Below are 69,476 nucleotides of genomic sequence, written 5' to 3' on the forward strand. Positions count from 1 at the left end.
AACTATTGTTTCCCCGTCTCGAGCGGTACTACCGCTCTCTTTGGAGCGGTAATACCGCTTGGGCGGTACTACCGCGAGCATGTCACGGTACTACCGCTACCTGCCAAGCTCCATCATATTCCTGCCTTTTCTTTGATCCTTTTGTTGTGTTTGTTGGCTTATGCTCGTTCTTTCTGGTTGTTTTGCGTGTTCTTGTGTTTGGCTCCAGGTGATGAACATCCTGAGCATCAAGCTCGCTGTATCAACCCAGGGCGTGCAACATCAAAACGCTACCGCACCTCTGAGCTAGCCGGTGGTTCCTCTAGCACCCAACCGGCTCCAGCAAGTGCATCCGCAAGTGTTCCTCCACCTCCTCAGCACTCGAAGAGATCCGCCACCAAGCCAAAGGGGAAGACTGTGACTGAGATGGCCAACAAGGAGTTTTGGGAAAGGCGTCGCCGCAATCCCTATGAGGTGGACCAAGAACCCACTTTGGTCAACCGCCCGTTCTGGAACCGATTTCAGTTTGCCATCTATTTTGATGTGATCAAGGCCAAGAAGAATCTCTTTGTTGATGTTCGCTCCATTGACACTGATGCTATGGAGAAGGACCCGGAGTACTTTGGCGAAGCCCTTCAGATGTGCACTCAGCTGAACATTCTCAGGATCATGCAATTCAACAAGGATTTCGATGCAAATTTGGTGGCTCAATTCTTTGCCACCGTTCATCTTGGGACGGATGTCGACAGAACTATGACATGGATGACCAATGGCAAGATGCTTTCCATCAAGTGGAAGGCTTTCATGGAGTTACTTGATGTGGTGGATCACAGGCTTGAGACTCTAGTCGGTTTCCGCCCTCACTGCAATGCTACGTCCACCCACAAGCAAGCCCTTTGGCCCTACTGCACTGTGAAAGTTCACCCAGTGACTGAGAAGAAAACCTATGAGCTGTCTCCGTATTTGGACATTCTTCATCGCATCTTCCGTGAGACTCTCTTCCCTCGAATCGGGAATCTGGATATGGTCCACTCTTATCTCATGGACATGCTTCTTTTCTGTCAGCATGAGAAGGAAGCAAACACTGGAGAGAGCCTAGATATTTCTCATGTCATGTGGTCTGAACTTCTCTCTGCCGTGTCTGAGCGCAAGTTCCCGATATATGGTCCATTCATCATGAGGCTCATTGAGAGGGCCTGGGCACACATCTATCCCAGAGTGTTGCTGGAAACTGGAGACTTGGTTTCCCATGAGATCAAGCGTCTGAGGAAGAAGGACAATTGGGTCACCCCAGCACCTCAATCCGCGGGTCCGTCTGCTGTTGCTGCTGCTGCTGCCATGGAGACCGAGGGTGGGGCAGCCACTGATGATCATAAGGAGGATCTTGAGCCCTCTAGTGCTGAACCCTCTGAAGGAAATATGCCCTAGAGGCAATAATAAAGTTATTATTTATTTCCTTATTTCATGATAAATGTTTATTATTCATGCTAGAATTGTATTAACCGGAAACATAATACATGTGTGAATACATAGACAAACAGAGTGTCACTAGTATGCCTCTACTTGACTAGCTCGTTAATCAAGGATGGTTATGTTTCCTAACCATAGACAAAGAGTTGTTATTTGATTAACAGGATCACATCATTAGGAGAATGATGTGATTGACTTGACCCATTCCGTTAGCTTAGCACTCGATCGTTTAGTATGTTGCTATTGTTTTCTTCATGACTTATACATGTTCCTATGACTATGAGATTATGCAAATCCCGTTTAACGGAGGAACACTTTGTGTGCTACCAAATGTAACAACGTAACTGGGTGATTATAAAGGAGCTCTATAGGTGTCTCCAAAGGTACATGTTGGGTTGGCGTATTTCGAGATTAGGATTTGTCACTCCAATTGTCGGAGAGGTATCTCTGGGCCCTCTCGGTAATGCACATCACACAAGCCTTGCAAGCATTGCAAGTAATGAGTTAGTTGCGAGATGATGTATTACGGAACGAGTAAAGAGACTTGCCGGTAACGAGATTGAACTAGGTATTGAGATACCGACGATCGAATCTCGGGCAAGTAACATACCGATGACAAAGGGAACAACGTATGTTGTTATGCGTTCTGACCGATAAAGATCTTTGTAGAATATGTGGGAGCCAATATGAGCATCCAGGTTCCGCTATTGGTTATTGACCGGAGACATGTCTCGGTCATGTCTACATTGTTCTCGAACCTGTAGGGTCCGCACGCTTAAGGTTTCGATGACAGTTATATTATGAGTTTATGAGTTTTGATGTACCGAAGTTAGTTCGGAGTCGCGGATGTGATCACGGACATGACGAGGAGTCTCGAAATGGTCGAGACATAAAGATTGATATATTGGACGGCTATATTCGGACACCGGAAGTGTTCCGGGTGATTTCAGAGAAAACCGGAGTGCCGGAGGGTTACCGGAACCCCCCCCCCCCCCCGGGAGAAGTAATGGGCCTTGGTGGAGAGAGAGAGAAGCAGCCAGGGTGGGCCGCGCGCCTCCTCCCCCCAGTCCGAATTGGACTAGGAGAGGGGGGGCGGCGCCCCCCTTTCCTTCTTCCTCCCCCTTCCTTTCCCCCTCCTAGTAGGAGTAGGAAAGAGGGGAGTCCTACTCCTACTAGGAGGAGGACTCCTCCTCCTTGGCGCGCCATAGGGCCGGCCGGCCTCCTCCCCTTGCTCCTTTATATACGAGGGCAGGGGGCACCCCTAGACACAAGTTGATCCTCGTGATCGTTTTCTTAGCCGTGTGCGGTGCCCCCTTCCACCATACTCCTCGATAATATTGTAGCGGTGCTTAGGCGAAGCCCTGCGACGGTAGAACATCAAGATCGTCACCACGCCGTCGTGCTGACGGAACTCTTCCCCGACACTTTGCTAGATCGGAGTCCGGGGATCGTCATCGAGCTGAACATGTGCTAAAACTCGGAGGTGCCGTAGTTTCGGTGCTTGACCGGTCGGGTCGTGAAGACGTACGACTACATCAACCACGTTGTCATAACGCTTCCGCTCTCGGTCTACAAGGGTACGTAGATCACACTCTCCCCTCTCGTTGCTATGCATCACCATGATCTTGCGTGTGCGTAAGAATTTTTTTTGAAATTACTACGTTCCCCAACACCCTCGTGGGCAAAGAAGCTTAAACACAAGTTGAAAAAGCTTTTCTGCATGGAGTCTCATGGTCAGTACATGACTCATGTGGCAGAGAAGCATGCCAGGGTGCGCCACAAGGAGCTCATGCGTCAGATGGGAGCGACAGTTGCTAGTGGATCTGAGGGTCAGATCACTGAAGAGGGGGAGTGGATTCATCAGCATTGCCCTTGGACCGACTCTGACGCCGAGCAGTTTTCGACCAACGATGGAGATGCAGATGATCACGTTGAGATATGATGTTCGAGATCCTCAGCTTGCCATCACCTGGAGTCGTAGCGTCGCTCTTTTCCCTTTTTGGTGTCTCGCTGCCAAAGGGGGAGAGAGTGTAGGGATTTGTGTTGCCGAGCTTTGAGTTTGTCGTCTTGTCGTCTTGTGTTTTCTTGTGTATTCTCTCGGTGTCTTTGTTTGGTTTGGTTTGGTGCCCGTGAGACCTAAGTTCTAGACATATGGTGTGAGCCATATGCTCCCTATCGCTACCTTATTTCTTATGTCTATTCAGTATTGTAGTATACTATGAGTTGCATGCTTGTCCTATTATATACTCTTATCTCATATATCTTGTGCTTAGAATTGTTGGACTATAAAATATAGGGGGAGTGTTGATCCGAATGTGTGTGTCATGCTTTCCTTTTGCTCCTCTTTCTAGGTGCACACATTCTGGGGGAGGCCGTCTATATTTTGTAGTTCTTAGTTTTCTTACGTTTATATCTTTTCCTTATGCAAATTCCTAGTTGTCATCAATCCACCAAAAAGGGGGAGATTGTTGAGGCATATCTCTCTCAAGGTAGTTTTGGTGATTGATGACAACATGTTTGCGGACTAATCATGTGCTTTGAGTAGTTCACAGATTCATCCTTGGCACGAGACGTTTTCTTCCCTTCGGAGTGTCATTCAAGACGATGTAGCTTTTTCGTTTCTCTCTCAGTGGACTAGTTGCGTAGAGGGCACCGTACTATCAAGAGGGGGTCCGCTGGGGTATTGCATGGGTGGAATCAACACGTACACATCAGCTTCTCACCCTCCGAGCTCTTCCACTTCTTGGAAGAGATCTCTCCTCTTTTCTATGTCCTGTCTGGGTTCCAGCGGCAGTATCGCGCAACCCAGCGGTAGTACCGCTGAGGAGCCACAAGCGGCAGTACCGCTCCGCAGCGGTAGTACCGCCCGTGACTCCACAGCAGTAGTACCGCTGGGGTGCCTGGCACCACCGCCTCGTCCTCAGCCTCTATGGAGAGATCCTCTCTCTCTTCTGTGTCCCAGCCGTAGTACCGCACTACCAGCGGTAGTACCGCACTACCAGCGGTAGTACCGCCGAAGGGTCACAAGCGGCAGTACCGCTCCGCAGCGGTAGTACCACCCGTGACCCCGCTACCGTAGTACCGCTGGGCTGTCTGGCTCCTACCGCCTCGACTCGAGGGCTCTTTTTCTCGTGTCGGGTTTTGCGGCACTAGTTGCGGTTGTAGAGGCGGTAGTACCGTTTCAGGAGCGGTAGTACCGCCCTTACCACCACGGTAGTACCGCGCTGGGTCCAATTCCCTACTAGTCTTCTCTGTGTGGCAGTACCGCTGGCTGGAGCAGCAGTACCGCTGGGCTAGCGGTAGTACCGCTCCCTCTCAGCGGTAGTACCGCCCTGTGCGGGGCTGGTTGGTGGGGCAACGGTTGGTTTGTTGCCCCCACTATAAAAGGGGGTCCCCTTCTTCTCCTTTGACCTATCTCTTCCCCCTCAAGCTCCATTCATGCTCAAGCTCCATTAAATGCTCCAAGCTCCATTTTCACCCGATCTATCTCTCTAGCCAATCAAACTTGTTGATTTGCTCGGGAGTGGTTGAGAAGGCCCCGATCTACACTTCCACCAAGGGATTTTCGATTCCCCCACTCATCCCTAGCGGATCTTGTTACTCTTGGGTGTTTGAGCACCCTAGACGGTTGAGGTCGCCACGGAGCCATAGTCCATTGTGGTGAAGCTTCATGGTTTTGTTAGGAGCCTTCGATTAAGTTGTGGAGATTGCCCCAACCTTGTTTGTAAAGGTTCGGTCGCCGCCTTCAAGGGCACCAATAGTGGAATCACGGCATCTCGCATTGTGTGAGGGCGTGAGGAGAATACGGTGGCCCTAGTGGCTTCTTGGGGAGCATTGCGCCTCCACACCGCTCTAAGGGAGACATACTTCCCCTCAAAAGGAAGGAACTTCGATAACACATCCTCGTCTTCACCGGATCTACTCTTGGTTATCTCTTACCTTTACTTGTGCAAGCTCTTTAGTGTTACTTCTCTTGCTTGCTTGTATGCTTGTTGTTATTTCATCATATAGGTTGCTCACCTAGTTGCACATCTAGACAACCTTCTTTGATGCAAAGTTTAATTTGATAAAGAAAAGTTAAAAAATTGGTAGTTGCCTATTCACCCTCCCCCCCTCTAGTCAACCATATCGATCCTTTCACACTAGACATGGACATTATGAACTAGCAGTACAACATGGACAGATCGAACTAGCAGTACATCTGGGACAGATTGAACTAGCATTACATCTTGGACAACTCAAACTAGCAGTAACACATGCACAAGCATACCACAACATAACATAGCACTAATCATGGAGAACATAGCACTAATCATGGACCACTAACTACCAACACTTGCCCACATGGAAACAACCCCTAGCATGCTCGAAATCCATCACAACTAGCTACTGCACCTTCATAGTCAAACAGATCGGACGACCTAACCTTAGCACATGGACAGATCTAGCTAGAACTAGAAGAGAGTAGGTGGTGATTGAACTTACAGAGGCCATCGGAACGACCGCGGAGGAGGTGCCTGGCACGTCGGAGAGGAGGAGGAGTCGACCCGCCGGCTCAGTCAACCGGTCGCCAGAGTAGATGCGCCACTTACCTCGTCGTCGAAGTGGATCCGCGCCGGAGGGAAAGCTCGAGAGGGGAGAAATGGTGGCGGGAGTTTTGCACGGCGGTGACCCTCGATATATAGGGCGACCAAATCAGCGGGCGGTGAGTCGAATTCGTCCCGCCACTTTTTCATAGATGCACCATCGCTCCCGCCATCTCCCTCCCCTGTGCGATGTTCCCCTCCCCTGCATCGCTCGAGCCTGGCTCGCTGGAAATGGCCGATTCGGCCGTTCCTAGCGGGCCAGGCCAAGGGGTGCTTTGAGGTTTGTGCTATGCGGGCCAAACAGTAAACACGGGCATCCAAACAGCCCAAAAACATCCCGCGTGGACCTGGTTGGGCCTAATGCAGCCTACCAAACGCATCCTAAATGTATAACGCTGCGTGCCAGTCTAGGACTTAAATCTAGGTAGCGGGTCTAAAGAACACAAGTATTTAAACTATGCTTATTCACATTTATATATGCAGTTTGGTTGGTGTTTGTTCACACATACTCAGATGTAATTCAATTCTTTAAGTACACTATGTTTTCTAATTTTCAATATGCATCGTCATACTGCTTAGAGCTTCAACAGTCGCAGACATCAAATTTGGCCTCTCCACGCGTCTGCGGGCATTGACCGGCCAAACCTCATCTTGGTGCTATGCATTCGAATATCTCATATTTCATCCCCTAAATCCATACAAACCATGCAAAAAAAATCCTACGTACTATACAAATCGGGCTAGCCTAAACTACAGTTCTTCGTCGGAGATGTCCACGATGTCCGTGCCGGGCACCGGGTAGATGGGTGCGTAGGAGGGCTTCGGCTCCTCTTCATCCACATATGTGAGCATCTCGCCGATGGCCGCAGTGTGCTCCGCCTCCGCCTCCTACAGATGAAGGTGGTTGGCCTCCGCCTCCACCTCTGACCGGAGGGGATTGAGGGTTGCCTGATGCTCCGCTTGCAGATCGGCGTCCCCAGCGTCCTCCTCGTTCTCGTCCTACTCCTCTCCAGCTCCGCGCCCTCCTCCATATCCATCTCCTCCTCCTGCTCCGTCGCCTCCTCCTCCGGATCCACCGCGTCGGAGGTAGCCCCGCGGCGATCCGAGCTTCGCGCCATGCCCGGATTTGCTCAAGGAGCTGCAACCGGTGCTCCACCTAGATATGGGTAGCTCCTTACTTGACGGCGTGGTGGCATGGCTACAAGTGGTGGCGGACGGCTCGCGACTGGCGAGTGGAAAGTGGAAAGTGGCGGTGGCGGTGGATGGGAGGAGAGGAAATGTGGACGGGTAGGATTTTAGTGCCGGTGGTCAGCTTAAAGAGCCAGGCTAGGGCACTATGCAGCCCACCGGAGTGGCGCCACATGGCGCCATCGGTTCGAAAGATGAGAGGAGCTTCGGGCCTTTGGGTTTCGGAGTGTTTTCATGTGGGACTAGGGCGGTAGGCCGACGTGGCGGACGCATCTCCTCATGTCCGCCCCAGATTTGGGGTGCCGGTTAGTCCCAATGTTTGAGGCCTATTTGAGGAGCCGGGGCGTTTAAGGGTTGTTTGAGGCGCGCGGCCTTAGATGCTCTTAGTGTCAGAGTTTGTTAAAAAAAGACACCACATTGTAAGTCCTGCAAGATCGATTTTGAAAGATCCAACGATTTATCTGGTTCCATATATTCCAAACAAATGCCTTCTTTGGTTTGGAAGAATTTCATAGGAATTCTAGAGGATAGCATTCTTATAGGATTTTTTCCTTAAGAGCCCTTTGGTTCATAGGAATGGATTCCTATTCCTACATAGGATTGGTTCCTATCCTCCACATTTCATAGGAAAATAAAAATAAGCCTAGACTCAATGAAAAAATTCTTTGGTGTCAACTAAATGACATCTCGTTTCCTATTTCTACTTGTAGGATTTGAGATACATGTCATCTTAGGCCTCCTTTGATTCATAGGATTGGAAAATCATAGGAATAGGAAAGTCATAGGAAATGAGATGGCATGCATCTTAAATCCTATGCATAGGAATAGAAAAGGAGATGCCCTTTGATTCACCACATAGGATTTTTTCCATTGAGTCTAGGCTAATGTTTATTTTCCTATGAAATGTGGAGGATAGGAAAAATTCCTTCATAGGAATAGGATTTCATTCCTACAAACCAAAGAGCTCTGAAGGAATTTTTCCTATAGAAATCATATCCTATGAAAATCCTACAAAATTCCTCCAAATCAAAGGAGGCCTCATTTTTTACAAAATTCCTATTCCTACGATAATCCTATTCTATGAACCAAAACAGGCCGAAGAAGGCAGCTTTGGCTGCAAGTTGTCTCGGGCCCGAGTCGATCGGGTTAAAAATTGTGACCAATATGTACAAACACTCCAACAGAATTCCAAGTCTTGTCCATGGCAGTTCCCCATGCTGCAAAGTCGTCGCTCCGGCGTACGGCCGAGTCTCCGCGTGAGCTCCACCCGCCGGCCGGCCATCTTTCCCTAGTGACAGTGCGGAATTGACCGTCATCGATCACCTAGCCAGCACCGTACGTCCACGGACCACGGCCCATCCATCTATCTTCACTTCATCTTCCCCTAAACCTCCACGTACACGTCAAAGACCATTTTCACATTCGGAGGGCCGACAGATCCCAGAAAGGATCCAGCTTCCCTGCAAGTGTCAAGCCATCGTTAACCATTGTCAAGTCGCCAGCCGCGCGCCCCACACGTAAACGTACGTGCAAGACATCGCGCGCGCATCCGTGGACGGATGGAAACTTGCTCCGTCGTGCACCGGCACCGGCCGTGTGCCGTTCCTTTCGCCGGCCCGATCGGAAAGCGCGCGGCATCGCATTCCATTCCTTCCACGGCGTGGCTGGGTTGGGTGCATGATTAAGCCCGCCCGCTTGAGTGCACGCAGCTGGCGGGCCAAAGCAGCTGCCGCTGCCAGCTTCGAGTTGTTGCGAGCCGCGTTATCGCGCATGATTTGGCCGTTTTATTTTTCTTTGAGACAGAGAGAGGAGGCGTGGACGCCAGTGGGCGTCTAGAAGGGGGTGCCGGGCCGGGTCAGCCCTTCTAGAAAGCGGTGCTGGAGCTGGTAGCCTGGCAGAAGACAACGCACGCAGACGCAGACGCCAAAAGGAAATGAATTTGCTTCGTCTCTGGTACGTGATGCCGCCGCTGCCGCTGCTCGTTGGCTTATCCGATCCGTCTAGAACGAATGTGTAAACCCACCGAGAGGGAGGGAGACGGACCGACGCAGACGTATGCGCCCGGTCCAGCGCAAAAAAGTAGTAGCACAGCAGTATTCGCACGGCTACTCACAGTAGTAGTAGTACATGCGTGCATGTCGTTTGTCGTTTCCCACATGGCGGACCCGAACCCCGTCCCAGAACAGTGGTGGTCTCCGTAAGAAAATTTTACTAGTACCACGTAACAGGGTTGAAGTGGGATTTGGTCTCCTTTCTTTAACTTTCACAGCGTCAAGCAGTGGTCAAAGTCGGCGGGATTCCCTTCTAGAATAGCAGCAGCTTCCTGGTAATTTTCGTGTCAACATCAAGAGAATTCGGGTTTCTAGTACTAGTTGGCAGCGTTTTCTTCTTAAAGTACTTTTGTGACTGCTGCTTAAGGAAAAAAATCTTTCTAACAAATACTGTTAACATTATTTGCATGAAATCGAAATATATGGTACACACCAAAAGATCAACATCACTGGCTAAACATCCGAGACGTGCGTTTATGTGGAAAGAAGAAAAAACATCTTCAGGCATATGGGCGAAGGTGATTCTGTTTTCTTTTGCAGGTGAAAATGAGTTTATAATTCTGTAATGATAGAGTTACAATCTAGAGGCAAGAGATCTTCAATAAAGAGGGACCCTCTGTGTGACCAAACATAAGTGGTAGACCCACTACGATTGTATCTCACCAATTGATCTGCTATTCTATTTTGATCATGACGAAGCTTCCGCGGAATAAACTTCCGGTCTAACGAGAAAGCTGTAATCTTCAGAACAATGTTCATGAACTAAGCAGTGAACTTTGAGACCTGTGATATATTACAGATAGTGCTTGAGAAGAATTGAACATACAAAGGATGAAGGGGGTGCTAGGCAGGTTCACGCCGTCCACGTGTCGCTATGAATAGTGCACAACAAACGCATCGAGCGAGGAAAAGATTAGGATTGGGACCTCTCTCTCCCGTGAAAATATCTTCTCTCTCCCTCATTCCGCTACTCTTTTTGGTGCCGCCGCCACCCCCTCCCTCTCGGCCGCAGCCTCCTCTCCTCCGCCTCCACCACCTCCTCCTCCCCTGCCTCTCCTCCGCCCATGTCTCCTCACCCCCTCCCTCTGCCTCCGTGCTCAAAAGGAGGAGCCGGGGTCGCTGCCGCTGCGCCTCTACATCGTCCTCACACGCCGTCGTCCTTGCCATTCTGCCGGTGGAGAGCTCCTCCATGATGGCATCCACCGGATCTTGCCGGCCCAGATCCACACGCCTCCTCCTTCCTCGGCAGCTCGTGGAGCCCTATGATGCGTCAACGACGCGTGACTGCACTAGGTCGTGCTTCCCGCCGCTCCTAGTCACCGGGCGCCGTCCCGCCGACGCGGCCCACCGCACGCTGCCACCAGCGTCTTCTTCATGGCGGTAGAGGCGCAGCTTGGGCCCGGGGATCCTGCCGGCGCCGGCTTCATCTCCATGGTATTCTCTCTTCTCCAATCCCCTCTTTCAGTTCTCTCTCCTTCTCTTTCTTATGTACTCTCTCCCTGATAAACAGAGAGGGCCGAATCAGGATGGATCCAAGCTGCCGACGTCTTTGCTGCCATGGACGAACCCTCATCCAGCGACCAAGGAAGGCAGGAGAAATCCCTCCTCCTTGCATTGTTGCATCACTGCATCCCCACGGTAGTCCAGGAGGAGCTCGACTGCCTGCTTTGAGAAGAAGAGATGGCAGGAGGATGAGGCATGGGCTTGACAAGAAGTGGGTTGGAGCAAGAAGTAGAGCAGACAATGCCCCTCTCTTCATTGGCATCTGCACAGCCAAATCAAGGACCTAAGCTCCTGGTAAGATCCTCTTTCATTTGTTTTCTTTTTCTTCCATGCCTGCATATCTCTAACTTTTATTAGTTTACCCTTCTAATTTGTGTGATTAATTTGTTGGTTATATTGTTGTTACTAGCTCCTAATTTGGGTGATGAACAAATGATTTAGATTTTGTGTGTAAATCTGAGACGCTACATTGGTTTGGAAGTGAATTTGTAACCTTTTGTTTAATTTAATGGCATGCTAAAGCTGATGCAGATGTCCTGTATTTGCTAATGTTGTCCATAGGAACCGCCCTCCTATGCCCTGCTCCTCTCGCATTGGCGCAAATTCGGCTCCTCCCCGCCTCCGTCTCCACGTGTGCAGCGACAACCCCGGGAGGAGCTCAAGCCGCAGAGGTGGTCCATGGTGTCGTCGCCGTCATCCTCGGCAGGAGAAGCGTGGGCTGCAGAGATGGCCGGATCCGTCCGATCCTTGCGCTGCCGTCCGTCCACCATCGAGGTTCGTCCCTGCATCCTCGCCTCCATCCTCTCTCACCGTCATGTACGCCCTCGTGGCCGAACGAGGCGACGTGGAAGCTGTGGTGGCGCAATGACATCTTTCCTTGTTTCTGTACTTGTTGAAACAATCAATGGCCTCTTTTTACCTGCAGGATAATGTGTTTGTTCAGCTGATCTGTATAGTTTCAATACCGGGTTGTTAAGGAGAATGCAGATGATGCATATTCCACGAGTTGCAGACCCCCCAACAGCAAATTCAGTCCTACGTTTTTTATGGTACATATTAATATTTTGCCGTGTCCTTATACTGCTTTGGTCAATCCAAATTGGGTTGGAAGGTCTGTTTTAATTTGGTGTTACCTGTAAATCATTTTATATGCTATCTACTCTTCATGATTGAAGTGTAAGTTTTGCTCCATAATTGACTAGAATGAAAGAGGCTTGATTCACATAATACCTAATAGAAGATCACTTTACTTTAGTTATGCAAATTCCTGGAGGGTGTTCCATGGTCGTCATGAGTAGCAGCTGCTGATATTGCTGCTTTCACCTCCGCGTCGGCCCCGGGCAAAGCTGCAACCTTCTCTTCCCCCTCCCCCTAATTCTCCTTATTTCTTCATACATTTGGTTATATTCTATTTACATCCCAAAGGTTTACAATTAACTGTACTACTGTGTTATTTTATTAGTAGTCAAGAGAAGTATGCAGTGTGATACTTAGTGTCGTATTCATTGAATTTTTTTGATCATTCAAAGGTTACACAGAGATGGCTGGCTCCGTCCTGCTCCGGTGATGGCTTCCATCCACCCGATGAACAGGACTACATGGGAGATGTATGACGACCTAGCAAACCCCCGTCTGGTCAGCAGGTACAATGCCCACCTTTGCTCGATTTGTGACTTTGGGAGGAATTGGAGATAGGAGATGCGGAGAGAGGTTGCTGGATGGCGATGCAGGCGTATTAGCGCCAACTCAAATGCCTGCAACTTGTGAGGAGTGATTTCGTTTATTTACCTGTGATGTATTAATATCTCTAGAATCTTGGGAAGAAGCTATTCACCATGAGGGTTTTAATTCTATGTCATATTTCATTTAATTTTGCTCAAGTTCGCAGCCTCTCTGTTAGGCACTTTCAGTTTGTAACTCGAAGCATCTCATTTTCTGGTATTTGCATGTTCAGGTCAAGATGTACATTCTGGCTGGGCCAAATGGTCAGTCCACTGTATATAGTTGCTTCATACTGTCTAAAACTGTTTAGCTGATAAGAACATTTAAGCAAGTTGTGTTTTGTACCATACTGCATCGAAATTTTCATCGAGAAATATTTTAAGACTTCACAGTTATTTCAATCTGCCTTCACAAAGTAGAGTAAATGAGAAATTTATTCTATTGGTTACAAATCAGTGACTTCTGGTACTTCAAAGTTTAAAGCAGTATACAGTATGCAATGGTCTGTAGAGTGCAATTGCTGAAATTTCTCAGTACTCCCTTCTGTATTTTGCTTTTTCTTGACTAAGGCCGTACCAAATTATGGTTCAAACTTATGTGTATTCACACATTGGATGTTGGCCTAACAGAGGTCATAATGTAAAATAGTCAGGGGGTCTGCTCTCTGCCTCGTGTGGATGCAACATGCTTGTCGAAATTTAATTCTGTAAAAGAGAAATACTGATATAACGCAATGATCAATGTGGAGTAGGATAGTTATAGAGTTCTTCCTCGGTTTTCATTGAGCAAAGATTGGACATGTTTGACTCTTCTGTTGCCGTAATTACCTCTCTAGGTTTGGAGAAATTTATGATCACCATGCACATCCCCATTACTTCCACTTATGATTTTGTATCTATATGTAAAGTCATTTGTCCTGAAATTCTATGCAGAAGTATTCTGATACTTTTCCTTATGAGCCGGTGGCAGCCAATGAGGGTTCCCCATCCGATGCTTGGTGCGGAGAAGGGGCCGTTCTCCTCTCATGCAAGCAGCCCAAGTGCTGCCTGATCCTTCCGTCCAAGATGGAGGTGGTGAACATCAATGTGGCGACGCCTGATGCGTACACGAGGCCGCTATGTGTTGTGTCTGATGTAATTTGGAACTCTGGAATTTTCATGGCTGAATGTTTGTCTTTGTGCTTGAATTCATTTGTGTTTGATGTACTATGAATTAATGATTAGCTTTCCGATTGACTTGGTTGTGTCTTTTGTCCGAATCAATTGAGAAAAATCTGAATATATAGCTGAATGTGGTGGTTTCACACATTCTGAACGAAGCTCGCAATGAGTATACCATGCTTCTGAAATCATGAGCTTATTTATTCTATGAAAAAGAGATAAAGTTGTAGTATAGTTTGCTCAATAGTGTGTGCAGCAGTATAGATTGAGCAAGGCACAATCTGAGAAGTAGAGCACAAAACTAGAAACAATGTGTGCATCACGTGTATGTTTGCTCAACAATGTGAGAGTATAAGAATATGCAGTACAGTTTGCTCAAAAATATGTGCATCCGTGCAGATCGAGCAAGGCACAATATGAGAAGTAGAACTCAATATCATATACAGTACTTCTGAATAGCAGTACATCAATAATCAGGAGGAGCTACAAAATTCACACTGAATCAATGAGTGCCGAAGCTACAACTTCAGACAAATATTTACACGAAAAGTTGTAGCCAAAAACACTATGGGCTTGTTTGGTTTGCAGCATAAGCTTGCCACACCTAACCTTAGTCGTGCCATAATAATTTAGGCATGTGTTTGGTTTATTGCCACACTTGTGGCTTGCCACATTTTTCTAGCCACTTGGTCCACATGTCATAGGCTCAACTTTTTCCCAATTCTTGCCACACTTGTGGTGGCCATTTTGTAAGCCACACTTTGCCTAAGCTTAGTTGTGGCAAAGTTAGCCGTGAACCAAACAGGCCCTATGTTCGACACAGTTCCCTCCAAAACATGGCCACTAGCGCCACCCAACTTCAACTCTGCGGCCGATGTTATAAGTGCGTGCTCTGGCCGCCTCACCTCACGAGCCTACATGCCGAGGGGGGCGCAGTGCGTGGCTGCGCCAGTCATTGGGAGCTCTGGATGTAGCTACCTCACCTTGGGGCCCCTCTCCGCCGAGGAGAGCTTCATCTCCGCAGTCGGTGTTGTCGGAAGGAGGGGGTTATATGCTAAGGATTTTTGGTTTTAGGGATGTTCTGGACAAGTTCATCAAGAATTGTGGGCAACTGAAGGATGATCTGCTCCGGGCAATGGCGAAGCTGCTGGAGCTTGTGGAGAAGGCTCTTACTAACGCTGGGTAACTGGTGTAGTGGACTTGGTAGAGATTGCACGACAGTAAAAGAATTTTATCATATAATAAATGCCAGCTTCACAGCAGGATCAATGCCTGAAGACAACAATCTGAACCATACTCTGTCACAGGTAAGATATGTTGCAGAATACCTTGACGATGCAACTTTACAATCCGAGGATGTTCTACACGAAATGAACAAGCATTATTGGGGATTGGACGATGATATGAAAGGCATGTGCTTTGGCCAATGACAACGCACCAAACACACCCACCGGGAAGAGCTGCTTAGACGATGAGGCCATCTTCAATACCGATGGCACATGCAACGATGACTCTACCTGATGTCCATGACCGCATATCTTAGTCATCATAACCTAAATGACCAGAGCTATATATATGATGAATCTCTGCCATGTAGCTTGCTTTTTAAAAGCAATGTAAATACACTATCATGATCTGATCTCATGCCTTTGTTTTGGCCTATAAACCTTCCATGCAATATAATATATAATGATATGCATGAATATCATACCTAAATATCCATTTCCTTATGTTTCAAAGATTTTATAAACGGTCTTTAAATATTCTTATTTACATGGTTTGAATGCTTGGCTCACGCTCGCCCTTTGCGCCATTGGCGCAACGGGTCATCTAGTCTAACTGAAACATAAGCTCAGTGTGTTGGATTGCAAGGATCATGCCCTACATCATCGCACGTAGCTCCGTTTCCACAACATCGTTGTGAAATAGAAATCTTTTTTTTCCTACATGGTAATATGTGTCTCATTTATAGCATAAAGATCATAGTACAAGTCACGTGTACACCGACCTGGCAAGATTGAAATGACAACATAATGCTATTCTTTGCACAAAGAAACACCAACCATGAAAGATAAATACAATCAAGACTGAAGAAACCCCTAAGCTTTACACCAACGCCCGTCACCTGCCTCCGGCACCACCATAGCAGTCGCCAAAGAAAAAAAAATACTGGTCACCTCCTCACCCGAGCTCGACGCGACTCCATCACTAATATGCAACTTTGCGCACCTTCAAGATGGCTCACAAATGGTGTGAAGCCATTACAGTTGAACGAATCAGACTAAGACAACCGGATCACCCTCGCACGACTAAGACGTCGGAGGAGGGAATCATACTTGTCAGCCATAAACCACGAACGTAGCACACGATCCACCATCTTCTAGATGCCGCCGGTGCAGACCATAATTTGCATCCGCTCCGAGACTACCTCCCAAGCCCCGCGTCAACACTGGAGCAAATGTCGTCGCAACGGTGGAGCCCGAGGACACAAGTCCATCACAAGGATGTCGTCGCCGTCGCGTCATTCTTATTTGAACAGACCAGTTTCTAAATCCATCCCCAATCACAGGATAGATCGCCTCGTCGGGAAGGGGTCTGAAACTTCTTTGTTGGGTGTTGCCAACAATGAACGACCCAAAAAGCTAAACTATTGGGGTCTAAAACCTGAAGCTACATGATCTACATGCATGGATCCGACGGCCTCCCTCATCACCGACGATCAAGGTCGTCAACGGAGGGGAGCCGCCGGAGGTCGGCGACGAAAGGACCTAGAGGCTGGCTAGATCGTGAAATAGGAAATACTTCCTCCGTCCGAAAAAGTTGTCCCAATCTTATATCCCTCAAATGAATGAATTTAACATTAATTTGATGCTAGATACATTTTTTTTTACAAGGCTAGATACATCTATTTGAGATACAAAATTTTTCGAACGAAGGAAGTACGAATCTATAAGCCGCAAAAATCACGCTCCCATTATGAGCCCGGAGTAGAATCCCGGTTGCTGCCATCTTCCGCATATGAGCCATACACGGACAGCGCAACCGTGTTACGTGGTGATTCTAATGTGACCATGTGCCAAGCTAAAAAACCGTACCACCTCACCCCAAGCATCGAGTCCTGGTCTCTGCCGACCACTCGTGTACCTCTTTGACTCTTCCTTACCTTCCAGTTTCTTACTGGCCCATAGCTTACAGGGAGGCGATTTGTAGCAACAACCAACACTATTTTTCTTTTGACTTTCACATTTTAATTTATTTTATCTTTTGAACCAAAAGTCCAATTTAAGATTGGTTTGCATATACACGTTCCTTATGATGATGCCTTTAACATGAGAAGTTTTAAAACCCCGCCAAAAAAAACACGAGAAGTTTTAAAAACTTCATCACTCATCAATTATTTTGTATTATTTTCTTCTTTGTTTGTACAATGGAGATTATATGATCAATATTTTTTATTTTCATTGTTGTATTTCCTTGCTTATTAACATGTATTTTTTTCTTCCTTATTTGTACAAAGTGAAGAGTATATGATTAATATCAATAATTACCATTGTTGTATTTCGTTCTTATCACCATCCATTAATTAAGTAGTATTATTTTCTTCCTTGTTTTTCTAAGGTGTAGATTATATGATCAGTATCAATAATTTACCATTGTCATATTTCCTTACTTACCCTCAACCATTGACTACACAATATTTTCTTCCTTATATGTAGTAGGTGGAGATTATATGATCAATATCAATAATTACCAAGGTTATTTGCTTACTTACCCTCAACCATTGATTACACAATATTTTTTTCCTTATATGTACTGGTTGAAGATTATATGATCAATATCACTAATTACCATTGTTATTTACTTACCTACCACCATCTAGTAATTACATATTATTTTCTTCTATACTTGTACGTACTAGGTGAAGATTATACTGATCGATGTCATTAATTATTAAAATTTGAAAAGTATCCTCATATAAAAATTGGCAAACAAAAAATTTGGGGCAAAATGGTAAACAAAATTGACTACTGCTCCCCACTTCACAAATATAAGATATATTCTAACTTTTTCCTGAATCAGATGTATATAGACATATTTTAATATGTTTGCTTACTCATTTTAATCCGTTTGTAGATCATATTAAAATGTCCAAAAGATCTCATATTTGTGGACGGAGGAAGTACATCATTCTAGAAAAAGTACAATAGAAATGATGCAAAGGCTGACCAAGGATTTCCTACATATATTATCCTGAACTCACACCAACTGTCCAACATAATCCGAGGGTTTCAGTAGACCAACTAAAACCCAATAGTTTATCGGCATGGGCATCGTCGTCGTCTTTTTTCCAATTTTTGCGTGTGGCGAAGCAGTGGGAAGCTCTAGCACTCGTGCCATCGACCGCACTCCATTCATACCCTTTTAAAAACCGTGGGTGCGCGCTATAAATACCAAGGGTCTCCGTCCACCTCGCCGCCGGAGACAACCACCAAACCCACGCATCCCCAGCTCCCCTCGCCTCCTCTTTCCACAGCGCGGCGCCGATGGCCACGGCACACTGCTACCCGCCGCCGCCGCCCATCGCCCACGCGCTTCCAAGGCCGCACGCCGCCGACGGCGCCGTTGCCCTCCTCCCCGACGACGGCGGCAGCGACAGCGAGAGCGTGGCCGAGTCGTCGTGCCCGCACCCGCGCGTGCGCCGGCCGACGGCGAGCCGGGACGAGGAGGAGGAGGAGGACAACGACGGGTGCAGCAGCTGCGTGGAGGTGGACGAGTACTGGGGCTACTACCAGCAGCAGCAACAGCAGCATCCGCAGGAAGCCGACGACGAGGAGGAGGTCAGCACGTTGAGCGTCTGGTGGAAGAAGAAACGGGCGGCGGCGGCGGCTAGTAGGGCTGGCGGCGCGTTCCCCTCGGCGTTCCCCTCGGCGGTGGGTGGTGAGGGGGAGGAGAAGAAGGCGGAGGACCCGAAGCGGGCGGCGGCGCGGCAGGAGGAGGACCGCAAGTTCTGGGCCGACTGCCTCGCCACCGGGTACCCCTGAAACCCAGGAAAAGCCATAGGTCGGCATGCAAAGGCCATGGCAAAGAAGCCATGAGCGCCGCCAACCGAAACTGCAGCCGCTCAACCCAAGCGTATGCCTACCTTTGTTTGTTTCTTTCCATTTTTCTTTTGATTTCCTTGTACATAATATTCAACGGAACTCCTCAACAAGCCACTGGGTGGCGTATTTTGACCCCCGTAAAGCTCTACAGAAAGACTCGATCTTCTTCTTCTTTTCTTGTCGTTGCGGGTGAAAGAATTGAATTGAATCTCCGTGCAAACTAGTACTACTAGAAAATACATTTTTCTTTTCTTAGCTTGGTCTAGATGGGGGGTGGTCAATTAAAGCAGCGGCGGGACGCCAGGGCCAGTGGCATTGCCGGCGGCCACCAACCGGTGGAGGGGCATGGGTGCCAGGAGAGGTGGCAGGCAAGGAGATCTCCTCCGCCTCCGCCGCTTTAAATCCCCGTCCTTCCTCGTCAAACTCCCAATTGGACACACGCACGGCGGCCGATCACCGACGGGGCATGGCATTCCGTCCGTCCTAGGCTCATGCAGTAGGTCCTAGCCCGGATCGCGGGGCCTCCGGTGGAACGTGCGCCGGTTGCGCGCGCCAACGACCGGCGGGGAATATGGTCCACGCTCGGCCGCGTAACCATGTGTGTGTGTGTGTGTGTTTATGATGGGTTTGGTGCGTAAAGCGGCCGGGGTTAAATAAGGGGGGCAAGGCCAAGCTGCTGTTGCTTCTCCTTGAGAAAGATGGTTTCAGTTATGTTTAAAAGAAAACTGGCGGCTGTTGCTCAGCTTCTTTCTTTCTTTCCGAGCTACAGCTGGTACTGTAGTTGGCTTTATAGAAAGACAGCACGTGTGGCACGCAGCTGACCATGTTTTCTAGAAAGTCTAGCACCTAAGGCATTGTCATAGGTGCCGGCATCCCACAAAACTCATCGATTAAGAAACATGCATGAAATGGAGCGGAAACTTTCTGTTGTAGAAAAACAGAAACGGAGAGAAAAAACAGAAATGAAAGGGCAGTTCATAAAACAAAAACGAAAACAGAATTTTTTATGCGTGTTGGATGATTAGAGGGACTGTGGTATCCTCAGCCCATCAGGGTTCAAATCCTATTGCTCGCATTTATTTCTGAATTTATTTTAGGATTTTTGGCGATGCGCATTCAGTGAAAGGAGACGTGATATGCCGGCTCAGTCTTTCGGAGGTGCTCATAGGAGTAAGGTGTGCGTGTGTGCGTTCATAGGGATAAGTATACGCGCGTGTATATAAGTGTTTGCGTCTGTACTATGTTAAAAAAAAAAACCTTTTTCAGCGAAACAGACGCAGAAACGGAATTTTCCATTTTCGCTAATACAGGGATTTCCGTTTTGAATGTGGACATATGGCTATCTTATAGTCCAACAAACACATAATTAGGCCCTTCAGATAATGAGCAGAATAACCCATATGACCTAACTTGTACACTACTAATGCATCGTGGACACTTCTCGTGCTGAGCTGGAGTGTGTACTATAGTACAACTATTCAAGCTGTCAACTATGTAAGCAATGATGTCTGAACTGTGTTCAAGTCCACTATTATGTCACCGGTATGAGCGTATGAGCACTATTGTGATTTAAGATGCAATGTTTGGATGTTTGACGCCTTCCAAGTTTTTATATTGCCAAAGTTGTATATTTATGCACAAATTGATATCTCATTATATATCCACGACATATCTTAATATTTTAACGCCTTCCAAGTTTTGTGTTGTCTCCCAAGTTTTTGTGTTCTCAAAGTTCAATGGTACTTCGTTGGTTTCATTGTGTACTTTGTTGGTTTTTCTATGATTCAAGGGGTCTTTGGTTCCGGTGAACACTCGCTTCCGTTTCGGTGTCCATTCCATATTCGCTTCGGTTTCATTTCTTGTGCTATTAGTTTCCACTTCTGAAAAAAATATATGAAAACAAAGGCAATATTCAGTTCCATCCGTTTTCGCTCCGTTTCCATCCCTAGACGCATAGATGTACATGATCTCACATATTTCCGCCAAAGAAGGTTGTCACGTCCAAACTTTGTGCTAACTACCTGAACTGTCTTTGGTTACCTGCCAAACCAAAAAGGAGAGCGCTAGGCGTCAACCGACTGTAGGGAGAAAAGATCAGCCACCTCTCCAACGGTCTGATTATCATGTGTGTGCCCGTCGGATTGGGTCAATGCATCGTCCTCCATGCCTTCCACGGTCGCATCCCATGCACCGCATTGTCCTCCTCCCGCCTCGCATCACCCGCACTCCACTCCCCACCATGCACAACAGATGCCCCCTTTGTAGCATCGGCCATCCCTGTGGCGCCCATCTCCGCTCGTTCAGATGTTATGGCCACACAACAGAGCTGCCCTGCCTCGCAACGTCGTTGGACACTTGCAGCAACATAGCAGGATTGCAGCATCACTTGCACATCCTAGTGCCCACCCCCCACAGCACGCCGGTGAGGCGTCCATCCTTGCAACACCGGGTTGTAGCAACATCTGATGCTACGCCCAGCCCCTTGCAGCACCGGTTGTGCCTCGTCGCAACATCTGTTACAACCACCCCTTGCAGCGCCGACACACTCTATGTTTGCAATGGCGACGAGGTCCTGTGATTGCAACACCGTTGAGAGAGAGCCACCTTGCAGCATCAGTCACTGCCTTGGAGCAAGAATGGTTGTTGCTATCACTTCGTGTTTAGCACCGGCCATCGGTTGTACCACTCTAGCGAGGTTTTGCAGTTGCACTGTCTAGCCCCATGCAGCATCGGGTACCCTATCCGGTCGATAGAGAAGGGAACGGAGGGTGCTTGCGCTCGTCGGGGCCTTGCAACACCATAGTCGTTGGAAACAAGTGGGATGCCCATGACGCACTGGGTGGCTATCCCCCATCCTTGTAGCAGTCGAACCGACCTTACAACGCCGACGCTTGGGTTGGCATGAGCAAACAATGAGTAGCGACAACACCTCCTCTTGCAACATTGTTGCACCCGGGCAACACGACTTGCAACATCTTCTCCGCTCGCAACGATGGCGCGGTTCGGCTTGCAATATCGCATCCTCATCTCCCCGACTCTCTGTGCACACGACCGAGTCGGCTAGCTTGCTCGATGAGGTGGAGGGGTGCTGGGAAAAGAGATGGGGACGATAGTCAATAGGAAGAGCCAAAAGAGCAAGAATCCGAAGATGAGGGGATGGTGTTTGAGGCTTTCATCGACGGGGAATGATGGGGTACGTGTATTGGGAAGGGCCTTAGCCCGTGCTAGGCGCCCTGCCTCCACCACTGGGTGCGTGGTGGCAACTTTACCTGGCAAGCGTACTTCACGTTGGTGCTTTGCCGAGAGAGATGAGTGCTCTATGCCGCAAGATCAGGCAGGTAAAAGAATACTCAATCAAATCAAATCTTCCCAAAATCAAAACTTTCCTTTCTTTCCCCTACGAATACTCAAATCAAACCAATTCCTATCAAAATCTCAACTAAACAAAACATTTTCTTGCACTCAAATTAAATCTTACCAAAATCTAGAGTATGATGAGTGTAAGCCATATGCCACCTATAATTAGCGTTGAACTGACCACAAATGTATGAGCTCGTTGCAACGCACGGGCGATTAACTATGATATTATAGAGTACTCCCTCCGTCCGGTGAAGAGTGTACATCTAGTTTTAAAATTTGTCCATAAAAGAATGTACTTCTATCTTCCCAATGCACTTTAAAGTGAGAAAAAAATACTTCTCTCTCATCACATGGTAATCAAGACCAATAGCAATCTACACATAGTCTTCTTAATTTCTACATGCACTTAGCTCATTGAGGGTTGGGTAATTAAAGAGGAAAGAGATGGTGGCTTGCACATTTTCAATGCATTTTTCACTCAACTCCATAATTTGTTCTAAAAAATTTAGATATACACTCTTCACCGGACAGAGGGAGTACTAAGCATACCCCTTGTCACACATAGGTCACGTCTCTCCGGACCAAGTGCTTGCTGAGCCAGCGAGCAGAGCAGGATCTACTACTCTGTGTCAACTTCAATTTCCGAAGTTTGCACTGTTGCCATCAAATGGCCGGCGGCAAGAGATGGCACCTGTCCACAAATAAAAGTCATGTAGAAGTCCCAGTGCCACCGTGCTACCAACAAAGGGCAAGCAAGCAAGATCCCACCATATGCCATGCCGGCATGGAAGGGAACAGTTAAACTAACCACGCACGGCCAGCCAGCCATGCTTATCGCACAGGCAAGATGAGTGCGACCCTTACCTTCAAAAAGCCAGCGACACTTTTCGCTAAATGTTTCACTGATGAATCGGCATCTGGTACAACCTAACTAAACCTAAGCTTCAAAAGCTAACCCTTTTTTTCTAATAGAATAATAATGGTGTCATGATGCAAAGCAACAAGGTGACGTTTCTGTTTCCCCTTTTGCTCCGCACCAAAGAAAATGGAACCGCATCTTAGCCAGAACCCAGGTTCAGACTTCAGAGGACACGGTTCACATCAAGATTATAAAAGAAGAAGAAAACAGCTTTCTCAGAGGGCAAAGAGCAGATGAAAATATGCAGAAGCTGCATCAGGAACTCCATTTCAGGGCCTTGAATCACACACACATAAGTACTCCCTCTATCACACAATGTAGGACGTTTTTTTTACAATAGTGTAGTGTCAAAAAACGGCTTACATTATGAGACGGAGGGAGTAGAAAACACGCAGAACATAAAAACAGGTGAAGGCAAGACGGCGGGAGAAGATCTCGACGACACAAAAACCGGGGCGCAGGATCATTTATTTCACAAGCCGGCCTTGATATATAGAATGATATACCAGTAGTTATTATTCTCCAGAGCATCGAAAAAGGAATTATGAGCGGGCGTAACGATTTTCTCTAGCCGAAACAACATCAGCTAGCTCAACGGGGCATGGCGGTAATACACCGCCTTATTATCCTATATATTCCTCATGATCATGATCGTGCCCGGCGACGACTGACCGTTCTTCGCGGTCCTTTGTTGTTCCTACAATTTGCCGGTCGACTAGGCCTTGTCCGTTTTGTTGCCAGGGAATGACCTCCCGCTGCTTGTGACGAGGTTCTTGATGCTCGCCTGGATGTCCTTGTCCTCCAGTATGGACTCCAGTGACACATGTAGGCCTGCAGCAGATGTATTTTGGGAAAACAAGTTAGATCCAAGGTGGGGGGAAAAAGATACGCTTTCCGGGGTTAAATATACACAATGGGAACACAAATCACATGCGAGGCTCCAAAGGTGTCGCTTTAGCTTAGAAAGGCTACGCTGACGAATCGTTCGAAAACGATAGTGTCCTACAAGTTCTCCCGGGTGTTATCTATTCAGCTGAAGTTGATGGGACAGCATTTTGATGATGCTTTTGTCCCCAGATATTAAATTGGTCCGCCGTGCCACCTCCAGTGATGTGTATAGCTCCACATCAAATGGTTAAGTAGACACTGGCAGGAACACATACTGAACTGTAAAAATGTTTCAACCTTGCCACTAAAACCAGGCAAATAACGAAACAGGTAGTAGGAGTATATTGTATTTGCACGAAAAAGAGGCATTGTGTCAGGAATAGCCTTTGGAAAAAATGAACTTACGGAATCTCCAATAATGCCTCGGGTTAGTGGGATCGTTGATTGTTTCTTCCGCTGCTGGTCTTGCGGTGTATTTGTCTTTCAGAGCGAGCAGATCCTGGTAAAGAAGAAACCCCAAGTATATTCATGTACTTGTTTCTGTTAAAAACCCAATCATAGTACCCCCTCCAGTACTTAAAAATATGATGTTTGGACATTTGATAGTCTCCAAAAGATAACTTTGATAATTAATTTGTACTACAATATAATTATAAAACCCCAAAATGTTAACATTTCAAAGTAAATTTTGAGACAAATCCAATCCAATATTTCCAAATTTATTGGCTGTCAATGCTGTAAAAGTTTAGCCAAAATTATGTCCAAACAGCATATTTTTACTGGATGGAGTATATGGTACAAGTTGAAGTCCTATACCTGTAGCGGAAAGATTGCCCACATTGACGGTGCATCGAAATGCTGCTGAAGAATGAAGTTTACTACTTCTGGGGTGCAACGAGATGGGGCCTCTTTGTCGCTGCCAATTACAGTCTTGTAAAAACGACTTCTTGTCCCTTCATCTCCTTCCCACCAAGCACGTAATGTGGAGCAATCATGACATGAGGGAGCACAAACCTGGAAGGTCATCCAACACAATTTATCATCTGATGTAGCATACTTTTACTTATATTTCCAACTCTTACTTTAAATTTTGTCTTAATATAATACTGTAAATTTTCATCTAAAAAATTAGAGTGTAATACTGGCAACAGAGTGAAACACACCGTCATATAGCTGTACTTGGACGGAATATCAAATTCCAAGCCTGGTTCACTAGGCATTCTCTGGATACGCAATCCAATCAACGCGAGTTCTAGCATAACCTGGATAAATATCTTACTGTTATTTTAAGAACATAGTCAGCACAAACCAATAGTTATTTTTTAGCATGTCCAGGAAAGATGCCATACAGGGTGAACACAAGCAGGGATAAGGCCAAGATCTTCCCCGCATGCCAACATATCCGAACAGTCCAATAGAACAGGTAGAGTCTTCAGTGCATTTTGTCGCCAAAGATTTTCTTGGCGAACGAAATAATAGTCATGGTATAATCTTCTAAGGACATTTTTGCTGTAAAAAAACATCGATGAGAAGATGAAATAGTCAATAAAGACAGATTTGGTTAGGACATAATGTTAAAATCAATAGCGTACTACTCCCTTTGTCCGAAAAAGCTTGTCCCTCAAATGGATGTATCTAGCACCAGGGGCAAGCTTGGGACAAGCTTTTTCGGACGGAGGGAGTATAAGCAAGAAACTAAAGTTGGTTGCACACTATTTTGATTATCTTGATAGCAAACTGCCTACTAAAGATATAATTCATTTTTCTTGAGGAAATGCATAATATGAACCATGATTATGCAACTAAGAGGTTATAGCAGTACGATGAAGATAAAAATCGCAACTAAGTACAACATCACAATGCTCATACGCCGTTAGTCTGTTGCACTAAGTACTTAATCAATATCAACAAGCCTGAAGAAACTTTACAGATCAACCAGAAGCACCTATAACTGTGAAAAAAAGATTACCTATGTTCATCTAAGTCCCTAAAACTTGAAGTATCCTCCAGGTTAAAACGGGGATAGTACTTTGTGGAGTCCTCAGGATCTCTGATGAGGACTATATTCTGCAGAACAAACAAACAGATCTACTTTAATATGTTTTCAAAAATATTAGTCAAAATTTGATAGAAGAAAAAGGAGGCGGATGTTAGGAGAAAATATTAACATGAGGATACAGTGTGTGCACAACAGAAGGCCGAATTACCTGTAGAAGATCGAACAGACCACGCTGAATACTGTCTTCTTTCTCCAGCCAGAGTGATTTTTCGGGACTGGTTTTAATCTTTGTAATAATCTTTTTCTCGGTGTTGCATTCCTCTTTGAACTATATGCATGAATGAACCAGTCAAAGACAAGTGAAATTAAAGGAAGCAATGGCATGTAAAAGAACATCAGTTAAAAATTCACATGCCTTAGATTGAGAAATAGATATGCTTGTAATAATTACTGAACTAATAATATGTTGCTATCAATAATAATTTCACATGCAGACTCAAGTACCCCATATGTCCAACTGTTATAAAAGGAGAATATAACTGCTTTGCATTACCTCGTAGCAGTGTTTCTGATACTCGTGCAGAAAGTTGGATGCAACAACTGTCCAAAGAGATCCAAACTTCTCCTGAAACATGATAAAAACGTCATGCTGCTGGCACCCTCATCTTTACTGAAACAATTCCGGAACATCGGTTTGAACATGGTTACCTCCAGCATGTCCTGACGAATATATGGGCGGCTCATCCGATCAAAATCCCAGATACCATCACCTAGAAGCTCCTCCTGTAAGTGAACTCAGAAACAAGTCAGATAAACTACTATAGAGGTTTTTTCTGGTCCCTTTTGTTTCTTTTAAAACGGATAAGAAACGAACCTGACTAAGAGGAATTGAAGGTCTAAATTTTCCACAGAGACCTGTGGCAGCATGTTCTGGAAGCTCCCAGATCCTAAAGAAACCCAAAATATGGTCTATCCTATACGCTGTGAAGAATTTTGATAGCTGCAACATGCTAATAGCAGATGAGTAATGGCAAGCAAAGGTGACTGCCAGACAGGGAAAAAATAAAACAGTGCTGTTAATAACCTGTGTCAGACGAGCTCGCCACCACCCATAATTATCCTTTGACATCTCCTCCCAGTTATATGTAGGAAAACCCCAATTTTGTCCACTTTTGGCAAAGTAATCTGGAGGTGCACCAGTAGCGGTATTCATGCGAAATAATGTAGGGTTTACCCAAGTATCCACGCTGTTCCTATCAACACCAATAGGTAAATCTCCTTTCAGAATAACCTTGTTCTTCCTTGCATATGTAGCTGCATCTGATAACTAATAAGGAGGGAATGAGAATGAATGTCCACAAATATATATACATTTATAGAGTTCTGAATGACAACGGCCAATACTTACTTGTGTAAATAGATGATATTGGACATAGTAGTGGAAGCGTATAATATCGTGGTGCAAAGCATCTGCTGCGACTAGCTTGTCAAGCTGCAAGAAATTGCATAAAGAGACATCTCTTATTAGCTGTGTATTTTCCATATGCGCTCTCAGAAAGAACTAGACCAAATTGCAGAATTTACTAAATAGTAAAATGTTATTAGGAAGCTATGCAGGAAATATGGGATCATTAGCATATCATTTCCAATACCTTCTCCTTGGAAAACTGAGAAAACCGACCCCACTGGCTGTGATCTGATGTATCGAAGAAATCCCGAAGAAAGCAAAATGCAGCATATGGCTTCAACCATTCCTATTGAAACGTGGTATGAAAGCAATCAAATGTAGTTTGAAATAAGTGGACTAAAAAATATGAAATGCCAGTAGTTATACCTCATTTTCAGATAAGAACTGCTTGAACGGAGCTGAATTTAGCACTTTGTCCTTTTCTAGATTAAATATTTTTTGGGCAATTCTGAGTTTCGTGGCCAACGCTGCCTCATAGTCGACGTCCTATTTTAACATTAGGGGAAAATGTTAGATCTGCAAAAAGTCCAAGAACCATTTGGGTTCCATGAGCAAAGTCACACTTTTTGAAGTTTTTCAAATACAGTGGATGATCTGATTTAAAGAGCAAGCATAGCAAAAGAGCAGCAAGGACAAGAAGTGCATCCAGCCCAAATGCAAAGCATAGTCAGACATTTACTTTTGCAGTGATGACAGAAAGTAAATGATACTTTATACACGTGAAAATGCATTACCTTTTTGTCCAACTCCTTCTTTGCCTTCGAAATCTCTTCCTGTGACAATATGCAAAATTGAGTACCGGATCAGGTGATTCAGAATTGAAGAGATCAGTGAAACGAGAAGCCAAAACAGACTAGTATAAGAGTTAATATGAAAGGCACACGAAGTTAGACCTTAACATCTGCTGGAATAGCATCTGAAAGCGCCTGCACTCTCAGGTACAAGGGGTGCAACGCAAATACGGAGAGTGAGCTGTAAATAAGAACGTGTAGGACATTATTTTCTCTTCAGAAATGTGTCTTTCATACTTCAAGCGAAAGCACAAGGGAGGATGAAGCAGTGTATCTTAGTAGTACCTATATGGATATGAATCCCACCACATCTTGTTAACAGAAGTATCATTGATAGGAAGGAGCTGAACAAGATGAAAACCCGAATTGACTGCCCAGTCAACAAGAAGTTTAAGATCTGGGAATTCTCCAACACCAAGATCCTCATTTGACCTGATTGAGAACATCGGTACGGCAACACCAGCACCCCTCCATGGTGCTTCCTGATAAAACAAATGATAAATTAGTCCGACACGCTAGTCATGTATGATGCATACTACATCCTCAGCTTTCTTGCCTAAGCACAGCGTGGCAGGGTTCTATCTGAATATGGTTCATTTCCTAATGCACCATAGCATGGTAAACGGTTGCGGGAACTAAATAGTAGCATGTACCTATCAAGCTTTCTGGCAAGGAATATATGAATTGCTAGAACATTCTTAGTGGATGACTCATTATGAATGCAGACGTTACCCGGAGGGAGCCATCAGATAATAAGATGTGTCTGGATGGCTTGGGTGATGATAAATCCACATCAACCTCTCTGTTTGGGCCAAACTCCAATGAAGAGACTCCTGCTTCACTAACTTGACAGTACTTATATGTGGAATATTATTAAGGACAACACATTAGTGTTGGCACAACAAATAATACAAAAATACTAACTAAGAAAATAGTTTTTTGCACAAGGATATTTTACTGGGAACTCAGACTTCCGCAACACACAGTAGGCTTTCCAAATGGAATCTCCAACATAGTTGAGCTTGAGGCCATTTTGAGCTTTCCAATTTCCTACCGCGAGGTTACTTCCTGTGACGACAACCTGAAGTTTTGTGATTGGCAATAGTTAGGACACCAGCAAGTAAGTATAACTCATTGAACTATGATGCGATAAGGGCGCTAAGTACAACTAATCATAGCTTATAAACGGAAACAAAAGTGTATGAATAATACTTACAGTAGAGCCAGCTGCTAGCCGAGGACAACTGATAATAAATTGCACGACAATATCTGTTCAACAAAGATCATAGAAGACAAATTCAAATAATGCTAATGTTGTACCGAAAAAGGCTTCTGCCCCACTTTATATATAAAGCAAACCACCAGAGCCAAAACAAGGTAACAAACAAGTCCACGCCACACACATACCAAGTACGATAAGGTTCTGCTGAGGGCACAGCTCAATGCTAATGTTGTATCTAACCATCAAAGCAGAATTAGTTCATTTCTTTGTTTACTTTCAGATACTCCATTGGTAAAGACTAAATAGAAAAAATTCTTTAAATAGTAAATACTACAAGCACGAGACATCACCTCGAACGTTCTACAAATACTATAAAGTAGGAAGGAAAAGAGTGTTTTATTTAACATGTATTTAGCATGGAAAGAGCTTATGCTACATTCTTTATTATTCAGCAAATCTTTACTCTTGTAAAGATCAAAACCGATGGCGGCGGTCCGTTCATCTTGGACTATACCAACCACCAGATCTGCACCAAACAGCAGTCCTAGACCCTATTTTTGTGTCCTTGTATTTATCTTGATTCCTGTAGAGATGCCAATGTTGCAAGCATTGCCAATAAGCAATCTGCAAAAACTAATGTTGATACCATTTTTCTTCAAAAAATTGGAGTGGCTGTTTATTATTGTGGCGACAGTCCGCTCATCTCGGACTATACCAACCATCAGATCTGCATCAAACGGCAGTCCTAAACTCTAAAAAAATTATCCTTGCATTTATCTTGATTCCTGTAGAGATCCCAATGTTTCAAGCATTGCCAATAAGGCAACCTGCAAAAACTAATGTTCATAGCATTTTTCTTCAACAAATTACGATGACCTTTTATTGTTTGGAGCCAGTGGCTTGACAATCAATCCAACTGGACTTTGCATGATTATTTTAAATACTTTAACAGGTTTCCAGTAATCTTTCAACTAAATTTATTGTCGACCCGTAGCAACACACGGGCTCCTAGCAGTATCTTTACTCTTATAAAGATACGAGCTGGTGGCGGTTCGTTTACCTCTTAAGTTATTACGAATTAGCACGGAGCACGTATGGTTGTTTCCATTGATGTAGATTTTCAGATAATAGTTCTTCATTTTGCACGAACTCATGGACTATGGCGGCACAAGCATTTAAACAATGCATAATATACAACAGATATAAATTCTGTAGCAACGCACGAGCATTTAGCTAGTATTTTTTTTAAATCAGGTATGTGTTGATTGGCTTCTCCGGTGCCAGTCGATTCCATCGGTTTGAGACTTTCAGTTTTAAAATATTACCTTCAGGATCCAAAGTTTTGCTGAGGGAAGGAGGCTGCAGTTGCCTTTTAGCATTATCAGTTGTGCTGAAAATGACGTTCTTGAACGCACTCCGGAGGAAAAGAGCTTCAGAAGCATCCTGAATCCAGACGACGACCAAATGGTCATATAAGCAGCAACTTAACAACAAAGATACATAACATTCAGCTAAGTTGGTAAGCCTCGTTCATGGTTGCTGCCAATGTGGCTAATACTTGTACAGAATGTAAATATACACCAGCAAGCAAGAGGACAGTTGGATGAACACATGAAAGTTTCAATGAGTACCTGCCACCAGTCGCGGACCTCGACGACGTCGCCGTCCTTGACGCCCTCCGGCACCACTAGCTTCTTCTTCTCCCCGGCCTCCCGTCTGAGAACGTTCTTGTGGTCGTCCACCACATGGTAGCTGTACTCACAGGTGAAGACAGCGGGGACTGAAACCTGGCCACACCAGACCAGCGCGTTCCCCTCGTGGACCGGGCTCAGGGCCAGCCCCTGCTTGACGTTCCAGGAGCCGAGCGCCGGCGCGGAGCCGGCGATGACGAGGCTCTGCCCCCATTCCGTGTAGTACGGTAGCTTGAAGATGAGGGTCACTTTCGCCATCTCTTCAGAGCAGGCAGGCAGAAACATGAGCGCAGCAAGGTTAATTACGAGCTGAATGCATCAATGGCAAAAAATATAAAAAGATGGCTTAAATATTTGTTAGCGTAAGGATGAATCCGCCATTTCTCCCTCGGAGATGAATCACAGATCCAAAGAATGGATGAGCGGTTCCTTGGGACACGCCCCTGACCCCCCCACCCACACACACATTGATTCCTCCTGTTCCCATGGGATTCGAGGATCCGAAACACGGCTTTTCCGGTTGGGCGCGAAAAGAGAGGCGGGCCAGATTCGCGGAATAAAGAAATCCCCCACGTTGGCACGTCCCTCCCCGCCCCATTGCCGCCATGACCGAGGTTACCGAGAGCAAACAGACGGCAGCGGCCCGGTGCCCAGGCGAATCGGGACGCCGGGGGCTCTCTGTCTGCCTTCCAAACCAAGAAACAGAGCAGGAGGAGGAGGGAGGAAGCGGGCGTTACCTTGGGCGAGCACGGACGGCGCCAATGGCGGCCACGGAGGGGGATGGGATCAGCGGCGGAACAAGGAGGGAGGGGGCTCAGGAGAGCGAGAGCATGGACGGAGGGGGAGAAGGTGCCAAGAGATGATGAGGGGTGTGAGGGTGACGTTAACGACGGAGGGCGGGCATGGAAAGCGGCACCTGTGAGCCGCGGTGACGGGAGGGGCTAAAAAAGGCGGCCTTTCTGGTCCCTTCCCCCGGCTTTGTGGATCCGGGCGGGCGACGGGCGGAACGCTTCTTCCCCGGGCGGCCACACGGGCGGAGCGGCGAGCCCGAGGCGGTAAAAGCTCGCCATTTTTTGTGTGGCTGGGGAGGAGGTGGCTGCTGCTGACACGGCGACACGTGAGGACGAGACGAACCGCAGTTGTCCATGCCATGCCGCCCGTCTCGATGCGCTCTCCGCTCTGCTGCGGCTGCAACTTGCGGACGGACCTGCACCTGCACGCGGGAGAGAGAGAGAGAGATTGTTTGTGTGTGGGTGTGGGTGTCCATTAAGGGCAAGTTGTCGCGTCTGGAAGGGATGAGGAGCGCAACAAATCTGGGCTGTATCCGATCTGAACTTTTTATTTTTACTGTAAATTAAACTGCGCGTCAGACTGGCGGTCTGTCAGTGTGCGATTTGGTCCCAAGATAAGCTTATTTTCTCGCCGTAAACGGCAACGCTGATGGGATCTGGAGCTGCCGATTCAGGCAAAAGCACTACACTGGTGCTAGTACTAGTACTCCCTCCACCCCAAAATTCTTGTTTTAGATTAGTCTAGACAGGAACTGCCACTTGAATACTGCACTGACTGGTGAGGATTGCGGCTTTGTCCTATGCACGATGGCTTCGACATAGGTGGCCAAATGGGCCAGCCGGCGAGCATGCCGGTACGGCCCGCCATGGGCCAGGCACGGCACGGGCTAAACGGCCGTGCCCGGCACGCGGCACGCCTTGGACCGTGCCTGGGCTTGGAGCCTGGGCACGCGGGCCGGCACGGCATGACCCGTTTATTTTTTATATATGTATACCTAAAATATAGCTCAATAGGCACGATTACGATGGGCCAGGTTGTGTCGTGTCGGGCCGGTCCGTTTGGCCAGGTCTGCTTCGAGATCCCTGGACGGTTTGGACGGACTTGGCCATGTGTACCGTCACCGGATGCACAACTCCAAACACCCACAGGAACACTCAGGGCCTCGTCATCTTTGGGACCGGAAAAGAAAACAATAGTTTGGTTGTGTTGAGATAGACTAGTGTATTTGTTGCAACAAACACTTCATCCGTCCAAATGCCCGGGGTGCTACCAGTCCTTGGCTTGACAGCAAAATATGAATTACACGCCACTGAATGTTTTGCGGCATATAGTTCATCTTCAAAAGCCAACATCATTTATTTATTTATTATGAGTAACATCGGTTTATCTTTTTCTTTTTCTTTGCGAATAGCATGGGTTTAACATTCCCCACCAAGTTCCGAATCACGTGCAATTCACGGTCGAATTTGTTAGATTTGTCGTTTTGATTCTCTATATGTGGAATGAATACTGCAGGTTTGCAAATTTATAGCATAGTGTATACATGTCATACTGTTAAAATTATATCACTACATAATTTTCATGATCATATGGGCGTCAAACTATGCATTAGTAGTAGTAGAGGTACATGTAAAGGAGCTGGAACACTAGACACTTCAACTAGCACCTAAGCAGTCCTAAGCAACATTTTTCTATCACCTTTCTCTTACGGTATTGCGAAGGCAGCCCTAAAGTTTAGAAAGTCAACTTAGACTTTCAAAAGAAAATATAACAACGTGTAAATCAAATGTAACAGTTGGTAGGTGCAGGGAGTTGACGATGGTGATTGTAATGAATTTACCACTCATACCCAAGTTCAGGGTCTCGAGATGGTTAATAACCCTACATTCTGCTACTGAGCTATATTGACACAGAGGGTTCAGCGAATACAAGAGCTAGATTGCATCTAGTACAAAGGTAGGTCTTCCAAGAATGGTCCCGACTCTTCGACAAGGGCCTTCGCCGGGGGGGGGGGGGGGGGGGGCATATTCCTCTGTAAACAATCATCGATTTTCACCATGATCCTATCTCCAGCCAAACTATGTAAATAAACTCTAGTTATGATATGATCCCGGAGTTAACATGCCCATCCTTATCTCCTCCAAGCGCCTACCTTAACATGACTACATGTGGGCCGCTAGAGGACCCTAGGCAATCTTTGGTCGATATGGTTTGTCCACGTCCAAACTGTGTACACCTCCAATAGTTCAACACTATGCACCGACAATGATGTTTGCAAGAACCGTGGCTTTCCTTGAGGTGTCCGTGAGGTATTCTTCCCATCTTGAAACAAGGGTGCAAACCCAAAACTAACAAAAAAAATTCAAGAGTAGGCCTAACGAACTAGCTCCATCTTCCACAAAAAAAATGAGGTGGGCTCCACTTGTCAGAGCAAGGTGGCGGTCTTCGATGTCGTGGGCTTCCTAGAGAAGTCGCCTTATATTAGTGCTGGGCCTACTAGTGTTTTGTGGCGGGATCAACAATTTGACATTTTTCGCGAATATGCAAAGCTTGTGTATCATTTCATTGATAGTTATGACCGTATGAGAGAACAACAACATAGACAAGAGAGGAAGGGGGCACCACACTAGGTGTGGGAAGAGCCGAACATCGGATGCAACCTAGCACTAAACTTGCCTAGCCCGAACTCCAGCCAAGGATGATGAAGAGATGAGACACAGGACACCTAGACCGCGTCACGACCAACGTGAGGCACCTCCTTCGCGGCGTCCTTGACTCTAGAACTGGCCGGATCAATGTGCCCCCACCTTAGGCGCGAAATGGGTTGCTGGACCCCAGCCAGGCTGAAGGGAGAGGCCATGGAGAAAGCGTCGACGATGATGTACATTGTACCCGGGATGCCCATGCTCTGAGAAGCAACCCAAAGCAAGCATGACATACAACATCTCTAAATTCGACACCGGGTACGCCACGAGCAACCAAGACAACACCTTCACAAAAGGAGAAAATGTCGTGCTGCCGTTGCCGCCGTCCGGTCCAGTGAACCAGAACTAGGGTTTCCCTCGATGCTCGAAGAGGGGCACAAGAATGCATCAAAGAAGGGGACGACACCCATAGGTCACGCCGCTGCCATCATCGGCAAGCCTAGCAGGGATCGTCGCGGCCTATGACCGAACAAACCCAAAAGTTTGCATGACCGAACAAACCCAAAAGCCGAGCAAACTGACATTGGAGGTGGATTTGCTTCTTCTTGTTTCGAGGATATTGGAGGTGGCCCACAGACTTGAAGATCTTTGGGAGACTACTTCTTGTGCTCTAACATGGATTTGCTGGCCATGATTTTTTTTCATGCTTTATGTAATCAGACGTTTGACTTCGGCATTCTGACATCATTTTTTATTTTTATTTTTTTAAAATCAATTGGTGCATATCTTTTTCTGACAGATCGACCACGCTAGTGTGCATCTATAATTGGTGCAGATCGATGGTGGCTAATAAAGCTTTTTCTGTATTTTTTATGAAAAAAAATAAAATCAAACGTACCAGCAAAGCAACTGCAAGTTTGCAAACCATCGCACAACAGATCATGGATCCTTCCTTAAGCATACGCACATGCAACAACAAAAAGTTTGGGCAAGTGACAGTTCAGCTTCCTTCCTTCCACACAGAGCTGATCCACAAACACTCACACTGCCATTGCGCCACAGCACCAGAACTTTTCAGCCTGTACACCTGCGCCACACAAACCCCCACCAATAACAACCGGAAGATAACAGAAAAAGAAAAAAACCAAAAAAGCGAAAGCTCCAAGCCTACCTCTACTGAGAGGAAGAAGCGGCAGCGGCAGCCGCAGCAATGGCAGCAGCCGCTCTCCAGTGCTGCCCTCTGCTGAGCTCACCGCCGGCATCATCCATCTTGCCGCCTTCCTCTGTAAGAACACCGGCGGTTAGCAGGACAGGGGAGGCCAGGACGAGGAGGCTGCAGCGATGCCGCTGTTCCCAGTCTGCCGAGGGGCGATCGCCGGGTAGCTCGCCACCGCAGCTGGAGCGCCTCTTCTCCAATGTCAACCAGGCCACCATGAAGCACGAGCCTGGTAACCATGCTCAGATCATGCAGTCTGTTGCTTTGCCGAGCTTTCTTCCGCTTTTCTTTTTTTGCCTTTGGGGGTGCACCTGATGGGATTGTGTCTCTGTTTTTCGCTTGGATGTGCCAGGGAGTATCACCGGTTCCGTCTTCCTTGTGGCCGGCACAACGGTAAGTTGAAACGTAAGATTGCGTCTTCCTTCTTACCGCCTTCGATGTATCACTGGTTCCGTCTTCCTTCTTGCCGCCTTGATGTAAAATGTAAGACCTGAAATTTTGATGTCAGATTGCGTACTAGGCTGCAGGTAAGGCTATGTTAAAATGCAATGCGCCTGTCGAGAATCACTGAAATGAGAAAAGAACACGCGACAGATGATCAGATAAAACATTGAGATAACAACCCTGTCTCATGAAACTAATATTGCAAGCCGAAAAATTCATAAAGGACTAATGCTACGCACCTTGAAGCCTCGGCAGCTTTGATACATGCTCTACCATAGCGGCCTTATTTCACACATGTTAGAAACTACTTGAAATATCCCTTTGGAGTGAACATATATTTCAGGAATAGTTCAGAGTAAGCAAAGGCATATTATGTTTACATAACTGAACTTCCTTTTCATCTACATTGATGCCATAGGTCGGGGCAGGTATCCTCGCGATCCCTGCCGTCACACAAGAAGCTGGATTCTTGGCCTCAGCAGTCACATGCGTTTTCTGCTGGACATATATGGTAATAGAATCAGAATTGACTGGGTAAACTATCAAACCCGATGTATTAGAGGTGACATGCAGTCAGAGAAGCCTCTCAAAGGTAAACAAACCCTTTTGCATTGCGCGTTCTTGGATAAATTCTCATCATAAAGAATATTTATCTTCTTGTGTGTGTCACCTTGATACGGGAGGGTTTGATAGTTTCACCCAATATTTTGTCTATTTCACTTACTTGTCTACACTGACAGTTTTTGTTTGCCACCACTTTCTCCAGGTTGTAACAGGGCTGTTAGTTGCTGAAGTAAATGTCAATACAATGTGTGAACTAGGATCTGGAAGTGTCTCGCTGGTAGTTAACGTGCCATCCCATTGCTGATTTCCTGATAAAAATTTCTATTAGAGGCAACTAAAATGAATCTGCAACTAAAAAGTGGCATATGAAGTGTTTGGACATATTTTACCTGAACACAAGGTCCATCTATTAAGACTGGCAAAAGATAGAGAATCATACACACTCCAAATATGAGAAAGTACTCAATAACTGGTGGGGTGTTGCATCTAGCCATCTATGATATGTATTTCGTTCCTTGTATATTTTCTATCTTGCTTGGTTTGAAAGTAGCGAGCATGCTCTCTGAAGGCGCATTTTTTCCAGGTTTCAATGGCCAAGCGCACTCTAGGGACAGCTGGAGTAAGAACAGTTTGGTATGATAAATTCAATACGGCTGAGGTTTATTTATGTATAAGACCTCCAAATCGTAATTGGGATTCATAAGCCTATGTAATGACACTCAGTTACAAGCTCATATTTTTGGACTGGAGAAATTCTGACCATAATTTCTATGTGCCTGCAGCTTTTCATATTTGTTTATACATTATGCACTTCTTGTTGCGTATGTGGCACGCTCTTCAGAGATCTTAACGAACTCACTGGGCATTCCATTGTATGACCTCTTTCCTTGATCTTCACTTTCAATATTCATTTTCTCAATCTTTGTCGTAACAATGTTGTATCCCTCTTACTAGTCGTGTATAGCACTCTAGTGTCTATCATATGTTTGACCCTTGTGTTATAACCCCGGAAAAACAAAATATCAAGAACTTGCATTATGTGATAAATAACTGCTACGGAAACTACACTAGTTGGTACTTCTACAATTCACATAAATATTTTCAAGCATGCAGGTTCTACTTAGCAGTTACTAAGGGTCATTAGTCATCACCATACATTTCAGTCACCATTCAATAATTTCTTTTCATCAGCCATTGATGACATGAGTATGTTTACAGATGGGAGAGTGCCACCCTGTTTTCACTGGCTTTTGGTGGACTATGTTACTTCGGAAGGTAACTGAAAAATGTTACCGCATCATATTATGTGATACACTTCCTGTAATAGCAAAAAAACAATGACCAAGCAGATATCTCCTTTTCCGAGTTCTCTGCTGCTTAACTTCAGGGTTCACTGCAAAATATTTCTATGTTATGGGAGCTCCTGACCACGTCCAGTGTAGCTTCAAGACTACTACTTCTTACTTTTTTGACCATTAAGGGTTAACTTCATTCTCGATTTCAAAACAAATGCACATATCAATAGTAAGGTTCTCAAAAGATGGACAGTTTGCTACTTACAAATATTTATTATATAATTTTTTGTCCTGATGTCCACAATTACTTAGGCAATTTATCATATAACATGGTAGAGATTATAAGTACCAAAACTAATCTTCTCGATGGCTGCAGTCAGCGAGTCATTGGTGCCGTGAATGGTTTTTTGGTGTTCAGTATCATAGCATCCTTCACACTTCTTGTGGTAAGTGTTGTTTTACATTAATCCATCATAAATATTTGGAACCTTGATAATCCTAGGCTCCTAGAAGTTGACAAAGAGAATGAAACATGACTGCATTTCCTGAAATAACTTAGGACCTACTAATTTTGGTTGCAAAATATCCTATTAGTGAGATAAAATTCTAAGATAGTCCAACTCTGCACGTACAGTGAGCTACGTGAGTGCAAGTGTGTAGATCCAAAATCCAATATGCTTACAGATAAACAGGTCCTGTTTGATAGGAAATATTGCTACTCTTTTAGTATTCAGTAATGGTACGAGTAGAGAGAAAAACTCATGTCCGCTGACAAAGATAACATGAGCAAACCACTAGGAAATTTATTTCGCGTAAGGAACATCCTACAAACAGAGTGTAGACGCTGAACAAATGGATGTAACCTTCACAGGTGGTGGCAAGTGGAAACATACAGTGGAGTTCTCTTCTCGAAACGAATTTTGCTGCTGCTCCCCAAAGTATACCAATAATTTCTCTTTCATTTGTATATCAGGTAATCTTGTATTCTTGCTTACCATATTCACTTCAAAAAATTATTCTTGGCATTTGACTGAGTATTTTCCTGAACAGAATGTAGTTCCTGTTCTCTGCACAAATTTGGAGGGAGACCTGTCAAAAGTAAGGTAAGGTTGTGAAGATAAATCTGACACTACCTGCATAAGTACAGCAGTTGTGACTTGTGACATTAAAAAGAGATATACAGTGTTTTCAGACTTGCAACAACAGAACAATATGTGCCTTCTTTCGAGAAAACACAAGATCTTGAAGAACAAGAAAAAATTCTCATTAAAAAGGGGCAGACATATTTATGTTGGACCGATCACGCCACTATCCTAAGTTGGTGACTTCCAGAGGCATATGACAATCTTACTGAATCTTGCAGGAAGGCCATTGTATTAGGTACTGCCATACCCCTTGCTCTGTTTCTCGTATGGGATGCTGTCATCCTGGGGACAATCCCGGGGTTTGCAGAAAGTGGGGCTATTACTGATCCGCTACAACAACTTAGGTCAAGCAATGGTACAGTGGGGGTAAGTATTTTCAAGATGTTCTTATGATGTGCTATAAATTGGGATTGATTTGACACACCTTCTTGTTTGCAGCCTATTGTTGAGGCATTCTCATTTCTGGCAATAGGCACATCATACATCGGATTTGTTCTGGGACTCACAGACTTCATCGCAGACTGTAAGTATCTTCTTCAGTCCAGACTCCAGAGCAATCATATTTTTAAGCTAGGAAGAGGTCTAGAGTAGAACCTGGCCAATTTTATGTGAGATAGACATGAAGGTAGCAAAACAGTAGCCAGATTTCTGGGACTGCAGCCTACTGTTATTAATTCACTATCCTTCTCTTTTTTGCCTCTTCTATAAAACTTTGCAGTGCTCAAACTACCAAGTGGACAGAACAAACCTCTGACATACCTTGTAACTTTGTTCCCTCCGCTTGTTCTGTCACTGCTTGATCCAGAGATATTTTTCAAGGCATTGGACTTTGCAGGAACTTATGGAGGTAAGGATGCTTTTACAGTGTCTCTAATCCCAAGGAGAAATACCTGTCTCCTTGCAGGCTGCAGCCACAAAATAATATACTGATACAGAAATGCAGAACATTCATATGGATTGCTTTCATCTACTGCAGTAACCTTTTGTGAATAGGAAGTGCAGAATATTCGTATGGTTTACTGATTGTGGAAATATTATATTTGTTACTTGAAGGAATGAAACTGACCCTTGCATGTATTCTTTTCAGTTCTAGTACTCTTTGGAGTTTTCCCTGCAGCTATGTCTTGGTCAGAGAGATACTCAAATGACTTGGAAGCTCCTATATCCCCTATAGTCCCAGGAGGAAAATTAACCCTCTCATTTGTTATGGGGGGTGCCTTGCTTGTAATATTTTCAGAGGTTTTCAAGGACATAATGCAGTTACAAGGACTACATTGACAATCATGATGTGCAAAGCTCCACTACTGATGCTTCTGCAGATTTTTGTGCAATGTTGCTAATAAGAGGTATTAACACATCCAAAAGAGAATAGTAGCCTTTCTTAACCCCTTCGGCAGTTTCATCAAGATATTCTTGTTTTTTTTTTTTGAGAAATGTCAAGTTGAGTTGTGTTGTAAATATTTACCATATACCACTTTTTCTAGTATATATTTATCAATAGGGTCCTCTCCTACTGCTACTTTACATAATGCTATGCGTGAGTTGTATAACCTAAGTATTCTTTATTTATTTTTATCGAATTTAAACTGAAAAACAAGAACTTCTAAAGTTTCAAGAGACCCGCAACAATAGTAAATTCAAGAAAAATAGTGTTGAAAATAGTTTCTTGTCCTCATCAATATTTTTTCACATGTGTGCAAATGAACAACTGAACGATTTCATTAGTTCGTTTAGAGTTCATGATGTTCCTCGACTTATTCAGGTCCGTTATCAAGAATTTTGAACTTATCCCCAGACTACACACGTTGACTCACACAACTGTGCATCATCATATCCTACTAAAGAGTAAACAGGAATTAGCAAGCAGAAACTCACACTGAGAAAGACATACTGTATACCACTGCCACTGTGCTAGTGATTCTCTTCTACCAAAAATCATTGCAAGAACAAGTTCCCCCTCTAAAATGATGGAACCTGGCTCTATCACGAACCACAATTTCCCGTTGATAAATCTTGGACACTAGCTTAGCAAACTTGTGGCAATCCATACAAAAGCGAAGATTTTTGACAATTCTGATTGTAGCATCTGGAGGTCCTCCAATGAGCCCAAACGCTATTGCAAGCTTCTCACTGTGATGTCCAACCGCCTGCTCTTTCTCTTCATCTTCAATGTCATAGAACACCTCAGTGGTCTCTGTGACATGACCTTGCTGTTGCATCCTTCCACCAATCTCGATCAGTTTTGCATGAATGTCATCATATGATGGATGTGACTTGTCACCTGAAATGAATTCATGGATGGAACCATCCATCTCAACCGAGCTGCAGCCAGGAATCTTCTCGATCCCCTTGCTTCTCATGGTCCTCCGAACATCTTCAACACCACTCCATCTCCCTACTGCAGCATAGAGATTGGACAGGAGCACATGGTCTCCACTGCAGGTCGCTTCCATTTCAGTTATGACAATTTCGGCCATCTTGACATTCTTGTGGAGCCGGCATCCACCAAGCAATGCCCTCCAGATGACAACATCTGGCTTCATTGGCATCTCTGTAATGAGCTCGTGTGCCTCTTGTAGATGACCAGACCGGGCAAGGAGATCAACCATGCACGCATAATGCTCAAGGATTAACCCTATGCCATACTTCTTGGAGATCATGTTGAAATGCTCCCTACCTGCATCCACAGATCCACCATGGCTGCATGCCAAGAGGACTCCTACAAAGGTCACTTCATCCGGAACCACTCTTCCATCAAGCTCCATTTGGCGAAACATGTCCAACGCCATCGCTGAGTAGCCATTCATGGCCAAGCCATTGATCATGGCATTCCAGGTACACGTGTTCCTCGCCCTCAGGCCGGTGAACACCTCCAGCGCAAGCTCCACAGCGCCACACTTGGCATACATGTCAACAAGCGCCGTCCCCAGGAACTCGTCCCACCGGAGCCTGTTCTTCTCTACGAACACATGGACCCACTTCCCCGTCTCCAACGCACCGGCGCTCGCGCAGGCTGACAGCGCGCTGACAACCGTCCCGCGGTTGGGCGCGAACCCTTCCTCCATCATCCGCCCGAAGAGACAGAGGGCCTCGACGGGCTGCCTGTTCCCGATGTGCCCAGAGATCATGGCGTTCCACGAGACCAGGTCCCTCTCCGGCATCTTCTCGAAGACGCGCCTCGCCGACCCGACATCCCCGGCGCGGCAGAGCCCGGCGACCATCGACGTCCACGTGACGGGTGTCGGCGCCGGGACCTGCTCAAAGAGTCGGCACGCCGACGCGACGTCGCCGGACACCGCGTAGCCGTGGATCATGGAGTTGAAGGAGACGGTGTCCTGGCGCGGCATTTCGTCGAACACCCTGCGCGCGTCGGCGACTCGCCTCGTGGCGCAGTAGCCCTGGATGAAGCCATTGGTGACGCGCGTGTGGGCGAGGAACCCGAGCTTGATGTAGACGGCGTGGAGGCTGGGGAGGCGGCGGGAGGAGGCGGAGGCGGAGGCGGCGGCGGCTTTGAGGAGGGAGAGGAAGGTGTGCTGGTTCAGGCGGGAGAGCTGCATGCGTACGCGTTTGCTACTGGCTTCTAGGAGTAGTTCATGGTGTGTGAGGCCTTGAGATTTTATGGCTAGCTTGTTTCGGAAAGGAAATTCAGAAAATGCAAGAACATGAAACCAAGTGGATTATGTTTGATGTATAATTGCCTCAGTTATCGATTCAATATTAACTTTTTACAGTTTGTGACACATGTCTTGTGAACACTCATTTTTTTTTTGATTTTTTTAAGGAAAATGATCATAATCATCTTGCCGATTCTACGCCTCGTGTCCACTACCTGGAGAGCCAACCACGTGTGGATTAGTCCCACCCATCGTATGTTTTAGGATTTTGCAACATCCCTCATGTTTGTGAAACACGAGGAATGTTACAGTGGCAACACAACAATGCGACGATGCGGGAAAACAATTTCTACAACATAACGTCTATTACAAAAAAAAATCCGCAACAATACCCTTATTGCAAAAAAAAAAAAAACTGTAAACACAACCTATGTTACAAATGTCTTATGCAACATGATGCATGTTGCAAAAAGTTTCGCAACAAAACCTATGTTGCAAAAGTAAGAAAAGTGAAGAATGGCCCTAGACGCTATGGCTCGTGAGGCGGCGGATCTTTTAAAAGGATTCGCCGACCGACGCGTAGCACAACCCTTTTCTAAAACATTTAAATATAATTTTTGACAAATGATAGCACCTGATATTCTCCCATAATATGGTATAAGAACGAAGAGGCATACGTTCAAAACCAATTCCGGTCAAATAGTGGTGGTCTGGCTTCTCTCCCTTCCTCCTCTCTCTAATAACAACACCGACTCTCAGAACATACACATTATTTATTCGCGGACTGGTCCACGGATACATATACAAGAGCAGACCATCCAATTATATTCCTTGAACGCTCGCCTCTGTTTTTTTAAGTACCCAACACTCAAAATAATTATAAAAATAGCCAATTCACTCACAAATAACCTGTAGATATCCCTAGAACAACAATAGTTCCAATGTAAATATTACATCTGAGATAACTGAATGTTCAGTAAATTTTTCGAATTCATCAATTCCAAATTCAATGATACTTGAATTAGACGGAACAAGTCCTCTCACACACTGTTGCCCTTGAGCTTCATCAAACAATATACTCCCTCCGTCTGAAAATACTTGTCCTAAAAATGGTTGTATCTAGACTTATGTTAGTTATATATATATATATATATATATATATATATATATATATATATATATATATATATATATCCATTTTTAACCATTTCTAAGACAAGTATTTTCGGACGGAGGAAGTATAAATGTAAATGGCCTCCCTCGGTCCCGTGGTATAGCACGGCAGCTCGTCCGGACTATATAACATGACAATTATCAAGTTGCAATATCAAGTAAATCAGTGAATTGACCAACATGAACCGTGACACGTGCACCATTTCTTCGACGATGTTGCCATGAACCAGCGCTGTCACCATCCACAGCAGGAACCCGAACTCACCCATGTGCATTATTATTCTTTCGAAACAAGATATAAAAGCCAGTAAGAGTGTAGTAATTGCTAAATAAACAAATTGTGCAACTGGAAATCATCCACACACGTTGTGCAATCCCGAGCAGTTCAAGTTCAGACGGCGTTGAGCTTCTTGGCGATGCCGGCGAAGTACTTCCCCTGGTGCGCCGCCAAGGCGAGCTCGGCGTCGCTGGGCGTCCTGCCGCCATCTTTGCCGGCGAAGGTGCCGGATCCGTACGGGCTGCCGCCCTTGACCTCGTCCATGGCGAACATGCCGGCGCCGTGCGTGTAGCCGACGGGCACGAAGAGCATGCCGTGGTGCGTCAGCTGCGTGATGGCCGTGAGGGCCGTGGTCTCCTGGCCGCCACCCTGCGTACCTGTGGCGAGGAAGATGCCCGCAGGCTTGCCGGCGAGGGAGCCCTCCTGCCAGAGGCCGCCGGTGGAGTCAAAGAAGGCTTTCATCTGCGCCGCCATCATGCCGAACCGCGTCGGGAAGCCGAACAGGATGCCGTCGGCCTCGGCCAGCTGGGACGCCGTTATAACTGGGTGGTCCTCGCGCCCCGGCGCCGCGTGCATCTTCCCCAGCACCTCCTCCGGCAGCGTCTCCGGCACCCGCCAGACGGTGACCTCGACACCGGGGACGGTGTCGGCGCCTTTCTTGATCTCCTCCGCGAGCGTGGCGACGTGTCCCCATGTCGAGTAGTACCTGAATCATACAGAGTAATAATCAAATCATCGAGCTAACCAGCCGGAAGAAGAGCAAGCAGAGGCGGAGCATTACACGATGTAGATCTTGGTCGCCATTGCCGATCGGCTAGCTGCAGAACTCTGCTGTGAAAAACTGATTTGGTTTGGAAATTGCTTTGCTTCCTCTTGCAGTGTAGGTAGCTGGTGAAGCAAGAAGGCGGGCAGGCTCCCGTATTTGTAGGGGGAATTGGAGCCTTGAAGATTGTTAATTTGAGACGACCTTGTATGTACTGTAGTCTGCATTCTCGCAGATTAAGAAGGTTCTTGAAGAAGGTATCTGATCCTCGCCCGGGGCTCCCGTATGAGCCTTGTCATCTTCTGTACTAGCGCTGTATAAAAAAGTGTGGTCAAACTCTAAGAACGGCCAGGAAGATAGCGAGGGTGGACCTGATCATACCCTGGGCCGGGCCGGGTTTCGGGCCAGGCTTTGCAAAGCCCGAGGCGAAAACCCCAAGCCCGAGCGATTGTTTTCAGGGTATAAAAATAATATATTATACCTATATATCGAATAAAATATGTAATTGGTTTTTTGAGCTTTTGAGCCGGGCTTCGGGTGGAAAAGTTGAGCCCAAGCCTGGCCCAAATGTCAAGCTTTCTTCGACGATGTTGCAACGAACCGCCGCTGCTACATCATCGACAGCAGGAACCAGAACTCGGTCAGGACGATTGGCGCGTTATCACCATCTACAATGCCATCGCCATCGACTCCCGATTGTCCAACCTGGTGAGGAAGAAGTACACCGCAATGCGAGACAAGGGTCGAGCCCATGATAGGTGCCCCCCAGAGCTAAATCCGCACCGGCCGGAGAAACCATGTTTTGAGCACAAGTGTTCCCTCGAAATAGGCTTTCGTCGGGGAAATACCCTTTGACTCCTGGGTGTATATACACCTCATATGAAAAAAAAAGTCAAAAAAGCTTAGAAGTTTTTTTAGAATAAACTTGACTTTACTTTACACTAGTATGTAAATTTTTCACGAATAAAAAACTAATCTTGACTTCATGGCAAAAAATTTATTGCTATTATAGGTCACTATTCACATTATTTTGGTAGAATTTTTTTTCTAAAAGAAGTCAAGGGAGGGTTTACTTTTTCTGGGATTTTTTTACAAGTATAATAGAAGGTCAAGTTTATTTCAATAATTTTTTTGAATTTTTTGACTTTTTATTTAATTACTAAATACTTTCCCGTATAAGGCGTATATACACCCATAGACCAAAAGTCCCCTCCCTTTCCTCCCTCTATATATAAAGCCACAACCAAACCAGGTACACGGTCGAATAATACAAGATAGTGATGTAACCCTCATAGAATGTCGATCCCAAGATACACGCACAAACGCACACGCCTACGCAACCGAAAGTAAACATAGGAAGAACTGAGAACAACACCACACTACGCCCTAAAACACCTAAGCTCCACAACAATGCCTTCGGGAGGGAGAACGACGCTAAGCATCGTCGCTGTCGAGTCCAGAATGGACAAAGGTCTTCACCCGAAACTCTGACTCGGAGAGGAGCACCATGTCGACGTCTTCAGAAAGAGAGCGGCGTCCGTGTGCGTCGTCGCCGTTGGCGCCAAAGCGCAAAGCTTTCGCTTGGCAGCTCTCCCATGCCACCACGAGGTGTTCACTTTCGCTTGACAGCTCTCCTGTGCCACCACGAGGTCTTCAGAACAAGCACAGCGAGTTCAGATCCCCATGTCCGGATCAGGGTGACGCAACTAACAGTGATAGAAAGCGTGCCCGAGCCACCCGCTGCTACACCTTCCACTGCCCACACGACCAAGGGGTAAAGCCGCCACCACCACCGCCATGGTGCCCACCAGAGAGCCACCCATGTGGTCCGCCTTCTGGAGCCGCCGCCGAGGCATCCATGTCTGGGACACCAACAACCATCCACATCATGGTGCAACAACCACAGAAGGAAGAGTAAAAGGCATCTCCTTTCCCTCCCCAACCCGGCATGAGTCACGAAGTCTGGGTCAATGCCTCCACGGTGGGAAGCGTCCACACACGTGTCCCCAGCTAGTCCCAACGGACCGGGGGGACACAATCCCGTGACTACCGACGGTTGTCGACCAGCAAAACTCACAAGACGCCATGCCCGTGGATGTCAACGTCGACACTACCCAGACCATGCCCAACCTTGCCTACCCGGAGTGAGAGCCCCGCCCCACCTCGGGCCCATATCTGGTGTGCCCAAGCGTGAACCCTAGGCCATGGACACCTCCGCCGCATGGACAATCCGCACGCCGCCAGACTGGATCCAAGAAAAGAAAAACCGCCACCACCGCCAGCACACTGATGACCCGTGCATCCACCTGGAGCCCCAAAACGACCAGAGCAGGGTCGAACCCTAGCCAGGTGCAGACGGCATGGATACTAGCATCGAACCGCCGCCGTGGGAACCCCCGCGCCGCCCACAACACAGGTGGCCAGATCTGGCCGAGCCAAGTCAAGCCGGCACAGCCACCATGGGAGCTCCACGCGTGCAACCCTCCACACCTTGGCCAGTCGTTGTAGGGAGTAGCACGTCCACAAACCCGCCACCAGCCACCGCGCCGCCGCGCCCTGCCGCCAGTGCGCCACCACCGCTCGATGGAGAAAACCCCATGCTTGCATCTGTAGAAGAGGTCTCGCCGCCGTCGACGCCGACCGGGCTTTGCCCTGCGGCTGCGAGGAGGGGGGGAGAAAGGAGGGTGCCTAGGCCGGCGTCGTGAGGGTTGGCCCTCCCGGTCGCCACACCGGAGCGGCGGGAGGTGGGCCGGGAAAAGTCGGGGACTTCGAACCTCTATTGACCCATGAGCACAAATGTTCCCAACGTGCTCGCATTATTATTCTTTCCAGACAAGATATAGATACCAGTATGGTGTAGTAATTGCTAAGTAAACAAATTTTGCTCCAAGTTGACACGCTGACGCCATGTGACGTGAGCGGTTCAGACGGCCTTCAGCTTCTTGGCGATGCCAGCGAAGTACTTCCCCTGGTGCGCCCCCAAGGCGAGCTCGGCATCGGTGGGCGTCCTGCTGCCATCAGCGCCGGCGAAGGTGCCGGCTCCGTACGGGCTGCCGCCCTTGACCTCGTCCATGGCGAACATGCCGGCGCCGTGCGTGTAGCCGACGGGCACGAAGATCATTCCGTGGTGCGTCAGCTGCGTCACGGCCGTGAGGGCCGTGGTCTCCTGGCCGCCGCCCTGCGTGCCCGTGGCGAAGAAGACGCCCACGGGCTTGCCGGCGAGGGACCCCTCCTGCCAGAGGCCGCCGGTGGAGTCGAAGAAGGCCTTCATCTGCGCCGCCATCATGCCGAACCGCGTCGGGAAGCCGAACAGCACGCCGTCGGCCTCGGCCAGCTGCCGCGCCGTTATGACGGGGTGGTCCTCGCGCCCCGGCGCCGCGTGCATCTTCCCCAGCACCTCCTCCGGCAGCGTCTCCGGCACCCGCCAGACGGTGACCTCGACGTCAGGGACGGAGTCGGCGCCTTTCTTGATCTCCTCCGCGAGCGTGGCGACGTGCCCCCATGTCGAGTAGTACCTGAATCGATGCAGGCAATAACAATCAAATCATCGAGCTAACCAGCCGCAAGACGAGTGAGCGGAGCAGAGCAGCGGCGGAGGCGCGGAGCATTACACGATGTAGATCTTGGTCGCCATTGCCGATCGGCTAGCTACAAGATTCTGCTGTTTGAAACTGATTTGCTTTGGAAATTGCTTTGATTTGCTTCCTCTTGCAGTGTAGGTGGCTGGTGAAGAAAGAAGCCGGGCAGGCCCCCGTATTTGTAGGGGGAGATGGAGCCTTGAAGATTGTTAATTCGGAAGTACTGTGCGGCCGAAACTCATTGGCCGATCAACAGACGATGCTTCATCTTATCTTGACGTCCTTGCAGTCGCGTTCTTGCAGATTATTTAAAACGGTTCCTGAAGAAAGAAGCTGATCCGATCATCACCAGGGGCTGCTATAAGTCTTGTCACCTTGTGTAGTGGGTATAAAAAAGTGTGTCAAACTCTGATGAACGTGGGGTATACTACGTGGTCATGGCGTCGACACTGACGTACTACGTATGTAGATATGTATCGCCATGGTGGATGCTTTTCTCCCGGAAGAACGGCGATGGAGTCAGCGAGGTCGAAAGAAAAAGAATAGGCAGATATAGAATCGAAAATACACGTTGCGACATGGTGCCATGCGAGGATTATATGCATACTTGAAACCCCTCAGATAGTTTTAGGAGTTATATGGTGTATTTTACTCTTTTCCAATCCTAAACCTTCACATGTGCATGTCCATTAACTCCGTAAATGATCCTTCATCCGTGTAGCATCATTCTTTGCTTAATCGCTATGAGTGTGACTAGGTCTCAGTCGACTGAGACTTAACAAAGTCTCAATCAAATATCAGAACATACAAAAAGGAAGAAAGAAAAAATAAAATAAAATTACACGGATCTCCACATATATATAGGCAGCTAGTTTGGTTTCAACTACCGCACCTTCGACACATACCGAGCTAAGCAGTTAGCACGCCCCCATCAGATTAACGATCAACCCCCCACAGAAGAAGATTAGTATGTTTTTAATGTAATTTTATTTTGTATTGCTCGTTTTACCTTCAGATGTCTATTCTTTGTACTGGCCTTTGTTTTCTTCGATATTAATCAGATCTAAGATACTCTCTAGTTGTATTTATTAAAAAGAGTAAATAAACCAAGCTACGTACTGATACGTTAGTTAGCCGGCCGAAGCACACTGCCGGACCTAGAATAGGATGCCAAAATAGTGCAATCATAATAATCCTAGCAAACAATTCTCACAACATTAAGTTGTGAGACAACTTACTAATGTCTAGTGGAAGAAGATGGATCTCAGTGACTATAATCTTGGATGGGCGCATGACAACACACCACAAGTTCTCATCGCGTGTAAAAATGGCCCTTGCATCAACTGTAAAAATGAAAACCCAGGCCCCTGGATCAAGTGTAAAAATGGCCACCGACAGGACGACCCGCTGTCCCCCTATTTCTTCATCATCGTCACCGATCTGCTTCAACGCTTAATCCTGCAGGCTTTCTCTTTAAACCAACTTTGCCGCCCGATCTACACAGAACGCCCCCCCCCCCTATTGTGCTTCAGTACGCCGACGACACCCTAATCATAGCCCATGCCTCTCACCAAACCGCGACAACCCTCAATGATATCCTAGACAGGTTTATCGTTGCTTTCGGTCTTACAATCAACTTTCACAAAACCACATTCGTACTCATCAACACGGATACACACACTTGCCAAAACACCGCCTCCACTTTCGGCTGTGAACTCTCATCCTTCCCGCAAATTTATCTCGGACTCCCTCTCTCCCACACATGCCTACCATCCTTCGCTTTTGAACCGATCATCCTGCGCTCCCTAAAATACATCTCCGGTTGGGCGGCAAAACTCCTTTCCCGCGGGGCAAGACTAACGGCTCACTTCATGTCCATTTTTAGGTTCCCCAAGAAGGAAATCAAACAAAAGATTAGACGCCATCTGAAGATCCTTCTTGGCTGCCGAAGAAACCTGCTCCAGAGCTAAGTGCCTTATCGCTTGGAAAAATGTTTGCAAACTCAAAACTGTGCGGGGAGGAGGCAGGGGGACTAGGCATCAAAAACCTTCTTCTCCAAAACAATTGCCTCCTCATGAAATTTTCTTTTAAACTTCTCAAAAACGTGACCTGCCTTGGGTGAATTGGTTCTTCCAACACTACTCTCTTGACTTCAAAATTAAACCCCACAACCCCTCCTACCTTTGGAAAATCGTAAAAGCACAACTTTGCTACCTCCGCACAATCTCTTTTGTCGTTACCAACAATGGCACCTCCACCTTCTTCTGCTTTGACACTTGGCTGCTTCCAACTCCGCTCGTAGACAGCTAGCCACACCTTGTCTCCCACTCCACCTCACCCCTCGGTACTGGTATCACAAGTCATGCAAAATGGTTTACTCACTACTTTGTGGAGCCACCTAACCAATGTTGCTTCTGTAGAGCCTGTGTCTGTTTTGTCTTTGTTGCAGGATGTTACCACCAGCGATGCGCCTGACAACAGGTTCCTCACCCACGGTTCACGGACAGTGACCTGACACGCCTCGAATATTCAATTCCACAATCGGATACTTCAAGTTATAAACCTCGAATCCATACTATTACATGGAACGTAAACCTAATCTTAAGCGGAGCTCGTCTTGCTCCGTCGTGCCCATGTCCGGCGGCCGATTGCGCCCCCCGGAGTGTTGGTCCAGTCGTCGGCGAGGTGGAGCAGGACATGGGACATGCACCGTCTCAAGAGAGTTGAGGCGCTGCCATCTCCCATGCCCTACTCTTCCTTGTCGGAAACCAGAACCTTGACTGTGTCGGTGGACGTGAGATCAATGATGGATTCGTCCTGGGAGGAACCGGTGCTATCCATCACGACGCGGTTGCGGCGCCCGGAGAATGGGACTCCGCCTTGCCAACGTCCACTAGCGTGAGGGCTGTCGTCGTCTCCCGTGCCCGTTGCCTCGCCCGACGGGCACGTCACGTCATATTTGCGTCTGACGACGCCCATGCGCTCCCCTCCACCTCGGCACGCCAACGAAGGGGTTGCGCATCCGCCGCCACGTTCGGACGCAAGATGGGCCACTGCCTCAGTGAGGCAACGACAACACACCTTGCGGCGAATCCATGCGCCATTTGGGTGGACGCAATGGATTCCTGACGGAAGGAGTCCGAGCGTTGTCCTCGGACAGCCTCCTCCCGGGAGCGGGGAGCGCAAGCCGGAACACGGGGCCGCGTGGGATGAGCTCATGGTCAACCGATCTAGAGGTATAGGACTCGGATCTACTTCCCGCCATGCTGGAGAAGGCCGGAGATCACCGGACAAGAGCTTGGGTGGTGGAGTGGAGTGGAAGGGAGTGGAGTGCCTAGGGTTTGGTTCGACGAGCGGATGAGCTCGAATATATGTAGGGTCGGGTGGGCCAGCGGAGGCCAGGTCCGACATGGCCGGCGCGCCCGAGCCTCCACATATCCGCCCTCATTTAATGTTGACCAGCTCGCAGCGTTTGAGTTCAATTTAAGGCGTTTGTCTCGGTCGGATTTTTTTGACCGGTCATTGGCCGGGCCGTCCGCCCAGACGTATGAGGGGGTTTAGCATCTATAGCCGAGCGCCTCAAATCCTCCTCAAACGGCCGGGCAGGCCGCCCGGTCACTGACCGATCATATTTTTTCGACCCAGACGGACGCCTCAAATGGGCCTCAAACGCCACCGGCGCCCCTCATATCCAGCCCAAATATGGGACGGATATGGGGGCGCCCGGGAGTTCCTGCCACGTCGGACCCGACCCATGCTGGCCCACCTGACCCCACATATATTCGTCCCATCCGCTCGCTGGAGCAAACCCTAGCCACTTCATTCTAGTTCCCTCCGCCACCTGAGCTCACCTTCTATGAGTTCTGGCCTTATCCGGCATGGCAGGTAGCAGATCGGACTCCGCCACTCCGGATCTGTCGATTGGGGTGTCATCCCGTGCGGGTTGGAGGAGGCAATAGCAGTCCGCTCCGCACCCAGCCGCTCCCGGGAGAACAATGCCCGACCGATGGACGGATCCGTCTGCCGCGACGCCATAGTGTCGGCTCACCGGGTGCTCGGGTCCTCTGGTGCTGGATCCTCGCGGTCCCGACAATCGAAACACCTCCCCTTTCCCATCACCGGTCGGGCATACTATGAGTCACATCGGGAACGGGCAACTCGCTGTGGGAAGGAGAGGATAAGGACCGTTGAGGCCCGTATTGTGGCGGAAATGGCAGCGGCGGAGGAGGCTGATGCGTCGGTGTGGGCGGCCACAGAGGAGGAAGCCATCCGCGACCGCATTGTGAAGAAACGACAGCGGAGGAACATGCGCGCCCTCGACCAAGAGCAGAATCGGGCGGTCTGTGCCATGGCCGGACTGCCACCGAAGAAGGAGAAGGAGGACAACGTCGACGAGGATAGCTCAGGCAACGAGCAGATCCGGCTCGATCCATACTGTGTCTTCGACCGGTATTTCCGTGAGAAGGACGGCAAGATCAGACATGGGTGGATTCCACCATAGCCAAACATGCCAAATTTTGGTCGTCTGATGGCATGTTTAGTCAGTAATGATGGAGTAGCCGGATGATGTGTATGCATCGACGTAGTTGCATGAGTTTGTATGAATTTGAGATATGATAACTGAGGTGTCCGGATGTGAATTACATTATTCAAGGGGTGCTCGATCAGTGCCTGCGGACGCGTCTGGGCGCGTTCGTGGGCATTCGAGGGGCCGGAATTGTCAAGTCCGGTTGTAGACGCTCTAAGGCCAACTCCACCGCGCGACCCCATCCCGTCCGGCTCCGTCCGTTTGGGGTAAAACGAAAAAATCAGACAGCCTAGCGCGCGATGACCTGAACCCATCTGGTCAGTTTTATGTCCGGGCCGACCCATTTCGAGCGCAATCATGCGCCGGGTTTGGGTCGCGGCGGACAGCAAGCAGACGCGATGCTCGTCCGCGTCGGGGCCGCGTGGCAGGCGCCACCTACCTCCCACCCGCCAACATCAATGCGCACGCACGGCCGGCCCCACTTGTCATCCGCCCAGGCGCACAGTCGCCGTCCTTCTTAAATGGGGAGGCCGTGGACCGGTCGTCGTCCACACTTCCCACTTCCAGCCCGCTGCCTCCTCGAAACCCGACACCCCAAAACTCCAGCCTCTCCCCGTGCTCGAGCTCACCCACCGGCCACCTCGCAACCATGGGGTTCTGGAACCACGACCGCAAGGAGAAGCACGACCGCGAGGCCGGCTCCTCCTCGGGATGCCACCACGGCTCCGTGAAAGAGGAGGTCGCTTCGCCATCGCGTCGGGCCCCCGCGCCTGCCCCGTTCAGCATCGCTCATAGGGCCGCCGGCGAGCGCGACCGGCAATACTTGGGCGTGGACGTATGCCCGCGGTATTGGGAGACGCGGACGTCGGTCCAGTGGAGCGACGTCCACCTCCCCAACAACTGGCACATCTTCGTCGATCGGGTCCCGATCCCGCCGGTCCCGATGAGCGATCATGCGCACCGCGATGAGATCGCGCGCCGACGCTGCCTCCTCCCCGGCGACCTCTGCTACGATGAAAGGTACGCCCCTGACTCCGTGCTCTGGGACACGTGGCTCCAGGATGAGCACGACGTGCGGCGCGCTTCCTACTTCGCCGGCACAGTGTCGGGGCCGCGGCGGCCACATCAGTAGGTGCGCGGGGCGTACGCGGTGCGCGGCCTCACGCGCGCTCACGCCGTCGCCATCCCCATCTCCATCGCCACCTCCACCTCCTCGCATGACAGCGGAGGAGGAGGCCCGGCTCATGCGACGTGTCATGGAGGAGTCCATGAACACGCACGATGAGCGCCAATGGCCGGGCCTCGAGGAGAAGATGGCCCTATCTGCGGCCGGCGACATCGGCATCCCCGAGCTGGAGATGGCAAGGGCGGAGGAGGTGGTGGAGGAGGAGCCGGTGGCCGTGATCCACCCGGCCCTGGTTAGGTAGCACTGGAGCTGGTCGTGCTCGGCTCCGGAGATGGCCGACGCCGTGGGGGTCGCGAACTGGTGCCCCACGCCGTCGCGGTCACCGAAGCGGGACGCGTCGCCACGGGAGGAGGTGGTGCAGGCACCTCCCGCCTTCCAGCCCGTCCCCGTCTACCACGCACCACTGGCCCATCTCTGGACGCCGCCGAACTACGTCGACCTCGTCAGCGACGACGGCGACACCGATGACCACTGAAGACGGCGACGGCATCGACGGGCACGGCAGAAGCGCGCGGGCGACGACCGTTTTTATTTTGTTTTTTATGTTAATTACGGCAATGTGAACCATGAAACTGGGCCGTTTTGTGGCCGTGAACCCAAACTTATGTTTTATGTTTTTTTATTTGCGTTTATTTACTTCTTTAGGCATTTTATATAAGTTTTTTTAATCGCGTCCATCCCGAACATGATTTGGAGTGCGGTCGCGCGTTGGGCACACCCACGACCAAACGGACAGAAGCGAACATGGGCGAACCCATTGCCGTCCCAAACGGACGAAATCCGGCCAAACCGGACGTCCGTTTAGGATCGTGCGGTGGAGTTGGCCTAAGGCCACTTCCAACAAAGTGCATCGAAATGGACACACGAACACGTTTGGACGTGTCATCCGACAACGAATCGGGGCCGACATCTAACCTTTTGCACGAAATGTCCGTGCACATTTCAAAACTAAATTTTAAAAACTGAACTTAAACTATGCTAGGTATCTTTTTTTTGAATGTTAAACTACGCTAGGTATCGAACGGTGATCTTGTAGGCATGCACTCCAGGGCTGTCGGCACCGCCGCGGTCGTCCATGTTGTCATCGCCGTGGCTGCCTGCCCTGCCGCTATTGTCGCCGTCGTCCTTCCAGCACCGGACGACCGTCAAGGATTCGCGACAACCATGATCAGTGGCCGCCGTGCGCTCGTGGCGTAGCCAACAGACGTCACGCAAACGATTGGCCACGTCCGGCTTGCGGTGATGGTCGGGCGCAAAGTCCAGTCCACGCCGCCCGCCCTTGGCCTTTGGCCTTGTCATTGCCAGCTATTTAAAGGGCGTGGTCAGACTTGGCAACCCTATCTTGTAGAGTTAGTCGCTGATCCAGCGGTGGTGGAGGATCTTTGGCCCGGGGTAACGCGAGGCCGGTGTTACAATTAATTAATCATGTGTTAATTATGAGATTAATCCCTGCTTGTATTAACCGCACGCCGTTGTAAAACCACCGCGTCGGTTCCCGCCGAAAAGGCACCTCCTCTGAACAGACACCTTTTTCAGTAGTGTCCTTTCCCTTGTATAAATAGCAGATGACATCTAATAAAGATGGGACTCGATTCATTCAAAGCACGTTATCAGCACGCTCTGGCGAGAGCAGAAGGCCACGAGAGATTAGGCCATCCCGGCGGTTACGGATGTTACTTTCGTCGTCGATGGCTTACAGGCGATGCAACCGGAAGCGGAAGCAGGAACCGGAATCGTTCCATTGAGCGCTCGCGGCGAGACATCTTCCGGTGACGAGGCGATGGAGCCCAGGTGCCGGCGCTCCACCGCGGCGTCCTCCAGCGCATGGTTTGGTCTCACCCTCTCCTTCCCCTTCTCCCAGACGCCGTCCACAGTGGCCGCATAAGCGGCCCTCTCCGGCACGGCCGACCGCGGCGCATCTGCGACCCCGGCCTGCTACGCAAGGCACGGCGGCGTGGCAAGCGCCTCCCGACCGGTGACTCGGCGCCTATAGCGGGGAACAACCCGGCCTCGACCTCCCGGCGCGCGGAGCCCACAGCGGATCCTCGACAGCGGCGCACCCGCATCTTCTACGTCCTGGCGACGACGAAGACGGGCGATGGAGGCGAGGCAGCCAGCGCCCGACGCGGCTCCCGGCATCCGCGTGGAGTTCCTGCAGCCACGGTCCTGCCCGTGGCGAAGATGGAGCGGGCTCTCCCTTCAGCTGACTGTGTGCAGCCCGCCCCCGACGGTCGGCCAGGCCCGAACCTGGCACAGGCCTCCTCCGGCGCGGCAAGGCCCAGCGCGCGAACGGTGTCGTTTCCACCGCCAGACTACGGCGGTGGCGACCCTCGACCTGCGCTCCTTCCTCCGGCCGGCTGGTGCGCGGCTACGCGGAGCGGGACGTCGAGTACGGCCTCGGCCCGGTCCTCCTCGCGTAGCCATGGCCCTCGGCCTAGGTTGACGCGGACCTCCACGACACGCGGCGCGGTGCCCGTGGCGTCGTTCAGCGTACGCCGACGAACTCCGGCGCGAGGCAACTCAGCACCGCGCGCTAGGCGAAGGCATCCATGGCTGGATCTCCCGGAAGCGGCGGCGATGGCTCCTGTGTAAAGCTAACCGAATCGATTGATTCGTGTACTAATTACAGGCCACACACAGGACAACGATGGGAACCTTATCTCTTTGAAGGTTTTTTCATTGTGGCCCTCTGGTTATGCAGAGGCTGTTTGGATTGGAGCCCCCCCCCGCCCAGCCAATATTTTGGCGTTGACCGATAAAGCGCAGCTCGTTTGGATGAGCTCCAATCTTTTGGCTCGCCAGCGCACCCCACCTTTTCCTCTTTTGTTTCTGCGCCAACGCATTGGCGAAACTGGGGCGGCCGAATCGGCCGCCAACTTTTTGGCGTGCCCACGACGCCAACCATTTGGCGCGGCGCTCCTGGGCATAAACCACGCAAGCCCGCACTAACCCCGCACAAGTGGCTATGTATTTGCATTGACCATCAAATCAGGCCACAGGCTGTGCATTGGAGACCGTCAGATATCTCCATATCACATTTACAATATATGTAAATGATGATTTCAGATATACTCTGTGAAAATGGGACATGTTCATCGTATTTGCTCTCTAGCAATTCCTATAACATGTTATGCATTGCAATTGAGATTAAGTTTTCTCACACAGCAATATTGATTTGCGATTGAGAATTTTTTTCTCGCAAAATAATTGCGGTTGAGATCAATTTTCTCTCGCAAAATAATAATTCACTTCGCTGAATTATCTTGCAATTTGATACAAGATCTCATTTAATTTGAGATATATACAATTCAAGTTTTTCACTTGAGGATCAAGTTTGCAACACCATTATTATTCATTACATTAGTAATGTACATCTCTAGAGTACCTTGTATTCCAGAATAAACTATGATGTTATATATCTCCATGTTATTCTACATGTTGAGATTAATTACATCTACTATTTGCAATTGAGATTTTCAGTTTCTTGCAAATAAAAAAATCAATTCATCTTTATTGAGTCTTTTGACTTAATACGAGGAAGAATTGATATGCAAAACTCAAAGTGATTTTCGTCAAATTGATGTATTGAGATCACAAGGTAGTGTGTAGATCTACTGCTTTGCAGATTATCACCACTATTGTTAAAGCTTACATTTTGTCGTTTCGACATTATGATTGCTTTACAAAGTGCTCTCCCACACATTTTACTAAGTCATGACATAAGGCATTAGGAATGAGTATCTACTAATTTCATCAGATTATACTCCCTAGTACTGTGAGATCTACTCCCTTTCCGAGATTATCTTCAAGGTGTCATATTTAGCAATTTGAGGTTCATGCTAATGGTTTCAAGATAACTTCTTGAAATACCCATTGATTTTGCTAAGTTCATTACAACATCAACCATGATGGTCCTTAATTTACTGGTTGTAAATTAATTATCTCTGATTTACCCATAGAGGTAACATATGGCTATAGAATTTGAGGCATTCGCCCTCAATGGCCACCACTGCCCTATCTGGGCCATGGACATCATGATCGCTCTTGTGTCTCGTGGAATAGTGTGTGCAATTCCGGATTCATCTCTGGTCAGGATCACACCGCTAACAGAAAAATGGTGTCTTATAAATCATAAGGCATTAGATTCAGATCTTGGCATCTGGTTATTCTGTATCAGCAATTCCTGGGATACAATGAACCTCAAGGGCAAAGGTTTGAGTCTTACTTCAACCTTCAATCCGACATCACCAGCTGTGACGGGACCCTATGAGCACGAAGAATGTGATGGTTGAATATGCCTCAACCGACATGTTTGGAGACTATGAATAGTCTTTCAATCTCCTGAGTGGTCAATATAATTAATGTACATTTACGATGTTGTAACAACAACATAAGTATTGTTGTCATCGTCATATATTGTATATCACAATATATTGTATCAGCACTTTGATACAAATACATTTGTATGTATTCTATATATCTGATAGTGATTTTCATATTGAGAATCTTTATGTCTATATATAGATTTCTACGGGAGTCAATCCGATGAAAAATGATATGTGCCTTGTGGACACATGCACCACAAACTCTATACTGAGGGAAGTCCAATGTTTCCACTCTCATTGAGAGAAAAGAGATATTTTAAAATCGCTAGACGCGATAAGGTATTTGTTGGCTCAACTCGAGTCATATTTAGTATTCCTGTGGGTACTCGAGTAACGTCGCGATGCTTTATTGCTTCTCAGGTTTAACTCATACCCTACTAAACTATGGAGGTATCCGTTAAAATAGTTTCCATAGTGAAACTTATGATGACAACAAAGAGAAATAACTTCTCTTTACCATATGCAACGGATATGGCAAGCACATTCTCTATGTATCATCTGGATTGTACTACACCTACGACACAACCCGTAGCACATGTTGTGTACGAAATAGTTTCACAGAGTGTCTTGTACATGACAAACTTGGCATACTCGCCTTGGTCATCGAGACATTGGATTGAAATCGAAACTATCAGCAATTCCAATAGTTTATGATTATTATGATGCTAAATTCTAACAACATTTGGATTTTATGTGCACTAAAAGTGACACGGGGAAGCTAATTTTAAGGCCCGCACACCTTAAAGTCTATGCTGAACCACTCAGACTCCTTGAATGCATCAAGTTGAGATAAGTGGCTCTTCCGATCCATTGACTAGACTATTCAGGTATTCCATGGTTCTAAATGACATATCTACATGATGGTCTTAAGTGTGTGCTTTATTCACACGAAACCATTGGCTCATTATCCTGACATTGATTTCAAGCAAATCGAATGGATAACATTGCCGAATTCTCCTTGAGTGCCTTCTCTATGGCCCTTGGATTGAAGTTTAGCAATTTGTCCTAATGTCTAGACTCAAGATGGTTTGGTAGAATCCTATATCCAAAGAATTAAGCTCATTGCATTATCTTTACTTTGAATTGCAACTTACCAACTTTACGTTGGAGTCATGCAATTTTACACGGTCATGACAGAACTGCATAATATTATTCTCCTCTATCTTTGATATGTGGATATCTACCAAGTATTTCCTATCTGCGGTAATTCGGTTGCATACCGATATCATCACCCCGGCATACATCATTGGCCCCTCAACATATAGTTGGGATCTATGTGAGGAATAACTATATTACCGTCAATACTTCAAGCCCCTCACATGGGGAGTTATTCAAGGCCAGTATGTTGATTCAATGAGGAATATTTCCAGGCATTAGGGAGAGAATTCAAGTACCATAAAGAATGCCAGGAAATTAGTGGAATGTTCAACACATTTCTGCCTTATATCCACGTAATCAAAGAGTTGAACCATGTGTTCAGAAGATTTGCAACATATTGCAAATAACCTGCCAGATTCATTTACTGACTATAAAGGTGTCACACAATCCTACAATCCTGCAAAAGTATGCCTGAAAGAGTGGAGGTACCAACAAAATCCACTCCACTCCCCGTTCAAAGCAACAGGGGGAGATGTATGGCAGAAGTACATCAGGATTCAGCTTCTCGCAAGCAAGGATATCAAGGCCTGTGAATCAGTAAATGCAAGTCAACTTCACGTTGGCAGACACCTAATGGGTAGTATACACCCAGTGGACGGGAAACCTCCACCAACCCAGGTCATAGTGCACACAATGACCGGGACATCGGAATACCCGACTCAATCGCATTGGGAAATCGCGAGCAGTCACCATGGGTAACGATATTTCCATCAACTATATATTGATATATAGATTCTGGAGAATCATATAACCGGAAGTCTACAATTGTCGACATACATTTCTCAACTAGATTGCAAAAACCTTTCAAATAATTCAGATCCAAAGACCATGGCCATGGCAAAGTGTGAACAACACTCGGACTGAACTCAAGCAAAGGGTATAATCTAGGTAGAAATGATCTTGCTCAATAATGGGAAGGTATTCATAAGCAATACCTACACCAGTTTTCTTCTGGAAACAGAATTGAGAACAACGAGGTGGTGAAACAAAGAGCAAGTATTGTAGCACAAGGGTTTACGCAGATACCTAACTATTCTCCAGAGGTGGAATCTCATTCCGATAACTTATATCATTGGCAGTACAAAATCATCTATCTCTGCAGTTGATAGATGTAGTGATCACATATCCATGTGGCTCACTAGATTCAGACATGTATGATTGATTTCCAATGGAATCTCAATTCTGAATCGAAATACAAAATGCAACATACATTGTGTAAAAATCAGTAAGTCACCATATGACTTATTGTTGTCGGTACATTTGGTACAACTGACATAGTGAGTTCCTTTCCACAAGGATTACTCCTACAATGATGGTTATCCATGTTTGTCTGTCATACACAGTGATTACTCCTGCAATGACGATACATGTAATCATCTAAACGACGGAGTTTAAATGAAGGATTTGGGTAAAACCAAGATACCGCTCGTTACTACAACTTGAGCACCTTCACTCATACATTTTGGTACACTATGTTGTCTATATCCAAAATATATTGGAGAAATTCATTGTGGACAAGTCTTATACATCCATAACTCTCATGGTGGTTCATTCTCTAGACGTAGAGAAAGATCTATTTAGACCAAGAGATGATGAAAATGAAATACTGGGACTCAACGTTCCTTAATGCCATTGAATCCACCAAACACAATTGGTTGGTACTCAAGTTCGATATCTTCAAGGCATCAAACATCTTGTCCTGATTTTTCAGTTCCACAGAAATGTGAACACCGATATCATTGGATACATCGATCAGATCCCACTATATCAGATCATAGACAAGTTTAGTGTTCCTACTAGGTGTGGTAGCCCTCTCATGAAGAGTCTTCGAGACAGACCTCATGGCTACATCCACCAACCATTATCTCAAGGATAATGTTTCTTGTGTTGCCCGGATGCAAACAGATTACATAATAAGCAATATCGCTATATTGCATATCTTGCAAGTCAAATCATGCGACTGATTTGTTCACCAGGTCTCTACCAACTTCTATGTTCTAGAAATGTGTTCATGAAATTGGTATATAACGACTTCGGAATATGCAAGAATCAGGGGGAGTATCTTCCTGAATTGTTCCTGTTGAAAGCATCATATTATACTCTTTTTCCCTTCATGAGTTTACTTTATAGGTTCTCATAAAGATTTTTAATGAGGTAATATCAACACAAGACCATATGTCATATTTTCTGTTTTCCCCACCGGGGTTTTTAAGAAAGTATATTAGACATATTTATTGTCCTCTAAACTCTATGTGTTTTTCTCATATTGAGTTACACAGACAATAATCATTATATGTTGCGGCATTTTTTCCTTACTTTTCCTACTGGGTTTGAAGGAGTTTTGGCAACATATCAAACACCTCTATCCTCATTTTTTTCCCACAGGATTTTTGAAGGAAACTTTATCAAGATGACGTCTGCTCACAAGATCAAGCATTGATTAGGGAGAGTGTTATAATTAATTAACCATGTGTTAATTATGGGATTAATCCCTGCTTGTACTAACCGCAGGCCATTGTAAAACTACCGTGTCGGTTCCCGCCGAAAAGTCACCTCCTCTGAACAGACACCTTTTCCAGTGGTGTCCTTTTCCTTGTATAAATAGCAGATGGCATCTAATAAAGATGGGACTCGATTCATTCAAAACAGCCCGGTCGGCACACACCCAGTTCGGGGCCACGCCCGACTTGGCAAATGCCGAACAACGTGCCGCATTGGGCCCCGCCCGGCGCTCCTCCTCGGTTGTTGCCTTTTGGTCTGCCATCCTGGCGCGCGATGACGAGGCGTCACCGCCTCGACCGAGGTGGTGAAGGACGCGGTCACGCGCGTTGGTGATCGTCGACGGGGTTACCCTTCTTGATGACGGCGGGGCGAGAGGGCACCTCCATCTTGATGCGACGTTGCAGCGAGGACGTTGGGGCATGCACAAACTTGCCGAACTTTGCTTTCGATTTGCAAGAATTCAGACATTCAAGCCAATCACAGGCGTTTGATGGATGGTGTTGGAGAGCACAAAGTATCCGGACCGCACGACCCAGACATTTACGAACAATTTGATAAATAGCCTTGGAGATGCCCGTACGAGAGAATATCAAATGCCACAGGAGCACCTAAGCTGCAAGCTCAGCCGTGGATCTAAGATACAATGATAAAAAACACATAAGTGAATAGTGTCAAAAAAAAATTGACGGGGTCAATAGTGTCAATTTTTGTGACACTATTATGCTGAATGTCTTTTTTTCCTGTATATTTCAGAAAAAAAAAAATCAAATGTTAGAAGAGAGGTACCAAATCCATTACTTAGAAAGAACACCCCAAACAAGGAATGCATCGCATAAAGAGAAAATAAAAAGGGCAACTCGGTTTATTGAGGAAAACCAGACAAAAACCTATACAACGCCTAGCAAGACTAAGCCTAAAGCACCACAAATCCATGACACATACAAAGCGTGGAAAGGCCAACACCCAAACAAGCACTCGAGCACCTACGCTGCTGCCGAAGTACACACCGAACCGTTGCGTTATCTTTGCTGCCACAAGCATATCCACGAACATCGATGACACTGGAGAGGAACGATATATCCGATGGATTGAACATATGCCGCTTCGATCCCAAAGGTTGGCTAACGCATGTGAAAGGTGCTCCTCCTATCCTCTCGGACCATCTTCACAAGCCCTGAGTCCCTCTGACTAAATCCCACTCAAGAGAATGCCCCAAGAGGGAGCACAACGCCAAGCAGAGCCAATAGCGCCATCATCATCTGATCCGAAAGACCAAATCTAGGGTTTCCCCGAAGCATGATGGGAAAGGTAGGGTCTGCAATGTCAATGCCTTCAACAAGGAAACGGTGCCCAAAGGCGCCACCATTGACGACTTCGGCCATAACTGGAGTACAACTAGAGTAGCTTTCGCCGGCAACCAAACTTGCCCAAATCCAAGACCCGGTCAGCCCATCCAGCCTATAACCTCCCCGGCGCGCAAGCACGGCACCACACCTTACCCCTGCGCAGCTCAAAACCACAGCAAGGGCCATCCACGCCTCCCCGGAGTCTCCAAAGGCATAGCCAAGTACAAGGAGAAAGGCAAGTACAAAAGGTCCTTTGCGCTGATCTCTTGCAGCATGGAAGATGGATCTCCAAGTGTAGTTTGGCTGCGTTAAATCACAGGAGGGGGGAAGGACAACTGCCAAAATGAAACGTTCTACAAGAAAATAGTCCAAGTCCAACAGGAATTGGAGTTTGGTGGTGAAAAACTGAAAATAATCCGACTAAAGTTATAACGTAACGTCAAGACAAAAATGACAAAACAATACGGCCCCAGACATGAACTGAACATTATTTCTTGCACGCCACCAAATTCTGTTATAATCCTGCAGACACTTAATACATACCAAAATCCCTGAACAGAGCCAGAAGAAAGGCAGATTAAAAACGTAGCTCAAATTCAGTGGGAGAGGTCCTTAGCAGCTACCATAACAGTCACACCAGGCTCCCACAACAAGAGATCATTCATCTACAAATAGAAACGAATAGTCTAAGCTCCAGCTCTTCAACTCACACCATAAAAGTTACTGGCGAAAATAAACAGGGCGTCTCTTCATCCCAGACCTCCGTCCTCACCCATCATAAGTCTATAGAGATATAAAATGTGTCAAACAAATATTTTTGGCTAGAAAAAAAAAAGCATACATGGTATTATTGCGGCTAACAATCATCGTACGTATCCCAGGTAATAAGCTAAGGATGTTAATTTGCATTATCAGGCAAAACATCACACGGATCCAAGTTACAGGATTTGCTCAGCCATGTGCATTTGATAAAGCAAAAGAAATACGATTGGTAAAAAATAGCATGCATCTTCATCCGTGACCTCCATCCTCACTGATCTCAATGATCTACAGAGATATAAATTGGGTCAAAGAAACAACTTTTTGGCTACAAGGAAAAAACTTACATAATATTATTGCGGCTAACAATCATTGTATCTTAAGTAAGCTAAGGACGCAAATTTGCATGGTCGGGCCAAACATCAAGGAGAGCAATTACAGGATTCGCACGGCCATGGGCATAGATGTCTTTGTTTGCAACAACAAAAAAGCATCTTCATCTTGCATTCTTGCTCAAACAATGGGAGGAAGATTGATAGAATATACGCTATCATGGATACTACTCCTACTTAAAATCTGGCCAGACCTGAATATTTGTGGTGACTGGATTTAGTCTGCTACATCCACCTAGATATTTTCACAGGTCGTCATTGCCAGCTGGGTGGACAATACAAAAAAACGAGTGACCCTTTTGCCTCTGCTTTGTAATTAATCATGACGTGTATATTAAAATAACAGAAGCAAACCATCAAAACACTACACTTATAGAGTTTTTCAAGAAACCAAAGGGAAACTTCTGTGAAGCTAATAGTCTTTGGCAGGCTCCAGCAGTCAACAATTACAACCATACATAGTTTAAATTGTCACTAATGACAAATTTTTGTTCTGGCATAATAAAGGAAATCATGGCAGCTTCAAGTAACATGTCTTGCAACAGTAGAAGAAACAATAACACGTTTCTAAAAATTTTACATCTAATTGATTTAAGGTTTCTACTGTTCTTACTTCACTTTAATGAAAGTGAAGTATGTTGTCAGAAAGTGCAACCACTTATGCATCTAACTGATTTAACTTGTGAATACAGTAAATTTGACGCCACATATGCAAATACTTTCTCTTAAGAACAATATATGGGTGCACTTCTTATCCGCAAACAACTAAAGCAATGTCAGTTCCCCAGAAATTAGTAATGATTTCCAGGTTGAGTTATGTTGCAGCTCCTATAGTCCTATTTATGCATGGGAGGTTTGGACCAGTGACAAAATAGATCAAGATTATCACTAAACCATACTTCCATTGTGGGACACATGTCTTTATAGCTGTCAGCATTTGACCTTGACGATAATCTAATAAACTAAAATTATTATGGTCTCTTTTACCCATGCATGAATGCACATGTATTACAAATGAACGGCTGTGACTTGGACTTCGGTGGATACTAAGCAAATACAGACCACTCTCGATGGCAAATAGCACATATACGAACAAAGGGGCTTCATTCATAGGTGAAGTATAATCAAACATTGCAGGAACAGTAAGATGAGGGGGGAATTCACCTTCGGAGATCCAGCAGGAACCGACGCGAGCCGGGGCGGCGAGGAGCGACGTCATGAGCGCCGAGGCCGTGGCGCTGTGCATGGGCATCAGCGACTCCAAGCAGGCGCTGCTCATCTCCAGCGGCGACCTCCACGGACCGCAACGTAATAAGCACCAAAGTTTTCATCCAGATCGAAGATACGGAAGGAAGAATCCCGGAAGCAAGGGCGCTCGTCGTACCTTAGGGCGAGGCGGGCGCGGGGAGGGGAGGAGAGGAGCCGCCTCGAGGGGGCCGCCGGCCCGGAGCGGGAGGCGGCCCTGGCGGCCGCGCCGCGGAGGGAGGAGGTGGCGGATCCGGATCGGAGGAAGGATCTCGCGGCGGCTGCGGCGGCGGCGGCCATTGCTGCGGCGCGGCAGGGCGAGGGCGAGGGGGCTAAAAACCCTTGGAATGGATGGGAAAATCAGTGTAACCGCAGTGTGGCTAGATGAAGGTGGATGGGGTCGGCCCATTTTCTCCGTGGAAAGCTGCTGAGTGCGGTTTCTTCTCTCCATTCGGTGGGACGGCCCATTACTGCTCTATCTCGGAATGCTACAAAATCCGCAACCATGCTTCGTTTTTCTTTTTGAAACTAAAGAACAATCTTTATTTAATCATTCCCCGTGGGAATCTCGTCCGAAACCACATGCAATATGAAATCTGGGGGCACAAATCGCCACACAGAGTCTAGCTTATTTGTCACAGCTTCTCTAGCTACTAAGGGAGCGGCCCTGTTTGCCTCTCGTCTAACCCATGACACCTTCCATCTTTCACGCGATGCAAGCAGATGCTTGACTTCCTCCACGATCGGTCCCAGCGGCGACAAATCCTTCCCTTTACTCTGAAGCTCGCAGGCGATCTCGCGACAGTCCGTCTCAATGTGTACGTTGGGTGTATTTAGCTCTTCCGCCAGACGAGCTGCTTCTCTACAAGCCCATAACTCAACTGTCGCTGGGTTGATGCACATTGGAAGGAAATGACATGTTGCATCCATATATGCGCCCACATGGTTTCTGAGCACCACACCCGTGCCACCATCCTCCCCCACCTTGGGCGTAGCTCCATTTACATTGACTTTCACCCACCCCTCCTCTGGTGGACTCCATTTCTCCTTCACCACAGTTCTTGTTAGTTTGTGTTTCCGACCATGAATGGACTGCAATTCCCCCATTAAGTTGACAACTCTTCTTGCTATCGCGTCCGCTTCCTCTATCTTCTGCCCATCACATGCATTATTCCTTGCTAACCAGAGCGCATGGGAGAAGTCTTGCTATAAGTAGTCATGTGAATTTGGTATTCGTTCGATATTTTGATGAGATGTATGTTGTCATCCCTCTAGTGGTGTCATGTGAACGTCGACTACATGACACTTCACCATTGTTTGGGCCTAGAGGGAGGCATTGGGAAGTAATAAGTAGATGATGGGTTGCTAGAGTGACAAAAGCTTAAACCCTAGTTTATGCGTTGCTTCGTAAGGGGCTGATTTGGATCCATATGTTTCATGCTATGGTTAGGTTTACCTTAATACTTTTGTTCTAGTTGCAGATGCTTGCAATGGGGGTTAATCATAAGTGGGATGCTTGTCCAAGTAAGGACAGCACCCAAGCACCGGTCCACCCACATATCAAATTCTCAAAGTACCGAACGCGAATCATATGAACGTGATGAAAACTAGCTTGACGATAATTCATATGTGTCCTCGGGAGCGCTTTCCTTCATATAAGAATTTGTCCAGGCTTGTCCTTTGCTACAAAAAGGATTGGTCCATCTTGCTGCACCTTATTTACTTTTATTACTTGCTACTCGTTACAAATTACCTTATCACAAAACTATCTGTTACCGATAATTTCAGTACTTGCAGAGAATACCTTATTGAAACTGCTTATCATTTCCTTCTGCTCCTCGTTGGGTTCGAAACTCTTACTTATCGAAAAGGCTACGATAGATCCCCTACACTTGTGGGTCATCAAACAGCCGCCACGCTTGTTTGGCAAGCATAGCTTGATTGAAAGCCTCCGGGTCTCTAAATCCCATTCCCCCTTCATGCTTTCTCGTGCACATTTTGTCCCAAGTGATCCAATGCACTCTATTTTTACCATTAGCTTCACCCCACCAGAAGTTAGGCAATCGAGCCACCACCATTTTCTCAATAAAAAAACAAAAGAAAAAACAAGCCACCACCACTCAAAAAATAAAAACACCCTAATATTGAGCGGACGGTCGCTAAGGGGAGATTGCATTTGCGAATGTTTTGCCTTGCATTTTTTTCAAAATGCATGTCATCTTTTTAGAGGCATACAACAATTTTTGTTAGGAAGGAAAAATTGTGGCAAGAACGACCAGAAACTGGCATCAAAAAAATGTTTGCAAGTATGACCTAAAACTGTCATGCAAACCCGTTTGTTTGCCATCTAGCCCCCAGCGACGGGTCACAGTTAACTTTCACGGAAAAAGGCAATCAAGCCACCTCATTCGCCTTGTCAATGATTCTAATGGTTTCTTTGCATCATAGGATTTCCTAATTTTCATAGGAATTTTGAAGAATTTGAATAAGCCCTCTAGATCGCAAGATTAGGACTAACAAAATTCAATGAAATTCATTCCCCCCTTATTCTGTAGGAATCTTAATGTATGCTCAAACCTCTTTTTTCTGTTGAGAAGTCCAATGCACTTTTACTTATCTCTCGTTACCTCTCTTCTCAATAGTTTAAGACGTTTCAATCGTACTCTATTCCTATGTTTTCAAAGCCATGCAATGCAAAGAGGCTCTTAAAACGCCTTTCCAACATATTTATTTTGTAAGGGAAGAGAGGTCATGTTATATCAGCGGGTTCCAGAAGAACACTTGTTACATATGATCAAGGAAATATGGCGTGGAACATCATTCTAATTTTTAAGGATCATATCCCTGTAAGTTCTAGTGAATCTAACAAGCTCATGGGCAATGGCATTACTCTCTCTTTGAATCAACAACATAACACACTCCTCAAATCTTTCCATCTGCTCTGGAGCATCAATGTAGGTGACAAAAGTAGGTACATCTTGTCACTGAGTTTGCAGCATGGCCTATCTCGCACGACATAGGCCCGCAACATAAGTTCCAGATTCTTCAGCACAGGTATCGTTAGGCAATCTACAACAAATGGACATACGACATCACTATTCCGGACGATTGCACCCACACTACCTTATCTAGTAGCAAGAAGGAACCCCCCCTCCCACGGAAAGGCAAATATCGAGACTGAGACGGTAGTGGGAGTCTTCATTCTCTAGCCCCACCCCTCCCAGCTTAATCCAGATTGTTTCCTGCCAATCGGTGTCCTACTCTCACCTGTTAGCCAAGGGAGATAGGCTATTTACCCTTGTTGTTCGAGTCATCACGGAGATCATGCATGATCCCTTCCTAGTAATTCTGCAAGAATGTGACCAAACAC

The 69,476-nt window shown here is 47.0% G+C and overlaps 7 protein-coding genes across 19 annotated transcripts; 3 read left to right on the top strand and 4 right to left on the bottom strand.

Moving 5' to 3' along the window:
* Positions 1-10,178: 10,178 nt before the first annotated feature.
* Positions 10,179-13,736, top strand: LOC123187604 (uncharacterized). Of its 10 annotated transcripts, none has more exons than XM_044599513.1 (7): positions 10,182-10,708; positions 10,785-11,071; positions 11,339-11,551; positions 11,703-11,826; positions 12,307-12,420; positions 12,732-12,762; positions 13,432-13,736. In XM_044599513.1, exons 4-7 carry the CDS (start codon positions 11,759-11,761, stop codon positions 13,708-13,710), a joined length of 492 nt encoding a protein of 163 aa, XP_044455448.1. In that variant the 5' UTR covers positions 10,182-10,708; positions 10,785-11,071; positions 11,339-11,551; positions 11,703-11,758; the 3' UTR covers positions 13,711-13,736. The 10 variants fall into 10 exon arrangements, 2 of the variants coding, with proteins under 2 accessions (XP_044455449.1, XP_044455448.1); XR_006494062.1 differs by having other exon boundaries at positions 10,185-10,708; positions 13,469-13,736; XM_044599514.1 differs by having other exon boundaries at positions 10,179-10,708; positions 11,339-11,826.
* Positions 13,737-18,059: 4,323 nt separating this feature from the next.
* Positions 18,060-18,981, top strand: LOC123184819 (uncharacterized). The gene has a single exon (XM_044596873.1). The coding sequence runs from the start codon at positions 18,204-18,206 to the stop codon at positions 18,699-18,701; it is 498 nt and encodes a 165-aa protein (XP_044452808.1). The 5' UTR covers positions 18,060-18,203; the 3' UTR covers positions 18,702-18,981.
* Positions 18,982-23,506: 4,525 nt separating this feature from the next.
* LOC123187605 (4-alpha-glucanotransferase DPE2) lies at positions 23,507-32,141 on the bottom strand. Its single transcript, XM_044599515.1, has 23 exons — positions 31,837-32,141; positions 31,040-31,359; positions 30,734-30,851; positions 29,403-29,455; positions 29,140-29,267; positions 28,919-29,048; positions 28,472-28,668; positions 28,289-28,367; positions 28,130-28,168; positions 27,762-27,881; positions 27,580-27,681; positions 27,336-27,419; positions 27,012-27,254; positions 26,802-26,927; positions 26,636-26,710; positions 26,481-26,552; positions 26,136-26,255; positions 25,898-25,995; positions 25,278-25,437; positions 25,092-25,190; positions 24,745-24,942; positions 24,334-24,427; positions 23,507-23,871 (listed from the first exon to the last, which is right to left on the bottom strand). Exons 2-23 carry the CDS (start codon positions 31,355-31,357, stop codon positions 23,756-23,758), a joined length of 2,769 nt encoding a protein of 922 aa, XP_044455450.1. The 5' UTR covers positions 31,358-31,359; positions 31,837-32,141; the 3' UTR covers positions 23,507-23,755.
* A 3,449-nt stretch (positions 32,142-35,590) lies between these two features.
* Positions 35,591-40,726, top strand: LOC123187606 (tyrosine-specific transport protein). The gene is made up of 14 exons (XM_044599517.1): positions 35,591-35,984; positions 36,105-36,145; positions 36,615-36,707; positions 36,963-37,037; positions 37,344-37,393; positions 37,543-37,632; positions 37,979-38,035; positions 38,432-38,501; positions 38,927-39,028; positions 39,106-39,158; positions 39,419-39,566; positions 39,639-39,723; positions 39,919-40,047; positions 40,288-40,726. The coding sequence occupies exons 1-14, from the start codon at positions 35,747-35,749 to the stop codon at positions 40,476-40,478; spliced, it is 1,422 nt and encodes a 473-aa protein (XP_044455452.1). The 5' UTR covers positions 35,591-35,746; the 3' UTR covers positions 40,479-40,726.
* A 3,511-nt stretch (positions 40,727-44,237) lies between these two features.
* LOC123184820 (quinone-oxidoreductase QR2) lies at positions 44,238-45,307 on the bottom strand. Its single transcript, XM_044596874.1, has 2 exons — positions 45,046-45,307; positions 44,238-44,970 (listed from the first exon to the last, which is right to left on the bottom strand). Exons 1-2 carry the CDS (start codon positions 45,252-45,254, stop codon positions 44,379-44,381), a joined length of 801 nt encoding a protein of 266 aa, XP_044452809.1. The 5' UTR covers positions 45,255-45,307; the 3' UTR covers positions 44,238-44,378.
* A 2,517-nt stretch (positions 45,308-47,824) lies between these two features.
* LOC123184821 (quinone-oxidoreductase QR2) lies at positions 47,825-48,872 on the bottom strand. Its single transcript, XM_044596875.1, has 2 exons — positions 48,639-48,872; positions 47,825-48,542 (listed from the first exon to the last, which is right to left on the bottom strand). Exons 1-2 carry the CDS (start codon positions 48,659-48,661, stop codon positions 47,951-47,953), a joined length of 615 nt encoding a protein of 204 aa, XP_044452810.1. The 5' UTR covers positions 48,662-48,872; the 3' UTR covers positions 47,825-47,950.
* A 15,314-nt stretch (positions 48,873-64,186) lies between these two features.
* Positions 64,187-66,530, bottom strand: LOC123187607 (protein NUCLEAR FUSION DEFECTIVE 6, mitochondrial). 4 transcript variants are annotated; one of them, XR_006494065.1, is made up of 4 exons: positions 66,246-66,497; positions 66,026-66,153; positions 65,056-65,126; positions 64,187-64,493 (listed from the first exon to the last, which is right to left on the bottom strand). XR_006494065.1 is itself a non-coding variant. In XM_044599518.1 (3 exons), the coding sequence occupies exons 1-3, from the start codon at positions 66,404-66,406 to the stop codon at positions 64,486-64,488; spliced, it is 297 nt and encodes a 98-aa protein (XP_044455453.1). In that variant the 5' UTR covers positions 66,407-66,530; the 3' UTR covers positions 64,187-64,485. The 4 variants fall into 4 exon arrangements, 2 of the variants coding, with proteins under 2 accessions (XP_044455453.1, XP_044455454.1); XR_006494066.1 differs by lacking the exon at positions 64,187-64,493 and adding an exon at positions 64,536-64,757; XM_044599518.1 differs by lacking the exon at positions 65,056-65,126 and having other exon boundaries at positions 66,246-66,530.
* Between the last annotated feature and the right edge of the window lie 2,946 nt (positions 66,531-69,476).

This window comes from Triticum aestivum, chromosome 2A (assembly GCF_018294505.1).
Source record: "Triticum aestivum cultivar Chinese Spring chromosome 2A, IWGSC CS RefSeq v2.1, whole genome shotgun sequence".
In the NCBI taxonomy this organism is placed as follows: Eukaryota; Viridiplantae; Streptophyta; class Magnoliopsida; order Poales; family Poaceae; genus Triticum; species Triticum aestivum.

Bases quoted from the DNA above. Each gene is read 5' to 3' on its own strand.
- LOC123184821 (XM_044596875.1), bottom strand. From the start codon at position 48,661: ATGGCGACCAAGATCTACATCGT. The intron at 48,543-48,638 runs GTAATGCTCCGC...GCATCGATTCAG, and splicing joins GCGACCAAGATCTACATCGT to GTACTACTCGACATGGGGGC.
- LOC123187607 (XM_044599518.1), bottom strand. From the start codon at position 66,406: ATGGCCGCCGCCGCCGCAGCCGCCGCGAGATCCTTCCTCCGATCCGGA. The intron at 66,154-66,245 runs GTACGACGAGCG...CGGTCCGTGGAG, and splicing joins CGCGCCCGCCTCGCCCTAAG to GTCGCCGCTGGAGATGAGCA.
- LOC123187604 (XM_044599514.1), top strand. From the start codon at position 11,759: ATGCAGATGATGCATATTCCACGAGTTGCAGACCCCCCAACAGCAAAT. The intron at 11,827-12,306 runs GTACATATTAAT...GATCATTCAAAG, and splicing joins TCAGTCCTACGTTTTTTATG to GTTACACAGAGATGGCTGGC. The intron at 12,763-13,431 runs GTCAGTCCACTG...AATTCTATGCAG, and splicing joins CATTCTGGCTGGGCCAAATG to AAGTATTCTGATACTTTTCC.
- LOC123187605 (XM_044599515.1), bottom strand. From the start codon at position 31,357: ATGGCGAAAGTGACCCTCATCTTCAAGCTACCGTACTACACGGAATGG. The intron at 29,268-29,402 runs GTAAGTATTATT...ACAAAACTTCAG, and splicing joins GGCTAGCAGCTGGCTCTACT to GTTGTCGTCACAGGAAGTAA. The intron at 28,368-28,471 runs GTACTACTAAGA...TCTTATTTACAG, and splicing joins TGGGATTCATATCCATATAG to CTCACTCTCCGTATTTGCGT.
- LOC123187606 (XM_044599517.1), top strand. From the start codon at position 35,747: ATGGCAGCAGCCGCTCTCCAGTGCTGCCCTCTGCTGAGCTCACCGCCG. The intron at 38,502-38,926 runs GTAAGTGTTGTT...TAACCTTCACAG, and splicing joins CATCCTTCACACTTCTTGTG to GTGGTGGCAAGTGGAAACAT. The intron at 39,029-39,105 runs GTAATCTTGTAT...TTTCCTGAACAG, and splicing joins CTCTTTCATTTGTATATCAG to AATGTAGTTCCTGTTCTCTG.
- LOC123184820 (XM_044596874.1), bottom strand. From the start codon at position 45,254: ATGCAGACTACAGTACATACAAGGTCGTCTCAAATTAACAATCTTCAA. The intron at 44,971-45,045 runs GTAATGCTCCGC...TGTATGATTCAG, and splicing joins GCGACCAAGATCTACATCGT to GTACTACTCGACATGGGGAC.
- LOC123184819 (XM_044596873.1), top strand. From the start codon at position 18,204: ATGGCCACGGCACACTGCTACCCGCCGCCGCCGCCCATCGCCCACGCG.